This window comes from Microchirus variegatus (assembly GCF_963457635.1).
Source record: "Microchirus variegatus genome assembly, chromosome: 5".
NCBI classification, from domain to species: domain Eukaryota; kingdom Metazoa; phylum Chordata; class Actinopteri; order Pleuronectiformes; family Soleidae; genus Microchirus; species Microchirus variegatus.
This window is the reverse complement of record NC_139806.1, coordinates 20,558,069-20,630,157: the sequence shown is the minus strand read 5'-3', so window position 1 is coordinate 20,630,157 and position 72,089 is coordinate 20,558,069. Positions and strand designations below refer to the sequence as shown.

At 39.1% G+C, this 72,089-nt stretch overlaps 2 protein-coding genes across 4 annotated transcripts in view; one reads left to right on the top strand and one right to left on the bottom strand.

Annotated features, from left to right (window-relative positions):
• The window catches only part of npc1 (Niemann-Pick disease, type C1), a gene marked incomplete at its 5' end in the record, with an annotated part of 15,645 nt that extends 10,072 nt beyond the window's left edge, over positions 1-5,573 (top strand). Inside the window, 6 exons of the mRNA XM_083889604.1 lie at positions 187-316; positions 445-630; positions 1,041-1,272; positions 2,326-2,439; positions 2,946-3,108; positions 4,518-5,573. Of these exons, the coding sequence (XP_083745730.1) occupies positions 187-316; positions 445-630; positions 1,041-1,272; positions 2,326-2,439; positions 2,946-3,108; positions 4,518-4,600 (908 nt within the window). The 3' untranslated portion in view covers positions 4,601-5,573. The remainder of the gene's footprint in view (positions 1-186; positions 317-444; positions 631-1,040; positions 1,273-2,325; positions 2,440-2,945; positions 3,109-4,517) is intronic.
• A 6,020-nt stretch (positions 5,574-11,593) lies between these two features.
• Positions 11,594-34,772, bottom strand: cables1 (Cdk5 and Abl enzyme substrate 1; the record flags this gene model as incomplete). Of its 3 annotated transcripts, XM_083889261.1 has the most annotated exons (11): positions 11,594-11,741; positions 12,963-13,170; positions 13,301-13,407; positions 18,410-18,513; positions 18,601-18,757; positions 20,726-20,831; positions 24,274-24,351; positions 25,915-26,007; positions 26,166-26,237; positions 34,180-34,401; positions 34,534-34,772. In XM_083889261.1, 11 exons carry the CDS (start codon positions 34,770-34,772, stop codon positions 11,601-11,603), a joined length of 1,527 nt encoding a protein of 508 aa, XP_083745387.1. In that variant the 3' UTR covers positions 11,594-11,600. The 3 variants fall into 3 exon arrangements, with proteins under 3 accessions (XP_083745387.1, XP_083745385.1, XP_083745386.1); XM_083889259.1 differs by having other exon boundaries at positions 34,180-34,772; XM_083889260.1 differs by lacking the exon at positions 26,166-26,237 and having other exon boundaries at positions 34,180-34,772.
• Between the last annotated feature and the right edge of the window lie 37,317 nt (positions 34,773-72,089).

The following is a 72,089-nucleotide window of genomic DNA, read 5'->3' as shown; positions in this document are numbered from 1 at the left end:
TAGATTGTAGTTACTAATCATTTAATTCTTACAGCCCTACAATACAATTAAACATGTAATTACAATCGTAATTGCCGTGTTTAAGTATGCAACAAATGCTGATATTGCTGAACAGACTCATTTATTAATTGCTTTTCATTCAAGTTGGTGAATAAATGTGATTATGTTTTTGTTTTTTTTCCCCAGTGGTGGACCCATCCTGTGTGCACTGTCGGCCCATGACTCCATCTGGAAAGCAGAGGCCTGTAGGGGAAGACTTCATGCAGTTCCTACCCATGTTCCTGTCAGATAATCCCAACATCAAATGTGGAAAAGGGTAATTTAGCAGCTCTCATAATAACACAAGGTATCACTAGGTGCCTTATTTTGAACCTTTACCACTTTACAAGACGTGTATACTTATCTTTCTTTTTTCTGTTTCACAATGTCTTATGCTCCCCCTAGTGGCCATGCGGCATACGCCACAGCAGTAGACCTGGATCCCAACAACAACAGGGTGGGAGCGACTTACTTTATGACTTTCCACACCATCCTGAAGGAATCCCCAGATTACATACATGCACTGCAAATGGCCCGAAAACTGGCTGAAAATATCACCGAGTCCATGGGACACAAGGTTTTTGCCTACAGGTACGTCCTGCCACAAGTCATTTTCACAACAATAATGATGTGTTTTATGGTTTTCTGTGTATCATTTTCTAAAGTTAGCTCCAAGGTTTTGCTTCTTTTGAGCTCAAAGTTCAAGGAAATCAAACAGAGAAAAGTAGGTCATAGATAAGCATGCTACAAAAAAACATAAATTTGACCTTAAGCACCGACTGAACTCCCTGTTGTATCCTTTATCACAGCATTTCTGCTGCAACTCTCATGGAACAATAATAATAATAATAATAAAAACACCCTTAATTGTTATATACTTGATAATGATGCAACATTAAGTTTTGTCGGTACCTTAAAGTGAATAAAGGAAATAAATGAGTCACAAGAAGCAGTTGGACAATGTTCGCCCCACAGTAACTCATATGCTCCCGTCTTTTCAGCGTCTTCTATGTATTCTACGAGCAGTACCTCACCATCACGTACGACACTGCTCTGAACTTGAGCGTGTCAATAGCCGCCATATTTGTGGTGTCGACAATCCTGCTGGGCTTTGAGCTGTGTTCGGCGGCAATCGTCAGTCTCACCATTGTCATGATACTGGTCAACATGTTCGGCGTCATGTGGCTGTGGGACATCAGCCTCAATGCGGTTTCCCTGGTGAACCTGGTCATGGTAAGAAACTTGCATTTGACACTGTCACAATTACAGTTGAATTTAATGGAAAACAGGCGGTTTGACGAATTGGTGGAAAAGTATGTTTATTTTTTTAATTTCTTTATTAGTTTTAGATACAAGACCATATCTTTTTATCTGTGACTTTTTTTTAGCATTTAGTAAAACTCGGGGTGTTTACATTCTACCCTTTGACCTTGCCTAACTTACCCCGGATTTCCACTGGACGTGGAACGGCCGCGGAACGGCAGTGGCGCGGTTCTGCTTCGTCCTCTGCCCGGCGTCAATCCCCACCGGGCGCGTTACGGCAGCGGCGCGGTGCCTTGGGAGCCAGCGGTATTCACGGAAGATTGCGCGATAATCTTGAACGGATGCGAGTTCGCGAGATCCAGCGATAGACTGTGTGTATAAAGGAAACAACAACAACCCAGCTTCTTTTCATTCTCTGACGTGGAAGAACTGTTGATCTGGTGTCATAAATGATTTTATGTTTCTCCACTACAACATTCAGTCTCTCGTCGTACATTATGACTCTCCGGGACGCTCTGATCAATTGACTGTTGACCGGGTAGCACCGGTCATGACGTAATGTTGATGTGAAGTTGTGACAGGCTATATGACCTGCATATTGTGTTTTATTTTGAAAGGGGGGCGGAAGTGTTTTACTTTGATTCTGTGTCGGACTTCCTGTCTTGTGCGATCTGCTTCGTTGAAATTTACGAGGTTCAGTAGCGGCAACGGAAAAAATAGAACTGATTCCTATCGATAGCGCTGCGGCGCGGCAAGCCGCGCTGAGACACTCCGCATCGCATCTGGTGGAAATGCTCTCATTGATTAGAATGGAAGCGATTTACAATGGCGACCGCGCCGCTGCCGTTCCGCGTCTAGTGGAAATCGAGGGTTATGGGTCTATGCTCTAGATATGTTGGCAAGTTTTTCTTTAATCCCTCTCATAAATATTTAGGAAAGGACAACAAAGGCTTCTGATGACCTTTGACTCCAACATTTCCATGTTTGTGGTGCTGATTGTGCTTGTTCTGTCCACTGTTGCAGAGCTGTGGCATCTCAGTTGAGTTCTGCAGTCACATTGTGCGAGCGTTTTCCATCAGTGTGAGGGAGAACCGAGTGGAGCGAGCTGAAGAGGCTCTTGCTCACATGGGCAGTTCTGTAAGTCTTGGAATTGTTTTCGATATAAAGTAAAAAATAAATAATGGCAGTTAATGTATGTTGATGTGAATATCAGTGTAAGCTTCTAAGAATGGATCAATATATTATTTAGTAAGAACACTATTGGTTGTTTTTCACAAACCTCACAATGATGATGTTCTCAAATGTCTTACTTTGTCCACAAACCAAAATAATTCTGTTTTAATAGATTCTTTGTTATAAGGAGCAAAGAAAGCATAACTAATATTCACATTTAAGGAGCTGAAAATGTAGTAATCAATTAATAAATAGTTTGATTAGTTGTTGCAGCCCTAGATGCAATTAGGAAATTGGTTGATAACGGTTGTTAACATTAATGATAATACAGTTTAAATGACAGGACAACTACAGATGTTGAAATCTGTTAGAATTTCCAAGTTTTCTCCTGACTTCTAACTTTAGTCCGCCTCACATTCCATGACCTGTAATGACACCTTCTCTCTCTTTCTTTTTCTTTTTGTTAACAGGTATTCAGCGGGATCACTTTAACAAAGTTTGGAGGCATCTTAATCTTAGCACTGTCCAAGTCACAGATCTTCCAGGTCTTCTACTTCAGGATGTTCTTGGCCATCGTGCTTCTGGGGGCCACACACGGCCTCATCTTCCTCCCTGTGCTGCTCAGCTATATAGGTGAGTAAGGCCATGCACTTAAAACAAACAAAAGACATCCAATACGGCTGGGTAAAAAAAGAGTATATTTTCCAATTTATATCAGTCTTTTTTGAAAAGTTTTATATCGATTCATAAAATCCTTAGAGGGATCTTTTAATATTTACCGTTTTCTGGATCCTCTGCACAAATGTCGCAAGAATATCGCCATGAAGTCTTATTTGACCATGAGCTGTACAGCTAAGCTGACAGCTGAGTTTGTCTGTTTCTTTGACATAAATGGTGTTGAACCACAAAAAACTCCACATTTATTTGCTTCATTGTCATCTCAAAACATGGAGGTCAATCCCAAAATGACCCGGGGGTCACATGAGCTTCAAATCTGCTCAGGAGGGGGCAGTGGGGTGAAAAAAACAAAATCTCAACTGTGTGGGAAACACCAACTGTTTAGTGGGTGATATGAGCCCAAAATTATATCACAATATTCTTAGAAAATGAAAGCGTTTGCTTTTGATATGGAACAATGTAGTTCACAACAAAAAAATTACAACGCAAAATGAATCTTGATGAATCAAAAACGCTCATTAAAGTGACATAATTGTCTTTACATTTGACATAAACTGTCACAAAACAACATGACATTGACTTCATGTCTTCTTCTTCTGATGACCCAAGAGTGCAGGAATAATACACAACTCTTTATATGGACTTCCTGGGTGTGTGTTTATAGGTCACATATTCAGGCTTAATTTAAAAAAAAAAAAGAAAAGAAAAAAGCATATTTTTTCATGTTCTTATGTGTTGTTGAGTCAAAGTTACGATTCATTTTAAATTGCGTTTTTAGTCTTGATCTAAAGCAGTAATAATTGTGCAGAAGTCACAAAAAAAGTTTTTCTTATTGTTCATAAAAACGAGTCAAGTGAACTTTGAACTGTGGTGTATTTCCAAATTTCACAAATTCCGACTTGTACACATTTTGAGTACTTTTTGCTCAGGTGTGTTTATATAGTTAGTGAAAATGTTTACATTTTTTTCATTAGATTGCCTAGTTTGTGCTGAAAAAAGTTTATGACACTCTATGTTAAACATGCTTAAAAATAGTAATGGAAAAAAGCAGCCAAATAATATAATAATAATAATAATAATAATAATAATAATAATAAAAACAATTAATAATTTCAGTGATGCACCGGATTAGGAATATCCACATTTTTCATAAAAGTTGTACCATTAGATCTGCAGAAATTTTGAAAACATAACCAAGCCAAACTGGTCAAACTGGTATGAAAGCTGAAATCTCTCAAAATTAATCCGAATCGAATTGAGTTGTGACCTCTTGAATCGGAAGCAAATGGATTAAAGGAACCAGCGGCGATCCCCAGCCCTAATACACAGTTTGAGCGTAAATCTAATGTAATTTTCATTCGCAGGTCCTTCGGTGAACAAAGCAAAGGTGTCCGCTGCTCGTCAGCGATATGTTGGTACAGAAAGGGAGCGCCTCCTCAACTATTAGCAGGCTTGGACAATGAACACTGACCTAACTCTTGTTTGGAAGGGACTAAGTGGGTGTGAGCACAAGCAGTTTCTGTGATTACTGACACACTCATCATTATTTGCCACTACTTTTACATGGATGTAACTCAGGAGTAACCTTGGAATAAGAGTGCCTGAAGCCTTTTTTTTAAAGCTTCATACTAAGTGACGCCTGCTGAAGACTTGAGACCTTCCTCGTCACACGACAGGACAAGCATGACATTCTGAAGTAAGACGGACAACACCCTCGACATCTATTTACCGAGGAGCGACTTTGGGAAAATCTTTTAAGGGTTAAATTAGTTCTTTTCTTTCTTTCTTTCTTCTTCTTTTTTTTAAATATATACCAGATAAGAAAACTATGTAACATAGAGTTGTCATTATTTGGTCTTTCTTTTAGAGGGATTTAAAATTATAAATCATTTATTGACTTTTACACAATTGCCCCCATAATACCTGCTATTAACAATTATTGTAAAGCAGCACAGTTAGCTGTAGCATTTTCACCAAGCAATAACATGTGTTTTCTGTGAACCTAAACAATCTCGATTTAGTTTTATTATGATTTAGTTTTTAGTCTGAAATTAAATGGTGTCTTTTATGTTAAAAAAATACTGGCTTTTACTTATATTTATTCCCGTCCCATATGCTAAAAAGAAATGCTACCCTCAGTGGGTGTGGATGAAACAACCTTAGTTGAAGCTTCAATCGTGGTTTTATTTCTGATTTAGTTCACTGCAGATGAACAGAGTCAAAACAAAACTATGTTGCTCCCTGCATTTGTATATTTCCACATGTGTTGCTCAATGGGTTTTCCTCTGCCATATTACATTTTAGTCACGGTTCAAATATCTGTGACTGGTCTGGACTGGTCTTTTCCAGCCATGTTACTCCCCATTAATAGTAAAAAAAAAAAATGAAACTCCAGACTAAACTGCAAGTGTGTACCTTCTCTCTACATAAAAGTAACAGAATAGGCTGATAACAGTAGCATTCCAGTTAATTTTGTGTGTCTGTGTGTCTGTGTGTGTGTGTGTGTGTGTGTGTGTGTGTGTGTGTGTGTGTGTGTGTGTGTGTGTGTGTGTGTGTGTGTGTGTGTGTGTGTGTGTGTGTGTGTGTGTGTGTGTGTGTGTGTGTGTGTGTGTGTGTGTGTGTGTGTGTGTGTGTGTGTGTGTGTGTGTGTGTGTGTGTGTGTCTGTGTCTGTGTCTGTGTGTCTGTGTCTGTGTCTGTGTCTGTGTCTGTGTCTGTGTGTCTGTGTCTGTGTCTGTGTGAGAGAATGGGCAGACCTTTAACTGTAAATAGAACGCACAGGACTCATTTATTCACCTGGGGTATGTTGTACTTACTGCTGTAGAATGACTGGATAATAATGATAATAATGAGATCTTTTTTTATTTTAGTTTGTCAACCATTCAGATGATGTTACAAGGGACTGGGAAAAAAATGGGCGGTTCAAAACCAATACATGCTACAACCTTGTTCGCTTGTATCACCTCGGTGTCAACATGTCATAGAGATATTGTTGACTGGAGCTGATCATTTATTGTGCCTTGAACAGGGTTGTGTACTATCACAAACAATAATATATACTATTAGAATAGGATGAGGATGATATTTAGTGTTGGGACATTTTAAACAAACTGTATCATTCCTTTTTAGAAGTTTAGATGTTTGTTTGTTTTCCCCATCCCATGATGCAGTGGTGTTTTATAGAATCTAATGATGAATTTTGATGTGAAGTCTTAATGTGAAAGCTGTAACCTGAGTATTGAGGAATTGTGCTTGTTTACAGTACCGTGTGTCGACATGGATGACATCATCTCTGTCAGTGGAAACTAAATACTTGACACTTTTAATAGTTTTACAGTTAACATGTTCGCATTTATATGATTTAATTCTTGTCCCAGAATGTCTGTACTAATATTTGAACATATATACATTTGATTTAACATAATGTGATTGGAATAAAGTATCAGTTAAATCGATGAAACAACCTTTTCTGAAGATTTTGTGGAGCAAAATGTGCAGTAATTCACTTCTTTAAAGAGGAATAACACTGTTGTATTTGCACCTGGAGTGCAAACCAGGAAACACATTCACTGTCAATTGTTCAGACTGACCACAGTGTGGCGTCCTCTGCCCACGAGTCTGTCTGCAACATGCTCGCGCTCTTGTAATGAGTCTTTTTTTTTTTTCATTTCTTGGAGATAAGTAGCCATGCATTGTTTTTACTTTATCTTAAGGTCAACAGTTTGCAGCTTTCAGTTATAAATGCTCAAACTTTATTGACCATCCTATTTGAAAGTCACTGCCAAACCCAGAGCCGTGTGTTTCCTCCCAGTGTGTGTCCAATCCTGTTGTCATACAAACCTCCTGCTCATGACTTATTTAGCCCCCGTCCTGTGAGAGCGGAGGCTGTTCTTTGAATCGAGCCGAGAGATTAAAATATTAATTTCCTCTGCAGGTCTGCTGTGCTCTCTGCAGGGGAGAATGTACCGGCCGTGTGAGAACGATTATGTAAGATGTGTAACGCTCATCTCTCTCTCTCCCTCGCTGTCTCACTACTGGCCACTGACCTGCCCCCATGTTTTATAATGACACGGATATACTTTACAGTAGAGGTATTGTTCTAGATCAGCAGGGTGTTAAAAACTGGTTTGGTAGATGGAAATTGTAGAGGTTAAAAACATCAATATAGGTTAAATTTATGTACAAATAAAAACAACACAGTTACGTTGGATGACTGATGTAGGAAATGGTTTTGATTCCATAATTTGTCCTAATTGGCCAAGTGACTTTCCAGTACAGTGAGTGTCTGCTATTTTAATGACAGTGACCCAGGATTACTGACTTTTTTTTTTTTTCACCTCAGATAACCAGAATAATCAGCAGTAATCTGTAAACTAAATGCAGCTGAGGAGCTATTTGAATTAAATGCTTGTGTGGAATTAAAGAAAAAAAAAAAAAAAAAAGTGTTTATGTAGAGAAATCCGAGTGTGATGTAAGAGTAGAAATGGGAACTGACTGACTTATAATCAAAAGTAGTTTGCTTCTCTTACAACAACATGGATCGTAAAGTAGTTCAGACCCAGTCTGATTAATACCCTCTACCGCTTCTCTGTATTCCCATCACACAGATTTCCTTGAACTCGCACTGGGACACTTGCGCATGTTTTTTTTTTTTTTTTAAATAACCATTAATAAATGAGTGAAGCATTTAATGTCCTGCTTTGCGTCACTGGTTTTCTTTTACAGAGCGAGCTCAGTTGTCTCTGAAACAGACTCTTGAGGGTGGAACAAAAGGGATTAGGTGGCCTTGTCAGACATGAAGCCAGGATCAGATTTTCAGGTCCACCTGCAGTGTCCTCCCTCCTGACCACAGGATCAGCGTTTGGAGAAAAACACACCAGTCATGTCGTGTTCACGTCGAAAGTCGAACTTGTAATGTCTTTTTTGATATCTTAAGATAAGATGTTCCTTTATTCATCCCACATGGGGAAATAGAAAATAGGAATAAGGTAAGGAGATGAGAGTATTAAATATGTGCAACAAAAACAGTGAGTACAAGATAAAGGACGATAGCTCTACTATAAGTAAATGGTGCACTCGGGCAGTGTAAAGTATTATAATGTACAGTATTGCACAAAAAAATATCCATTATTATGTCTGCAGTTGAGGTTCAAGGGTCAGCGGCTACACTTCCTTGTTTACGAACGATTGTTTATAATTGAAAAGTCCTGAGTCACAGTATGATGACAGCACAGGGCCGAAGTGCTGCTTCAGCCAAATGTTGTTGTTTTAAAGGGAGGGTCAATAGACGACGGCTACCCCCAAACGGTGATACACATGTTTTCACAATGAGGGTCACTTATGTGTGAGCATTGCTCAGGAAGGCCTGTCAATGGCCTCTTTTATGAGTCGGAGAGGGGGGGAATTAGGCCATCAATGGAGGGGACTAAGCCACGTATGCCGCGTGTCCATATTTCAGGCCTGGCCTGTTTGTTTTGATGGCAGCATGAGACTGGCGTGACTGCGGGCCTTGTTGACGTTGGATATGTGTTCCTGACCTCTGAGGTTGCATCAGAGTCACAGGTGCAATCCGTAGTCGAGGCCTCTGCAACAACATAACATTAAACATTAACATTGAATAGTCCTGCCCTGAAAAAGTTCAGACCTTTGAGTACTGTATTTGAGACCAGCATATAACATTTTTAATGAATTTAAGACATTTTAAGGCCTTCATTTTAGATACATGAGAGGTATATTGTGCAAAATCGACTTTTTAATAATTAAAATCCTTAATTTGGGACTCTGGAGGCCCTATTAAGGCAGATTTCCACCGGGTGCGTTACAGCAGCGGCGCGGTGCCTTGGAAGCCAGCGGTATTTACGTAAAGATCACGCCATAGTCTCGAACGGACGCAAGTTCGCGAGATCCCACGATAGACTGTGTGTATAAAGTGAACAACAACAACACAGCTTCTTTCCTTCTCCGACGTGGAAGAACTGTTGATCTGGTGTAATAAATTATTTTATGTTTCTCCACTTCAATAGTCAGTCTCTCGTCGTACATTATGTCTCTCAGAGACGCTCTGATTAATTGACTGTTGACCTGGTAGCACCGGCCACGACGTAATGTTGATGTGAAGTTGTGATAGGCTATATGACCTGCGTATTGTGTTTTATTTTGAAAGGGGGGTGGAAGTGTTTTACTTTGAGTCTGTGTAGGACTTTCTGTCTGGTGCGATCTGCTCTGTTGAAATTTACGCGGTTCAGAAGCGGCAACGGCAAAAAATAGAACTGCTACCCATCGAAATCGATTTGGTACGGCGAGCTGCTTCTGGGACGCTGCAGAGACGTTCCGCAGCGCACCCAGTGGAAATGCTCTCATTGATTAGAATGGAAGTTATTTGCGACCACGCCGCTGATGTGCCGTGGCTGTTAAGCGTCCAGTGGAAATCCGCTAGTCGGCAAAGTGTGAAAAAAGATGCCTCACTCATGTTTTTGTGGTCCTCCTCAGTCTAAGTACAGGAGATAAAACATGCAATGTTGACTTCAGCGCTGAATGGGACATCACAATGCGTTAAATTCCTGGTATTGTTGTCCGTAAAACATGCGAGAGTGCTGGCGAGGGCAACGGTATCCGAAAAACCTGAAGTCTGCAAAGTCCACGAAAACTTTTATTTTTGGCTCCACAGTGCAGCACAGAGTCCTACACAAACTTCCAGCCTCAGAGGATTTATCTGTCATCTGGACACATGTTACACATATACATATATATATATATATATACATATATACATATATATATATATATGCATATATATATATAATATATAATAATAATAATATACAACAACTAATGATTTTGGCCAATTTTGGTTCAATTATTTGTCAAACCATCTGTATACAGCACATAAGCAACACTGACAATGCTAATATGAGATTTAACATGATACAATTGGTAGCTCCAAGACTTATTCATAGATGGATAATTCCATGTTTCAGAAGCAAGAACACAAAAGTCATGTTTTGATTGGACAAGCAAAGCTGTTTATTTACAAACATACACAGGTAATACGCGTTGCCCATGAGTGTTTCCTCTCGGGAGATTAAGTGACAGTGAACTCTTTGGGTTTGCAATATGAAAAACAAAGCTTGATATATTTATTTCTTCTTTTTTTTTAATATAAAATAATTGATTCATTACAATTTGGTTTAGCCTTTTGATCGTTTCAGTTTCAATACCAGCATGTAATACTATTTTCAAGTAGGTCGTCCACGAGCTTGAGTTGTCGGCCTGTCACAAAGACAATTTCAATGTAACTAAAGGAAAAATAAATCATTCAGAGAAACACGACAAACTAAATACTATACTGATTTGATCATTTTTTTCAAATTGGTCACTTGGCACAGTTTTTGTTCCCACAATATATACTTATTTCTAACATCAAATCAAATACTGATTCTTGTTCCAATGCTTTTTGAAATCTCATTTAAGATTTGTCCTCGGAGGTCAGGGTCAGTTGAAGAGCAGTGTCCCTCAGGAAGGGACTCTGTTGCTTGCTCAAGGACACTTCGGCAGGAAGACAACTGCCGGAATTCTTAACCACACATCCATCAGGTAAAGGACATTCTTTCACGCTGCTGCCACACTGCTGCTCATCCATATCACTGGTTTAATAGCATGTTTGCACTTGTGTAGCAACTCCTCACGACGACCACCTTGACCCCATTACAGCACTGTAAATGTGCCAGCAATACACTCTAACGTAGAGCACAGGAAATTCGACTGGTAGAAAATGTATGGAATACTTCAGTGAAAACAGGAAGTCCCATTTTGTCTTGCAAGTACCTGTGTACAAACAATCATGCGCAGAGTTGTGGCTAGAAAATAAGAGGATAAATGCAAGAGAGAAAAGGAAATCAAAACGTCCCCAGTCCAGTATTTAAAAAGTGCACTTTGAGGATGATGACCTGGGAAACGATGAGCCACTCTGAGCCATAACAGTCCAGCCAAAAGCAGCCACTTAAAAGGCTTTTGTTTAAATTGTATGCCGGTGAGGAGGCAACCAATCATACTAAAGTTTACAAGAGGGAGATTAATGCCAAGACATAGAAAAGAAAAAAAAAACAAGAATAAATGGTTGTTCACCATCAGATTCAAAGCTCTCTAACAACAAGAGGCGTCTAAAATATACAAAGTGAAGATCAAGGAATGTGAAACTAGAAAAAACCTTTCTTTTATGAGTCCATGTAGTGATTATGAAAGTCGAAAAAAAAAAAAGAAAAATGGTAAAAAGTTTGTTTAAAAATGTGAGTCCCTTTGGCTGATTCCTCGTCTCTGAGAGGAAGGAGGGAGTCCTCTCTCGTGATGACTGCCTGCCTTGTAGAGGTCAGACAGCAACTGGATGGTTGTCACGGGAGGGAGCCGATCAGGAGGAAAACCTGGTGTTTGTCCTCCTGATTGGTCACTAATGCTAGGAGGTCTGCAGCAGGCGTCTGTAGTGGGGCATGATCTCATGTTCGGGCAGGTGCAGGTTGAACTCAAGAGCCACCAGGACAGGAAACTCGAAAGCTATCAGCTCCCTGCGGTTCACTCTGAACCTTTCCTCCAGTTTCTGCCAAAAATGACAAGTGAACGTTAGTTCAGTGTTACACAACTGAAAACTGCTTCTCAATGACTCATAACCACACCCTCTTATTTTAACTGGCCCTGCTCACAGGTCAAATCTAAACTGTGAAGCTGTGGAAATATAACATTTTAACTACCAAGATGGACTATTAACATGACTTTAATATTCAGGCTCTCACAACTCAGTACAGTTTTGTCAGTTTTGAAACGGCACAACACAGGATTTTTTTTTTTTTTTTACATTTTATGTCTTCAGAGGCCAAAGGTTTCAGGTGCATCACCATGTTTTAAAGTTTTCATGTGGAAATAGCTTGTTTGAGTAAAGTCATTTGACTTTGTCAGTCTTTCTGGAAATAGCAATCTGGTTGTTTCAAGTTTCCTTATGTTTAATTGTCGACTTTTATTTGAGTTAATTAATTTTTGACACTTGATTAACCCTTAGTGCTAACGCGGCACAGATATATGCCAGAATAATACACAACTCCTAATATGGACATCCTGGGTGTGTGTGTTTATATTTTTTTCATCTTCCTATGTGTTATTGAGTCAAAGTTATGATTCAATTTTTATCGCATTTTTAGTTGTGATATAAAGTAGCGACACTTTTGCCGAGGTCACATATTAAACCGTTTTTTTCAGTGAACTTTGAACTGTGACGTATTTCCAAATTTCACAAATTCAATCCGATTTTAAACATTTTGAGTACTTTTTGCTCAGGTGTGTTTACATATAGTTTATATGGGGACATGTAAATAAAATTAAGCTGAAAGTTGAATCATTTACCCAAGAAATCGCAAATGACACAGATGGTGCCAAACTGTGCCAAACTCGAAAACACCTAGACATCTATTTACTAAAACCTCTGTAATTTTACTGCTTCACTTCAGCAGCATCAGACTTTGCACAGCTCATGCCCACATGTTGTTTCATGACCTCTATGTGTTTTAAGCTCCTACTGCACATTTTAAAGGTGCTATTTACTTTGAAATGCAATATTGTTTTAGGTGAGAAAAAAAATATCCTTCATTTATGCTGTGCAGTTACTCTGACACAGATTCTGGTGGAATCTCAGAATTGTTATGTTTATTTTGATACCAAGATAATCCACACAGAGCTTGTAATTGCAGCGATTTACTCTATTTAGTTAGGGCATGTCATTTTAGAGCAGGGACTCCAAAAAGAGGGTCTCGTATGTAAAGAAACTCACATCTATCAGGAGCTTGACTTCATGTTTCTTGAGATCACCACCAATCTTGGCCGCCAGAAGGACACAAGCTCCAGTGCAGAGTTTGCGATTCTGTTTGTTCAGTTTGCCTTGAAGAACAAGTTTTTCAAAGTAGACATAAGCCATGGCCACTGTGGGTTCCTCATAACCACATTCATCCTGAGCCAGTTTCTTTATCTCCCTTTTCAAGCTGCACACAGAGAAACAGGCAGAGAATGAGGAAGGAGGAGGGAGGAAGGAAAATAACACGGGTCATGTTCAAGTAAAATCATCTTTCCATCTACGACACGACACACTCCACACATTTCAGCGAGTTTCACCTCCTTATCTTGCTGAGCGTGAGCCTTATGTGGGGGAATTTCTCCTTGAAGGTTTCATTCATGTCCTTCTTGAGGTCAGATGGTCTGACGTATTCGATGACCGTCGTCTGAAAAGGAAAACCCCAGGTGGTGTTAGCACGGCCACGCTTTCAGCACTGAACAAGATCCTCACATGCAAGTGTTGGATTCCACTGTCTCACATATCAACTTAAGGACAAAGTGATATTGTGTACTTTTTTGTATTATTTTCACCATCAAATCCTTTAAAATAAATTGATGTGTGTAGATTCCAGTACAGCTCCACTTGTCAAAAACGATTAAAAACACAGTGAAACTATAAGTAACAGTGCTACGTACAATCTGGGCCACTGCAGACAGGAATGTTGTAAAATGATGTCAACATATTATTGGATTTTGCAGACAGTATAATAAAACATTATCATGGTTCTTTTACTTTAAAAATACCCACAAGACAAAAAAAAACACTTAAACAAACACTTAATTGTCTGCAAAGTTTTCCACACACTCAGCAGTCGTCTCTAAAACAGCCCTTAGAGCCTGTTACAGCATGTTTTGTGGAGGGTGAGTCCCATTTCAATGGTTTAACAGCAGTCTGGGAGTTTAAGCTTGGAATATAATGCATAGTAGGGCTGCAACTAATAACTATATTCAGAATTCATCTTTATATTACTCTAAATTGCCCAGAGAGTTTGGAGTGAATGATTGTTTGTCTCTGTGACCTGTCCTCATGTGACTTTATCCTCATGTGGAGGGTAAAGCAGTAGACAATGAATGAATTCATTCATTAATTAGCCTGTCTTATTTTCTTGATTAATCTTTTAGTTTTTTGGTCCAAAAGTGTTTTAAAATTATATATTTTTTTCAAATGTCTGTTTTTTAATTTCATTTTCAATGATGTCTTTGTTCAAGGAAGCAAAGAAAAAAAAACAGAATAAGCCCATTTAAGAAGCTGAAATATCACAGAATGTGTTTTTAATTAAAAACACAAAACAACAAACACTAAATCCCAAATAATCAATTGTCAAAATAGATGGCAAATAATTTAGTATTGGATTAATAATTGATTCATTGTTGCAGTCCTAATCCCTAGTGCAATCCCAAAGTGTGTTTTGAAATTGCTTGCTGTGAAGTATTGATGTTTTTTATATTAGAACAAACAAAACACCAATATTATTAAATATTAACTCACACAGTCGTGTTTAAACACCAAGTTCTTGCTTTAAAGATATGATACGCAACATACAGTTAACCCTCATTACTAATGACTTAGTGCCTGATAAGTAAACTGCAGTGTAATGTTGCCAGATGTGTTCGGCCTCTGTAGATATTGTTGATGCCAACAAACGTCATGGGCATCAGCCAAACATTTTGATAGATTACACTGTTACACTTCACTTTGACGAGAAACTACATCCAAAACTACGACTTTCTTTGACTAACATGGAGTGTGCCGTCAATGTTAGTGCACGTACATAGCAAATGTTGTCTTGCACACTGTTGTTGAAGTCAGATATGAGCGTAAACATCACATCCTTGGGTGGGAAATGTATCCATATGTTTACACAGAAATCAGAGGAACTCGAGCATTTTCAAATTGAAATCAATGCCATTATCAATTAACAGCTATATCTTTATTACACTATTATCAGTTTAAAATAGTAATGCATACGAAAAGCTGTAACTACTGACTCATCACTCTATAAACTATATTAATTATCAATGTTCTATGAGTTTCTTACGTTTGTGGACAAAATGTTGAAATATGTTGGAAACATTTTCATATCCCTCATGTCTCTGTCACTGCTTTTTAAGTAGAGTAGTCATTACCACGTGGAAATCATGTTTTAAATCTATAACACAATGAATATTTTACTGAAACCGGACATAAAGATTATATCATAAATCCAATTACAGTGCAATGTATACATATTTTACCCTAATCGTTAAGCCCTGGAAATCAGACAATTAAGTTCAATCACATACTGACAATATAAAATGACAATGCAAATTTGACCGATCATAGCTAATTATAACTGACTTGCATACTGCATTTATTTTTGCTTTAAATAACAGTATACAGTATTGTGTGTGCAAGGAATAGGAATTTACTCTTAATATCTGTGCAATTTCTATTTCTGTGCAATTTGCATATACTACAGTGTATTTAATTCAACATATACAATTTCTTTTTTTCTATTTAATGTATATTTGTACATACGTTCTTTTAGTCTTATCGAGAGAAAGCCACACACAATTTCATTGTATCTGCGTATAATGACAGTATATAATCTATATTGAGATGAGCTGATCGGTATCGGTCAGATACTGAACAAAATCACTGTATCTGATATCGGACAGATTTAAATGTAAAATCTGATACAATCTAAACGTCCTTTAAATTGCAGGCCTCACTTTGCATAGACTTTAAGAGACAGCATTTTAGCTGAGTCATGTTGTGGGCTCTTTTATTTCTTCTCTGTGGGAGAAGAATATTTGTCACAGCTTGAGAATTATGTTGTTTCTTATTTATGTATTTATTTAAATAGCTTGGAATGACTCAGCGCAAATGTTTTGTAAGCAGCTTAACAATGTGAAGTTTGAAGCTTTGGGCTCTTTGGTTAACAACACATTTGTGCTGAGTCATTTCAATGACATAATTCTCCAACTTCTGGAACAAATATTGTTCTCCCCCCAAAATAAGAAACAAACAGCACAAACATGACTAAAATGAGTTTGCTGCTTTTGTATACATATTAAATTTGCATCTGTATGATATCTGATCATGTGATTTTGAGCGATACTGACCGATACCGATTCCAATCCCTAATCGGTACTGTAGTTAGTGATTATCGGTGTCGGTATTGGACACGGAAAGTGTCCATCCCTAGTTAGAAACTAAATCTTGAATATTAAAAATTTGACATTTAAAAAATGGTAACTATATTCAAGAACTTTGCCTACACATATTTACTTCTTAGTGAACATCAGGGACAAGAGGAAGACACGTTTTTTTGGAGTATCTTCGCACTTTCGCTGATTTATTGCAGTACACCAGGCAGTGCGTCTGATAGCGTGTTAGGATTGTCAGAGTGTCAACAACGGGTAGGCAGCAGCTCATTTCACGCGGTTCAACGCAGAACATGGTGTTATACTGAAACGACAACGTCCGTGTCAATTCACCAATACACAATGCACATTATTTATTTAGCATTAGCATGCTACTATTTTGCGGCTAACTTGCCGAACCTGTTTCAGAAGGTAAGCTAGCGAGGCTACAATTAGCATTAGCGTAGCTAGCTGTTTTGTGACCGTCAGCCACTCTGGAATCGCTTTACAAGGCATATTTGATTTGCATTGTGCCTAATGAGGTTAAACAGTGTTTAATGTTAAGGCCACATTATACTTCAACGACTGCGTATGCGTTATGCAATTTCCCGCCCGATCAGTAGGGGTCGCTGCGCAAGGTTGTTCTGCTTCAGGCTACAGTGAGCAATGGCGTCCGAGAAAGAAAGAGAGAGAAAGACTGTTGTTGTTGAAACAGTAGCCGTTTCTCACTTTTCTGTGTGACGGAACGCAGTTTTAAGATAATTTGAGGCGAGAAATTGGCCATTTAGAGTCTAAACATGTGCCGTGTGTGTTAAGATATGACGTATTTATAGTTTGGCAGCGGCGTTATCGGCGGTGTTCAGCTCCGCCTGTGGACGCTCGGTGCACAGGCGGAGCAGCTTAGCTCAGCCTGTCCTGAGGACCAATCGCAGCTCTTGCCGTCTCCGTTGTCCCTTGACGGAGTGACGGACACTTAAAAAATATTTCGTAGAGGCTCTTCGACAGGCTCTGCTTCGACGCAGAGTCTCTGCGTGACCTACGCAGAGCACTATACGCAGCCTTACCTTCACGTTCCTTATCATGCATTACCATAACTAAAAAAACTTCTTCAGCTCCCACTATAGGAATACATACTTAAGTATAGGGACTCTAATAACATATAATAAGATAAAAACGGGCCCTCTTTGTGCAGCCACTGAATGCCCTGTGAATCACAGCATCCACTCTGAACACCATATATTATACATGAAGTGAGAAGGAGAGAGAAAAGCTCTGAGAAACGAACATTAAAAATATGACCGTGCCTTTTAATAATTTAAACATTTCATGTTTTTACCATGATGATGATTCTACAAGACGCTCAACAAAAGTAATACGCGTTTCCTCGATGACATGATGAGGACAAAAGTGAGAATCTTATCCCCTGCATGAACTGAAAGCTCAGCTGCAGTCATGTCTTCCTAAATAGCCTGGGTTCAACCTCTGAAATGCTAAGAATGTAAGGGTTCCATTCCCGTAGCAAACACAATAGCTATTGTTGTGAGATGCTGCTGTGTTTTGTAATTGGAGGAAGGGGCGGGTAGCCTGGCCTTGACTGGACATTTCAGCTATGTCAGTCCTTGTTGTGTATTCTGCCAGGCTGTATAACAAAAACAGAGCCCAGAAAAGAATGAGGTGGGAGTCTAGTCCATTTTTTTTTTTTTCTAAATCTTTTTTTCCTCCCAAACACAATAAAACATCCGTTTTTATCTGGAAAAGTGAGAGTGATTAGTCCCGTGAGATAAACACCACACTAGCTGGTACTATGCTTTACAGCCACTGCCCAATACAAAGTATTCTTTCAGGGCCCGTAAGGTGGTGGAGAGTCTGAGCCACTGACCTTCCTGATTAAAACTGTCTGAAACGTCCTCCTTGCCATCTTTAAAAAAAACAGCTGATAAACTCCAGGAAGGTTTTTTTTTTTTTTTTTCTGTAAGAAGAAACCTGAGCCAGATAAATCTTTCTGGCGTGTTATTGTTGTTGGTTGTGGTGGGAAAACTGAGCACAAAAGGTCCATGATGGAATAAAAACAACTGTGAAAAGTTTTTGTTGAAATACTGCAGGGTATTTCAATAAAACACATCAAAACAGAGTTGGATCTATTTTAGCATATTATGTCCTGGATGAAAACAAGCTTTCCATTATTGCAATGCTGCAGCTGCTACTACTGTTGTTGTTGCTGCAGCAAACACTGATGGCATGTTAGATGCAGTTCTTTCTCACCATGTAGGAGGGGAAGATGAGGACTCTCTTATGTTTCCCACAAGGCCACTGAGGGTCATCCAGCAGATTGGGGTTGTACTCACGAAACTCCGCCAAATCATTCCCTGCCATGAGCGCAAGCACAGCAACAGAGGTTTAGCAGGGACACTCAACATTTGCAAACATTTATGCTGGATAAAGTGTTTATTAACCTGTGTCTATGCTGCTCTGGTTGCTGTTGGCTCGGCCCAAGCTGAGGCTGCGGTGGCTGGCATTGCGAGATTGCGAGATGGAAGAGGTGGAGTCGATGGTGTTTCTTCGACCACCCAGCACATTAGTGGGATAGAGGAACTGGGTGTAGGACACAGTCTGTGGACACAGGTGTAAACAGTGTGATTCACATAAGCTTAAAAAGGTCTGACTTTATGTTGTGCCTGTTAGATGATGATATTAATAATACTTTCAGTGGTTCTTTGAGGTTAAGTTAGTGGTACTTACCTTGATCAAGGTTTAATTTATTATGTGTTTATTCTATAACACTGCATCTCAATTTATTAAAATGTTGACTATAATCACTTTTAGATTAACTTATTCCCAGTGTGGTCTACAGGAGGACAGGATGGGAAATGGTCTGTATTTACATAGTGCTTTTCTAGTCTTGATGACCACTCAAAGCTGCTTTACACTACAGTGTTGCTATTCACCCATTGAGTCACATTTTATACAGCCCATCTACAGTATGTCTTGCCCAAGGACAGATCAGCACATAAAGCAACAGAGCAGGGAATCAAACATACGACCTTCCGTTTGAAAGACGACTCACACATGATAACCAAGCTCACACCTCCACTTAGTTGTGTCGACAAATATTAAACAAGCACAAGAGACATCCTCAAAGATTCACAACATTATCCAGTAGAAACAACATTCATTACTAACACCACCATGAATGCAAGAATGTGATCACATAAACGTTGACTTCCAGTTAACTTTCTAGTCAGGTTTCCACATTCAAAACATCTTTAGCTGGTCTTAAAAAAATATGTCCAAGACCAAGACACTGAGACTTTCAAAAAGTGAGGACTACAACATGAAGTTAAGTGTCCTTGGCATTCTTTACATTTACCAGCATGCATATTATATTAACATTAGCCTATCAAACTAACTTTAATCATGCAGTTGTTATTAACGTCTTTAATAGACAATATGCATGATCACTTCCTGGTTTTCAATAAACCAGCCCACTTATTTCCAGTAAGCTGTCAACATTAGATGCAGAGATGTTCTACAGTCGTAGAAGTTACCATGAGTATTTAGCGACAGAGGGACGCAGGGTTGTCTCCTCACGACACTGAAATATGAACAACTTTTTCATTTTAAGCCACGTTGAATCCCTCGAGGGCCGGACTAACTTCTAGAACAAATACTTGTAATGTAAATGTTTAGTCGCTAATATTACCTCTCAAAATTCCAGTTTCCCATTAGTGACAACTGACCTGAAGTTAAGGAGCTGGCTTATATTTTAGCAGAAGTTATAAGTGATGCAGGGCCACATGGTGAGGTAGTTGCATTGCATAGCAGACAATGCAAAAAGATCCAGGTTAGAAGCCTGGTCCAAACAATATGAATGGAGTTTGCATACTCTACATGTTCCCTAACCCTTTCCCCCGGGGTCAAAAAACATGCAGAAGTTAATTGGACTACTATGAATTGACCGAGAACGTGAATGATTGTTCGTCTCTGTATGTTGACATTGCGACCAGCGACACTCATGTGGACATAAAGCAAGACAATGAATGAATGAGTGAATGAAAGTGATGATGATCCATGCATATAAATAATTACACCTGGACTGTACCTGGCAAAATGCTTCATCTGAAATTTCCTGATTCAACTATATGACAAGTGTGCTGCTTTGTGGTAAATAACTTGTTGAACATCATACAAAACAAGTTCAATGTCTCACTATGGGATACACCCCCTCGCATATGCCAGGACTTAGCACGTATGCCAGGCTACTGACGCAGACGTCATGGCTGTCAGCCACTCAGTGCCGGCGTAATGGTACAAGTGCTTCTGTGAAAACGTGAGGGGGGCGTTTCCCATAGTGCCGACGCGGTTTCTGAACAATAAGCGGCTCATTATGTGATGGGTGAGAATTGTTCATCCTTCTCATGCAACTTGGACGATCTTCCATCTGCCCAACCCTGAAGCAAACATTATCATTGTAACGCCCAACTGTCCACCGTCATAATATTTATTTATTTATTTTGCATTTCAAGAATTTTTATATGGCCACATCAGTCTCTCTCTCTCTCTTTTCTGCTGATTTCTTACCTTTCCATCTGCTCCCAACTCCACTCCATCCAGCCCGATCACCATTTCCTTGGCACTGATGCTTCCGGATGGATGTCGCTGTCGCCCTCCTTCCAGCTTTACATCCCTGATGATGAGCAAATGACACCTCATTTCCTTGTTCATTGATAGTATAATTTTCACCTCCTCTTGCGGAGGCCTGTTCTAGCTCTTCTCTACATCTCTACTTCACTGATAAAAGGCCCTGTATCAATCTGGCCTAGTTCCTGTAATTGTCCATGACTGTGGGTGCGTCTCAGGCCGGTCACAAATAAAGTATGCTCTTGGGAGGAAGCACAGAGGAGAGTATAGTTTTGTTGAAGCAGGCCAGCCACTTCAAACTGCTGCCTCACCAGAAAATCCATACTGCTGTGGGAGTTCAGATTGCCTGCTGGAGTGAAAAGCAGATGACTTAAGAGTAAAGTGTATTAGTAGAACAAACAGACGACAGCTCTGGAGTTGAAATGTTTAGCTTGGGCTGAATAATTCATTGCATTTAATTGGCATTTTAATATTTAGATAAAACCGCATTCGAGTTAAACAGTAAAATAGAATAATGCCAATAAACAATGGATAGGGCTATGATTTTTGTTCCGTTCATGATTTTAGATCAGTGCAAATAAAGGCTGATGCACTAAATAACTTATCACTGAATTACAAGGCTTCTTCCCCCAGTGATTTGAAATATGTTGTTACATTAAAGTGGACTTTAAATTCATATTTATTTTACTTGTATTTATTGTATTTATATTTCAAAATAAGTTTACTCACATTTATATAATATTGAGAGTTTATACACCTCATAGCAGGCATTTTTAAGAGTGTTTTTCTTTCCTCTCTCAACTTAGTCTTGCCGTCTGATTAAATGGCCCAGAGATAAAGAGAAAGAAATAACACAGTGGATCCTCACATGATTCTCTCACTGTTTTGGTGACATGTGTGGCCAATCTGGTATAATGAAAACAGTGTTATCTGGCAGACAAAATGTTGACAGATGCATCATAGACATCAGCAGACATCTTACACCACCGTCAGTGCAGAAAGAATAAAAAACAAAACAAAGAAGGGGGTCGGAGAGTTGGAGTCTTTCAGTTGCGGCTCCAATTTGTTGAGAATAAGAGGACGGAAAAAGAATCATCGGAAAATCCTAGCATTAGATGAACTCAAAAACATAATTACAGTACATCTTTGACCCTGAATCGTTACATCCGTCTTGCCCAAGCCTCATTCAACAAACTAATTTATTAGCATCACTATGTCACTCTTGTTATTCTCTATGAGGAAATCTGTTCAACCTTATTTAGCCTGCAGTCCAAATTGGATTTTTAAGCATATTTAGATTGTATGTTGCTTGTTTTCTTTGGCAGTCTGGACAGCTAAAATCTGATTAAAGATCTGATTTCTCCGAACTGATTCAAACCACATATGGAGGTGGCTTTGAATGCGATTCTGATTGGACTTTTACAGATCCATTTCAGTCTGAACGACTCTGTCATTTCAAAGTGTCTTCAGCATCGCTCCGGAGAGATGTAAATTAATTGGTGATGCGTTAAATGATGGACACAGTGGAAGACCATAGTTTAAAAATCAGAGCAAAGTTTGTGCGGTGGCTCCACATGACCATTTGAGACAGACAACTATAGGAATCAAGGTGGAAGACTAACCTAGATTAATATGGACACTACGGTGGAACGATTTTGAATAAATATTGTGATTATTTTGACTGAAATTGCTATTGCGATATGAGAGGGAATGGCACTTTTTACATAATTATTCTCATTTCATATTTAAACATATTTAAAATCATTACTGTATGATGTTTTTGCAGATCTGTGAGAAACAAAAATCTTTTCTTCAGTCTGTAGAATATATATATATATATATATATATATATATAGTATGTGTATAGGCCAGGACAATATGTAATATACAATGAACATTTTTTACACATTTAGGCTTTTTTTAAATATTGCGAATTAATTGTTCAGTCTTAATGCAGACACATGCAGATCAGATCTGATCACTTACACTATCTAATGCGAACAGTTGGTCAGGAAGGATATGCTTACAAATCTGACTTGGGCTGCAAGGCCTTATTGACCATCTAACTTTTTCTGACCCCAAAAACACATCCTAACATGCATGTGTTTTTGGGGTCAGAAAAACGGAGGTACATGCCAATAAAAGGAGAACATGCAAAGTCCACACAGAATCTGCAGCTAAACCAAGAGGCGTTTTAACGCATGTCCATCTGTCATAAGACAGTGTCCCCAGTAAACAGATGTCCCAATTACACAGCCTTTTTTCCTGCAAATACAAGTTTATTTGTTTTTTTAACCAATGAATAAATAACTTAATAAGCTCAAAGCTATTTTTAATGCCTGTCTGCTGACTCTGAATGTAACACCAGCAGTCATGTAGCACTGCTTAGCATAGCAATAAAACTGGGGGAAACAGCTAACTCTGCTCTGCCAAAAGGTTAAAAATGACTTTGTTTATCTACCTGAATGGAAGAGTAATATTATTTATAACTATTATAAAGGAGCAGTTTTTGATGAGTTAGCATAAGTTAAAGAGGCGTAAACTCACCTGCGGAGAAATAGTTCCTCACATACCCCAGGCTAGCTGTTTTAGCACTTTAGCACTGATTAGCTGTATGCTTACTTCTACAAGCCATGGTTGTTTGGGATCAGACTTAAAAAAAACATTTGTGTAGATGGTAGTAGTTTTAGTAAACTTAATGGAAAAGACAAAAGAAAGGATATTACATGGGAAGGAAAGGTTACATGCCTTAATAAACATGTTATTTTGCACTTACAACACTTGACTGTGTTAACCGAAGTCTCACTGTAAACTCACTTAGCAGCAGTTAGCCGTCAAATGTGCATAATGGAAAGCTCTGGGGGTTTATTAACCCTTGACCTTGCACTGATTGACTGGCTTAGGAAATTCCACACAAGGACTGAGCCTTTTATGCTCTTCACTAAGCCCCAATGTGAAGCTTTTCTCACATTGCATTGTGTTCTCTGGTGTTTATCCATCCCTTTACTCTTTTACTTCCTCCAAAATGCACAGTTTCATGTATGTGTGTGTGTGTGTGTGTGTGTGTGTGTGTGTGGGGGGGGGGGGTGGGTGTTAGAGGTCAACATGTCAAAATGTAAAGATAATAAGAACCCCTGGGAAAAGTGAGCCTTATATGTTACATAGCGAAGCCAGCAGCAGAGAAAATGGGTTGTCTAGAACAAAAACAATGAGTGCCCAAAAGCCACCGAAGCCATAATGAAAAAAAGCAACACAAGCAACAAGCATTACGCTACAATGTGCTCAAGGCAGATAAAAAAAATCTGGCATTTAATGCCCCGTTCATCCCATTTTTATTAACATAAATGTAAAAATGCATCCACCAAAACCAACCCTTATGCACCAAGGAGAGTATATCCAAAGGGGGGAAAAGGGATGAAAAAACACAAAGAAAGAGGGAGCACAGACTGGAGGATGTTACAAAGTTCGGCATGCTGTCGGATACATACCCTGCTTGGCTACAATCTCGATAGGGCAGGACAGAAAAAACACTATAGAAGGATCTTCTGCCACTGATAAGGACTATCCTACAAAAACAAAAATGGTAAACAAGCTAATTAATGTCTATCTGATGAGATCCACAGGTTAAAGGTGGAAAAAGTGTGCAGTAAAAATTTGAAATGAAGAGAGTGAACTGAAAATTCAGTACGAGTGTGTTGTTTTGCAGTATAGTAGCATGCAGTCAGTTGTTCGGGAGAAACACTGATGTATTTCTGCAGCAAACTCTGATTCTTTAATAACCTCTGTGAAAACCTGAGCCGTTTTCAAACTTAAAGGTGCCATATGTAAGAATGAGGCCAAAAACAGTTACAACATTCAAATTCAAAATACTGAGGACTTTTAGGTTTCGTTTTCTGACATAACTGGCAACCCGTGCTTGCTCGGCGGCTGAGACTCTACTGACTGCAATGATCAGTAGACGGCGGTAGGTGGCGCCACATGCCAAAACACGATTTCAAAACATAAACATGATTTGCAGTCTGCAAAATATTTTTTTTAATGCAAATATTTTGTCTGTACTGTTGTTGTTGGTGAGTTCAGTTTGTTATATGAACATTATTCCTCAGTCTTTGTGACATATTAGGAGGATTTTATGGCCAGTTGCTTTAGATTTATTACATAATGCACCTTTAACTGCTGTGTAAGTATTGAGTCAGTCAGGTTTCCCAGTGACCAGACACCAACAGCACCAGAAGGGGAAAAAAAATGTGTCCTTCACTTTAACACTTCTACCTCAAAATGACTTCTTATAATAGCCACAGCTCGCACACATATGATGAAAATCACTACTAAGCCAAAAACCACATCGGGACATTAACAGCACCTGAGTCAGAGAATACCTAGTGTTCTCGTATCACTTCATAAACAACATGAATGGAAAATTCAGCTCAGCATTATTTCACATGAGATGGATCTGCATATGAGATAAATATTTAAACCTGTCAACTACTTTAACAGGAGGACACATTAATTACTTGCTTTCACATAAGATCATTCTCTCTGTGTAGATCAAATGCTGAGCAACACAATGGACAAATGACTAAATACCTTACTTAATTTATACTTGAGAAAAATCCAAACTAAAAGGAGGAGTCTTTGCGCAAATAGCGCCAAAATCCAAAATCACAGAGCGGAGCATTATTACTCAGAAACACTACATCACATACATTGCCTACACTCACAACCATCAAACCCATCAACATGTTAACCACTACGGCAAAGGCGTTCTATATTTAGGGATTTATGTGCTGATATATGATTATGTAAAACATATATCACAGCTGTGTGACTTAGCAGAGTGGAATGATTTATATTCATATAACAGTGTGAAAACAAAGTTTCAAAAGTGATGGGATTCAAATAAAGATGAAAACTAAATGCATTCTTTTAAATGTAGACACAATTCCCAATAAGTTATATTTATTGTTTGAGTGACAACAGCATTTTGTGAGTTGGCAAAGCCTGCTGACTTGATGTGGCCTGTAATGTGAGAAACATCCAAACTGCAGTTCATTGACTGGGGCAGCCTGCCATTATCCACTGACTGAGGACTTGTATTGACAAAGAGATCTGGCTGTTTGGCTTCATACCTTCCATTGCGCATATCATGTTGCCTTATGTTCTTTATGAAGTGGACTTTCTTAAAGCTCTTTGGTCGGGGGGAACCGGATAAGGTTCGACATCTAAAAACACAAAACAAACACAGGCCATCAGTACTTTGAAAAACACAGAAACAGTGCCAGAGGGATAGTTTCCACTGAGCTGAATGTGTTATTTCAGACACACAGTATATTGCTGAGACAATGTAAATGTGAGGGGCATTTCAGTGCATGTTTACTACCTGCGGAGAGGAGCATTTTCCTCGATGTCCTCTAGTGTTTCGAGTGAAGACCGCTGAGAGATGAGTCTTCGTCTGAGGAGAGGAGGAAGTTTAATATGAAGAAATCACGTCAAAATCTTACAAGACCAACTGAAATTCTGCAACACAGCTCTAAGATTAACAGCTCTAGCAAAATAATAACAATATTAATCCCTGACACGACTTTATTTGCCATAGAAAATGACGAGACATATCGCACTGCAAAGCAGTTTCATGAAAATCAAAGTATGTGTCACAGCAATATTTAAAATGTTAACGTCTGGCATTAAAAATCCAGGAGAGGTAATTTTCCACACAAATACAGGTCAGTGTAGCTGTAAAAATAAACCAAAAGATCAGCATTTGTTCAGAGTTTGTTCAAAGTCCAAAGGGTAACATTTGGAGGGGTTATTAGCAAATATTGAATATATTGCCCAGATATAGAGTGTCTATCTTTGTAAGTGTGCAACTGTTTAAAGAACAAATGTTTTTTTAGGTAAGGACAGTGAAGTGAAAAGCTTTCTTCTTCATCAATTTGGTATGGGTCACCATAGTTCCCTGACACACTTGGGATATGGAGGGGTAGTTGGTTGTATTTACACTAGAAGTCAGAGTTCAGAACTGGGAATGACGTCACATCCGAGTTGACTGCGTTCCATTTATAAGTCGGAAAAACCATGGATGCAAACATATCTCAGGCTATTAGCCTGCTATTGATTACTGTTAGCCATTGTTAGCAATGTTCGTTGATAATTAATAACACTCTACAAGGTCTTTTGCCACAGATAAACATAATAAACAGTACTATGTCTACCACTAATTCACTGGGAAATCCCAAATTTCTGAGTTCCAACTATAACTGGAATGCACCACAAGTCCTCTGTTTGTTATAAACTGCAGTCTCACCATTAGATGTTACACATTCTTACACTGTGAACCTTTAATGTAAATCAGTGCCTCCAAAGAAAAACACCCAACATCCATCTCAGTACACTTTATCTCAAGTTCTGAGGAACAAACTATTTTGTTTTCCAGTATGTGACCCTTTTCAACCCCTGTCAGTACCCAGACCAGGAGCAAAGTATGTGTTTGATGGCTGAGGGCCTCGACACAGTGGTGTGTAATTATCACCCATTTCTGCAGGTTCTGTGGTTGATTTACACAAATGAGTCTCCAACGGCTAAGTCATGACATCAATCAACACCCCCGTGTGCCAGTGTGGTCAATGATCACTCCACAGTCCCGCATAGATCACAGAGAATTTTCCAGGATCTAAGCTGGTAAGAGGATAACAAACTGGCTCCCTGAGCACTTTGTGTAACACATTTGGTCACAGATGGCCGTTATTTCGCACTTAAGTTGCACGACTCAACAGGCTAATTTGCTCAAACACTTTTTTTTTATATGATGAGCTGCCAATGTCAGAAACAAACCAAAATGTGACACAGTAAGTGTGTTGGTGTGTGTGTGGGCTGTGAAGCAAGCATGAGCTGTTCCAGAATTAGGTTGGAGTTGCACATTTAGCATGAGAATAACTACATAATACATCTTATTAGTCTGTTTTACAAAGTGGCCACAAATACGGTAGAAATTAACATATTAGTGGTCAAATAAGAAACACACAGCACACAAAGGCGGTCTATCTGTCATCAAATACTAAATAGCTCTGCAGCTGTCTTACTACTCGGCCAAGGCTAGTAAAGATAACTGTTCACACCATGGATATTATATTGTTCATCATGACGATTTGATTATTATCACAAATATGTTGTACTGTTCATGCTGGAGATCCTTCAGCATAGAGACAAGGTGATGACACGCATCCTCACCCACCCTCTCTACACCGAGCATCTCGGCCATAAGGGAGAAACAGCTAAGTGCGAGGCTGAGTGGTCACTTAATGAACAACAGGACATGTGGACAAATTAACAAAAGATGACTCTCTCCTTGAGAATCTCCCAGGGTTTAAACCAACATAAGCTGAGTGAACTCAGTGTACTGGAGGGGATGGAGTAAGATGAGTGTTTACATGAGGAGTCAAACTGTTGAAGCGGACAAGAAACTGAGGGACCATTATTCTCGCTAACCCTCTGTACTCTGTATTATGACCCTGTTGATCTTAAACTGCAGGGAAGCACATGAACTTCTGTTTTGGAAATGTCTATGCTACTGTGGGCTCAAGGTTCATAATCAAGGGGCCCGACCTTTGCCTGAAGGTCAGACGAGTGGGATCATGTGATTTATGGTCAGTCTAACATCGTCCTTCTTAAGTGACTGATGAATGGACTGACTGGATAAGGATCAGTGATTGCATGTAGTCAAAGAAAACAGGGCTTCCAATTTGCTTTGGTGGTGCATCACCTCCTGTGAATTGACATCAAACTTTAGGTTGAGGAATTATCTGAAACATGAACAAGGTGAAACATGTTGACAGAGAACTTTGTGTTCAGGAAATAAGCCCCAGTTCTCTGAAACATAGTGAGGTAGTGAGATACCAGTGTTGTCCTTTCAGAAAGGGCTTTATGCTCACCTGAGCCATAAGCCTGGAGGGGTAGCAACACCAGCATGTTTTGGTGCTAGTTTGGATCTTTTTTTCCTTATTATTTTGTATATAATGAGATAGATAAATCAGTCTCCATACTGTGTGCCACTGTCTTTTTTGTTCCTTCAAAAATATAATTGACCACTTGGTCAAAGGGCATGTTTCCACTTCATGAGGACACAGCTGAACATTGCTAGAGGACTTTGATCGAGCCACTGCCATGGGATGATATTTTAATGCAACAACTGTTTTCCTAGCTGGTACAAGCACTGAAACAATAACACAGAGCAGGCCACTTATTTACTTTAGACACAGATGAAACCAACTGTAGACAGTTTGACATTAACATGGCTTGGTCAGAAGCCTCAAAGAAGCCTGAGAGGCAACAAAGCAGCAGCAGAGCATCTGTCACTGACATTGAAACAATTCCCAGTATTGTTGCCTCAAGTAACTTTCTGTGCATTTTTCATAAATTCAATTGATACAACATAAAGCTAGTTCTACTACAGACACAATGCTATTCTCCAGGAATTTAAAATGTTTCATAAAAAGCTATTAATAATGCTGCCCAACGGTGCCACACTGGAAATCTATAAAACTAAGGTAGAGAGTTTTATTTGCTTTGCATATGCACCCTCTTGGCAGCTTGCTGTGTGACTAGGGGACATGGTCTTCCATTTTGTTGAGACTAACACAGAAATAAATAAATAAATGACCTGGTTCTCTTCAAACAAATAATCTGAATAAAAAAAAAAAAAAAAAGAAAGTCAGACCAGCTCCGTCTCTCTGATCCAAAACACACAGGAAAGGTAAATGCATGGACAAAAAAAAAAGGATTTTAAAGTTACAATGTGTAATCTGTCCTGGTCTCAGGGTGGGTTTTCTCATTCAAACCTGTTGACAACAAGACTGTTGAGGAAAATGAAGCATTGTCATACTATAAGCCTGTGATTGTACCAACCATGACCTCAGCTAAAAACAATCATCATCATCTGCAGAAGTATGTGATCTAATCACACAAAAACACCACAGGACCATTATAATGATTTGTGCTGCATGTTTTCCAACCGCAGTTTTTTCTCCACTCGTTCTAAAAATGTAATCATGTTAAAACACTCTGAAGTATAATATGCTGCACTTTCGAATGTGATGGGAAACAAACTAAAAGGAAGACGTGCGACGATTTGGCCTGTTTGTGTCTTGATGAAATGAAATGAAAATAACTATTCTATATTATAATAATAATATAATAACCTATATCTAGTTTCCACTGGTTTTAAATGCATTTTGACCAGTGTTTAATTTACATTAAATGCAGATTGTATAGAATGTGAACACAAGACCCAAGTGAACACACACATTTCATCTTTGTCTGCTAAATTTCTGGTAGTTATGCAAATGCATTTTTTCTGACCCTTAGCAAAGCCATTAGCCATGTTTTTAGTAAACCTTACTTTTTTACAACTTGGGAACATTGTCTGTGATCTATGCAGGACTGTGGAGTGATCATTGACCACACTGACACACGGTGGTGTTCATTGATGTCACGACTTGACCGTTTGTGTAAATGAACCACAGAACATACAGAAATAGGTGATAATTAAACACTACTGTGTCAAGGCCTTCAGCCATCAAAGACATACATACAGTACTTTGCTCCTGGTCTGCTTTTGACATTGAACAGTGTTACTGGCTTCGACTGTTACACTGTTATTAAGTTCCTTTGTGTTCGTTTCTGGCACATTTGTGACATCACATTTCATGCACGGATGGCAATGGAAACATTGTACTAACCACCTTCTTTTAAGCACATTCACCTGGGTTCAAAAACCCAGGCTATACCTGTTATTGCCAGATTGTAATGGGTATGTTATGTTTACTTAGCATTTGAGCATGCTAATTCAAGTTGGATAAATGCTGAGGAATGGAAGGAAAGCTGAATATGAAAACATATAGTAATCATCATTTGCTAGATTCTGATTGGGATATGGTCCGGAGTGGTTTTGGCCTCAGAGAGTCTATTCTGGCGGCACATCACAGACTCTGTAACTTCCTGAATGGGAGCGAGACTGAGAGCCAAAAAGTCTAAGGGGAGAGTGTGTCTCTGATGCCCCCGGGAGGAAGTGGAGGACAGAAAACACAGAGCTGGGAGCCAGGCTGCTTCTCAGAAAGCCTGGGCATCCTGCCTCTCCCAGCCAGAGACCTCTGGACACGTTTCCACCAGCTGCCCTCAGAAAACAAACCAGGCACTGTGCAGAGTGTTCGTCTGTCTAGTGCGCGCCAGTGGATTATGTCAATGCTCCTTTAACAGGTTGCTTTTTTGACACTGGTATTCATTTTTTGAGTGGACAATCAGACTACAGGTCAATAGAAGGGCTGAAAACCAATATAATAAATACTGAGATACTGTATGTAGAAAAACATGCATATACATTTCACTGAAAGTGTGGTATTATACTGTAATCTGTATTATTATTTCAAACAATACTGCAGTGCAAGTGAAATCTGAACAAACACTCACCGTGTGACTGAAAAGTCAATCTTGCCCTTGGAAGCATTAGTTGACCAACAGGTCTGTTCAGTAATTGATGTGGAGCTTTCTATGACATGGTTTTCCTTATTTGCTTTATTTCTTTTTTTCCTACTTTTTCGCCCATCTAGTAATCTTGTTTATTTCTAAAGATATAGTTAATGATGTACAGTTCATGCTTTCCTATGGTTATTATTCCCTTTAAGTCTCATTTAACAACTATTTAAAGCGTCTTCAATGCTACTTTTTTCAAAGTACCTCTTTCTCAGTGTGAAGAAGAGCAGATTGAGACTTTCGGAAGCTGTTAGTTCAACAGTTTAAGTTCCATTGGGGTCAGGAAGGGGAACTAGATGCTTGATGAGTTGTTTCACCATTTAGCAGAGCTTCCTGAGAAGTCTGGCACAGTCACCATAGGGACGAGAGAGCTCTTGGGAAAGAGAGGCGCTCTGAATGGAAAGCGGAGCAGAGAGGCTTGGACAGCAGGCTCTGACAGTGAGAGACCATGTTACTGACAGCTGTCCTGCTGAGGTGAGACCCTCCAACCTCTCCGCCGGCCTCCAAAGTGAGGAGGACAAAACAGACGAGGAGGGCAAACAACAAACACGCACATTGAGCGCTGTCGTTTGTGTAAAGGGTGTAAAGTTGCAGGATGTTAATGCTAGAAGAAAACAGCAGGTGTGTGCCTGGTTTTGGAATTACATTCTCCTAAAAATAATTTGAAGTCTAATGAATATGACACAGAGCGTGAGAACATGCACGTGACTAAGCAAAAACCACAGAGAGAAACTGCTGAGGTGTGCTTCTGAGTTTCCTCTCCCTAGGCTACAGCTCCACAGCTGTCGGACCTGTGATAACGCAAGTATCTGCCCGTGTGCACGCCAGTTGAATCATAGGTTTGCAGCCATCTGTGAGTATAGAATATACACAGCTGAACACCCCCCCCCCCCCCTCCCCACACCCCATCTTGTGTATTGTTGTGACCATGGTAGCAAAAGTACCTTCTTGGGTGAGTAATCCAAGATAACTGTTCAAGTTCAGTGCATTCATATCCAGGATTGTCACTAAAGGTGACACAGCTTTTGATGATTGTCACTAAAACTTCATCTTCTCTCTAATTTTCAGTCTTTATTAATCTTTAATCTTTGAGTACATTTTACATATTCATGTTTCGGATCGGTACCTGTCTAATTATTTTATAGTATTGTTTGTTTTACTTGCGAAGCACCTTGTTGCTCTGTTTTGAAAGGTGCCATGTTGATAAAAATTGCTTTAATTATTTATTCATGTAGAGCCGTGGTCAGTGTGGTTTTGAGGAAACACAGTCTCAAGCACTTAACCAATTAGACGCTCCCAACACAATGAGGTCTCTCGCCTTAAGTGAATTAAATGACAATAAATGAAGCATCTGCTTGATTGTGAAATGCACAATGAAATACTGGTGCACATAAAATCAACAAAAATAATCTGGCTTCTCAATGATATAGTGGCAATGAGATGGAGTTCACTGCATGAGAACTAGACGCAGTAGCAGTTAGTATTATAGCCCTGTTATAGGGCTACAGTTCTGTTAACTTTCAGTTTAATGGACAGACATATTAGGCATATTATTTCTTCAGGTGAGGCAGAAAATAATAATAATTGTTTTTAACCGCACATGGCAAATATTTGATCTGTGTATTACTATAATATGGATATTTAATTAAATTTTGAGAGGTCCAGATAGAGAAAATTTCCTCACGTCGAGGTCAGGAATGTTATGATAACTATCAAGTGTATCTGGGCCACTCCACTATACTGCATATTTAAATAGCTGCATCAGCATATGTGTGTAGTAAACAGGAAATTCTAATGAAATTAAGTATAATTATTGTTATTATTATTATTTTAAAACAGGCATACAAAACAAAAACATAAACAGAGCACTTCCATGCATATATGTTAAGTAGTTAGCAGGACTTTTTTTTTTTTTTTATTAATTGTTGATAAAAATGCCTGTCTACATTTCTCCTCTCAGACTGCACCTTGAGAAGTTACTTCTTTCTGATTATCACTCCATAAAAGCCATTACATATGTTTAAATATCGCTCTGTAATCAGGGAAATACCAGGATTCTTCAGTGTGATGCCGCATAGCTGTCAGTGCTGCACATATATCACAATCAAAGCCTTGTTTAAAAATGAATGGATTGAGGGAAGTGGAACAGTTAAGTGCTTTTACTGGGAAACAAACACAAGAAGTGTTGGATTTGTGGTAAATGCGCCAGATTGCTCAATTTGACAAATGCTCTGTCAAAGCTCAGCAGTTATCAGTTATTGATGAACATAGGTCCTGGTCTGAATAGGATGGCATCAGCATAAGGATCCAGACTGTAATCCACCATTTACTATATTATTATACATACTAGAAGGAGATTAAAAGGTCCAGAGTGTAAGTTCTAGTGACATCTAATGGTGAGACTGCATACTGCAACAAACAACAAATGTGTGTCAGGGAACTACGGTGGCCTTTATAGATTTAATTCTCTCTACTGTTTTCTTCTTCTTTGGCCTTGGTTCACAATATTGAGTTTATGTGGAAAATTAGCCTGTTTTCTTCATTTGCAAATGTGAAACTAACATTCGTGCGGGCCCCTTCATAAAGTAGTTATAACAGGCTTATTCTGATGCTCATAAAAACAATAGTTATTTAAAAACACTTAGGTTATTTCATGTGCACGCTCCTAAATGACACACACTTAACTGTTGTATATGTAATAATAACTTTTTTTTTAAGTAATTGTGTCAGGAAACCATGGTGGGACACCTTTTGGGGTGTGGTGAGGTGAGGGCACCAAATACCAAGCTTACCAAGGGCACCACAATGGTTATGGTCGGCCCTGTTCGCCCAATACTGGTTAAAAACAGATGTTCTCCCTGTTAAGTTACCTGGACCTCTGGAGCTCTATGGCAGAGTTGGCTATCTGTCCGCCCTCCGGGCAGTAGTTCTGGGAGGACTGTCTGGAGTAGGAGGCAGGCAGGATTCCCTGAGTGTAGGTCTGCAGCCTCCCTCTGCTTGAGGCTGGCACCGCGGAGAAAGGCGAGCTGACTGTCGAGGAAACGAAAGCGTCGTTGTCCGCGTCTGCACCCGTCCCGAAACTGGCCCGAGTGCTGGTGAGGAGAGCCTGGTTTGCAAACGCGAGCGCCTGTGCGGCAGTGGTCGCCGCCGCCGCCGCCGCCGCCGCAGCGGCTGCAGCAGCCGCGGCAGCAGTCGCAGCTCCGGCGGCTGCAGCGGCTCCGCACGCCGAGCGCTCCGGGGAAACCAGGCTGTGTCTAGTCCTCGGCTCCAGCGAGCCTTCCTCTCCACTTTGCTCGTCCGCATCGCCCTGCACGGGTCGACCATCTAAAGAAATGTTGCTGAGAAAAGACAGCGCCGCTTGCCTCCTTCTCGGGTCTATGCGTTTCCGCGTATGCTCGACACTCGAGTGCTTGATCTGAAGCGTGGCTGTGGATGTGTTGCTGCTGCTCGTGGCAGCCGCCATGGTCCACGTCCAGTGGGCGATCCGAGTCCCGATCTTACCTTGCTGGCATGTATAATGTGTTATTGGTGCTTGTGCTGGTCCATGGTGGTGGCCTGTCTTTTAACTACATGCGTTAAACTGGGTGAAAACAGGAAGGTCACGTGTGTGCAGTATTGTGGCAGCACAGGGAAAATATGGACCAATAGGCTGTGAGGAAAACGTGTGCGTGTGTGCGTGCGCGCGTGCGCGTGTGTGCATGTGTGTGTGTGTGTACGTGTAATACAGTTTTTTTTTGCCTTGAGAGACACTGCATGCCCAAATCAAATAAAGCAGGTACATTATTGTATGATCTGCACAGTATTACCCTGTAATTAACACGTTAATTCAGTCTGTGTGACGCAGTCCTGCAGGGAAAAGGTCCACATAATGGAATTAGTAAAGTTTCACTGCAGCTTTTCGCATCACAGATGTCACCCAGACACTGATAAATAGCTGCTGGCTGCTTCCTCCACCCGCACAAGGAGCAGTTGTGTGCATTGTGATCTATGGTCACTGACAGAACTGGGCTTGTCTCTGGTTGTTTTGCGGAAAATAGATCATTTAAAAAAACACACACACCAAAAACGCACAAGTCAGCTTTTCTGCAGCAATTGCGCCATCTGTCTGCGTGACACGCATTGCGTCTGCTGTTGTGGGCCATAACCCAGTTAAAGCTATGCCATCTAGACGTATACAGCACAGGCCTGCCATTAGGATGAGGTCTCCGACTATTTTACATGCAATTTCTACTGGTGAAAGATCACACATATACAAATAACATGAAGTATAAATGTCAACTTTTCCAAAAACATATCCACTCCCCACATTAATAACAATAGTTTTATTAATAATGCTCCTATAACAAGAATGTAAGTCACAACATTAAGTATTAAACTTAATACTTAATATAACTGTTTCAATGTTTTCACAGTAAGTGGCGTGTACACTACCAACAAAACAACATAAGTGTAGATCATTGGTACTCAAAGTGCGGCCCGTGGGCCAATGGCGGCCCGCAGAAACATTTCTGGCGGCCCGCAATGAATTACAGTAGATAGTTTTAATCCAGGAGCTACTAAGCTTGTTAAATGTTTATTGGACATTACTGGATGCAGACCAATAAGTGTAAACAAAAATACTGGGTATTTACCTGGTTTCTATATTGTAATTTTAGTGTATTATTGGGTTATAAGTTGGTAATAAACAGGTAGCTACAGCCCTCAATTACTAGCTATTTACCCAGTAAATATATGGTAACAGAAATGTGTTACTTGGTATTAACCTGTCATTAGAAGGTAAGAACAAGGGCCAAAATACTGGGTAATTACCCAGTAAATTATAAACCGTTATTATATTAATGCTAAAATTACTTAAAGGGATACTTCACCGATTTGAATGTGGCTTTGTAAATGCTAGAATAGCAGTAGTATTTTTAGAAAATGTGCTTCCCTCCCTCAGTTTTTCCCTGAGTTGAAAAAAAATCAGTTTTTCCTCATCCAAATGTGCCTTACTGTGAGTCAAATGACGCGTTCTGCATCACAGTAGGGCAAATTTTGAAATGGAAAGATTTTTTTACAACTCAGTGAAAAACTGAGGGAGGGAAGCACATTTTCTAAAAAATACTACTGCCATTCTAGCAATACAAAGCCACATTCAAATCGGTGAAGTATCCCTTTAAGGCTAAACTGTAGAACTGAAATCTGGTCATTAAAATGATTACAAATGGGATTTATTTCTGTTTTTTTTCCTTTGGTGGCCCTCAGTCCAATGTTGGATTCCTAAATTGGCCCTCAGGTATCAAAACTTTGAGAACCCCTGGTGTAGATCACTAAAAATATGTGGTTGTTTTTTTATTTTATGATTGACCTTTAGTCAAAGGCATATAACTGCAGTTTGCACCTCCCATGTCCCAACAGCACAGTCCTACAACATGTATCTCATCCAATAATAGTTGTTCTATAGATGCATAAAGCCTTACATTTACATTCATTTATATTTAAGCATTTAGTAAACACTTTTATCCAAAGCGATTTACAAGAGAGGATCAAGCTACATAGAAGAACTCCATAGAAGAGCTTGGTTTTCAAGCGCTTCTTGAAGATAGACAGTGATGCCCCTGTTCTGGTAGCGCTTGGTATATAATTCCACCAGCGTGGAACGATACATGAAAAGAGTCTGGATTCTGGACAATCCTTGGACGAATGGAGTTGTTGAGGGATAAGCCTTTAGGAGAGAATTTAAGTAGGAGGGAGCAGACCCATGAAGCATTTTGTAGGCTAGCATCACTGATTTGAATGTGATGTGGGCAGCTAGATCAGACGAGACTTTCAGAAGAATAAGTCAATTAACTAATGGCCAAGACAGCAGACCTCTCGCTCTCTCTTCGAATATATATATTCGAATATAGAATATTCGTTGACAGTCCTACTACACAACCTGCACTCTTTATAGGTTGTTTGTGAACAATGCATAATTTTTCTGCATAAGATGGCAGTGTTTTATTTTCTCACTTTGTGATAACTGAAAAATGTTAATGTGTGTGTGTGTGTGTGTGTGTGTGTGTGTGTGTGTGTGTGTGCGTGTGTGTGTGTTTAAGTATGTTGGATGTAGTTAGCACTTTTTTTAATGTATATTGTATTTTATGGTATGGTGGTATGTTTTTTTTTTTGCAAATGTTAAAATCCTATGCACAGTATATGCAACAGCAGTATTTTGTATTTATATAAAGTGTGGGTGAAAACTGTATGGATATGCAGTGGTTCCTGTAGGCTTTGCGTGTCTGTGGTGGCTACATGTCCATTTTGCTTGGGGCCCCCAAATTCCTTCAAACGGCCCTGATCATACGCTGTAAAAAAAAAAAAAAAAGCACCACTACAAATAAGCCACATCTTCTTGAATGGGTTTTAAATTAACTTGTATTGTTTGGTTAGAAAACTGGCCAAAACTATGAAGAATATAAAGAAATGACCAGTCGAGAGCCCAAATCAGGCTTTTGGCTCTGGGCCTCTTATCTCAATCATCTTAAAGACATGGTTTGACTTTGAGTTTGGTGTGGAAGAAGTTGACTGGCCTGCACAGTGCCCTGACCTTTAACCCCACCCAGCACCTTTGGGATGAACTGGAACAGAGATTATGAGTCAGACATTCTCATCCAACATCAGTGTCTGATCTCATCAATGCTCTACAGAATGACACAAATTCACATAGAAACACTTTCAAAATCTTGAGCAAATCTTCCAGGAATTTTGCGGAGGCTGTTAAAGCTGCAACAATAATATTAATTATACATTTTATTTGTAAGCAACTTTCAAACAGTCGAGGTAACTTTACATCTTAAAGGAGACATATTATGCAAAATCAACGCTTTAATCATTTTAATACTTATATTTGGGCCTCTGGAGGCCCTATGAGTAGGCAAAGTATGAAAAAAGATGACTCACAAATTTTTTTGTGGTCCTCCTCAGTCTAAGTACTGGCGATAAAACACGCAATGTTGACTTGCGGGCTCATTGCTACGTCACAATGACACATTCCTGGAATTGTTGTCTCGTGGAGCTCCGCTTTGTGCCTAAAAACGCCAGAGTGCAGGCGAGGGCAATAGTGTCCGGAAGAGCGGAAGTCCGCAAAGTGTTCTATTCTTGGCTCCACAGTGCAGCACAGAGTTCTACACAAACTTCCAGCCTCAGAGGATTTATCTGTCCAGTGGTTACATTTTATATATGAAGGCAATGTGCCTGCTAGAGTCGGCAAATGATCACTTTTCCAAATGCTAACTGCTGTTAGCTGCCGGAGCCTCAGTGACGCTGATGTAGTTTCCCGTGTCTCATTTGCATTTAAAGAGACAGGCACTCAAAACCGACCGTTCTGAACAGGGCTGTTTTGGCAAGGTGATTGAACTGCTGTGGTGCTTCATCCTTAAGGTATTTTGACCAAAACATGTCAGAGACATGTTCATTAGGACACCAGGGAACTAGGCTAACTTGGAGAAATGGGGTATGTGCATAGGTGGTGCTGTTTTTCTCTATAAGATGCGTATTGAATCAGTTTCCTTTTGAACTTTACATCAAATTTGGTGCACACACAGAGCGCCAAGTTCGGCTCCATTCCAACTAAGCATATACATGTTCAGGAGTAATCAGACTATAAATCACATTATCCATGTTTGTAAGTCCGACTGATGCTGTGTTCACACCGGACGAAAAATCAGTGTTGAGATTCTCCGGATGATGTCACATACTTTCCAGCGTCCAGGCGTTTCCACAACAGAGAGTGCAACAATGCTTTGGTTGATGATGAAAATAAAAGCTACATTACTTCTGTTTTAAATACAGCCACTTGTGTCCATTCTGTCACTCACGTCACAAAATGTACAAAATGATCTCGTGGCGTGATAGACGCGATTGGTGAGAAACAAAATCACGTTCGGTATGGACACAGCATTACACTAGCTCCATTTGGTCGGACTAATGTGTTTACATGACTGAATGAATTGTTGTCGTAGTCTGACTAAAATCTGACTTTTAACATGAATGTAAACACACTGAGTGACTCTGACTCTTCACCTCTGTTGTCTTCTCTCAACAGGAGAGAGTGGAGGTCGTATCCATGATGAAGGATACAAACAGACCTGTGGCACCAAAGAAAACAGATGCAGAACCAGTGGTGATTGCTGGTCTTTGAAACAGGCGAAGCTCATTTCAGGCTCAGTTATTTATAGATAAATTCTGATGTGGTCCACATGGGTTTGACTCCCATGTTAGACTTTTACACGTGCTAATTTTAATTTTTTATTTTTACTGCCTGTCTGTTTTCTAATCTTAATCTCAGTGACACGTTGTAGCAGTTAAGTGGTATTTGTACGACCACTAGAGGGCACCAATATAGCTTATATTCAGGGTTTGACCAAACAACCCATGTGTACATTTCAGTTAGAGGACTTGTTGAAAACTGCTGGCAAAAAAACAAATATTCAAGAAACATTTTGGCTCACTGTGGCAATGGTAATTATTTTTTATTTTTTTTAGCCATTTATAGGACACAATGTACTCAGCCTCCCCTGCTCCACGTCACTCACATAACTGTCACTCACATTCATAGATCACATGATCCTACTCCCGCCACAAACATGGAAAAAAACATTTAAATTACTGTTTTAATTCCCATGATTACCACACTGGTAAAAGTTAATGCTGCATGTACATCACCATCCTATATCACCCAAAAGCCGGCGCTTAAAATGAGGTGAACTTCAGGAGCTCTTTAGATTCCTCTGATAAGACACTAGAATGGTAGAGAGAGTATTTTTAAACTCATTACAACCCCTGATGACGATATATGTATTTGATGAGTTCATTAATTCTGCTCCAAATATGTGTGTCACAAAGTGACAGTCACTTTGTTAAAAGCATGTATAGTTCCAAAACTGGCCTCTAGTTGGCTAAATCGAAGGTGGGCAAAATTGATAATTGTACACTCTCAATGTGTACAAATTGTGATATTTCACCACTTGGGAGATTTTTGGTCTGATAAACTGTGGGGGAGGGGTCTAGAAACATGAGGACCCTCAGTCCTCAAATATGTCTTCTGAATGTCCTGATATTGTAGGTGTTTTATCATAAAAATATTCTAGTTTTTCACAAAAACAAACACACAATCTCTCACTTAGACATTTACACACGCACACGCACACGCACGCACACACACACACAGGCCAGACATAAAGGGCGTGTGTTTGCCCCATTCTACCCTTTTGAACCCAAATAATAAAGTGATGTTAAACACTCCCTGCCACGGCAGGATTAAAGTTTTACAAGGACTTGTGGGAACAAAAATAGCTCCTGGGCCTCAGTTGACCTCATGTTGACCCCTTTTATGTATCCCGTTGTTTCCAAGTTCCTATAAATTACAGTGTCCTCAGCAGAAAATGAGGGACCAGGGGTTGTTTTTGTATCAGTAGCAATGTAAATTTTATCAAACACACCTTTATTTGGGATTATAAAGCTAAGTAAAGTTCAATATTGCATCTAAAAGTACACACAGGCTTACGAGGCTCCATAGGATCTGTTGTTAGTGCAGAATGACCCGGATATTATAAGCTGCAATTCCTCGAAACAATTTGGACTTTAAGGGAATTAGTTTAGCAGTTATCTGTTTTGCTCTTGTGGTAATACAGGCACAGTGTTTCCTGCCATTCCCCAGAAATGGGATTCACGCTCTTCTTTTTCCTTTAAAGATTCATGGATGTCAAGAATTAGTGACATCTAATGGTGAGACGGCAGATTGTAGTAAACAGAGGTCTCCTCCACTCACGCCTCCCTTTGCCAAGGTCATCGGGGAACTACGGTGGCCTTCACATACCAGAGATGATGTTGTTCTTCTTTCTTTGCATAATAAGCTTCTAAATGTGAACCACACGCTGCTACTGTAGAAACATAAATAAAACACAAAATGAGGGCCTCCATTAAAGCTCCACATATTTATGAGAGGTATATTACATTTTTGCTAATAAACCCTGCTCAATGTTAGACACTAGACCTTTAAATCAACTGATTTGTAATTAAGTGACACATTAAAAATCAAACAGTTGATAGCTTTTGCTCAGCCGTGTGTTACACAGCTGTGACCAGGTGTGATTATCACATATTTGACCAGAGAAACCAATCAAAAATGGACTTCAGTGTGACAGCTCAGTAGCTGATAAAGTTATTAAGTAAGATATTCCCCTTCATCTCTCACATCCAGCCTGATAAACTGACAGAAGTCTTTGTATCAGAGTTTGAAAACTATTAGACCCTCATTGGCAAAACTACACTAGAGTTTGAATAGGCAAATATACCATTTCATCTGATTTATTATTTTAACTTTAAACAATCGTGTCAGATGTGACACTGAAACTTAACCTTATCAATGATTGACACAATCACCAGAGTCTCTTCATTTATCCACTAAAATACTCTAACATTTGACCACAGTATAATTGATTGTATTTTTAAATACTATATAAACTAAAAACATTGTGTGAGAAATGTCCTGTCCACAGCATCATGTGTCTAAAATAAATGGATTCCTGTGCTTTGTGAAGACTTCCAGCACCATTACAATGATTTACCACTAGAGATCCCTGTTGGACCTCAAATCTCCTGTGCTCCGCTGCACATTTCCTGGAGTCTGTATTCTACAAAAGAGCACATATAACTGATGTTTATAAAGCCCCTGGGTGGATGTACATCATAAATTCAGTGCTTTGTGGAAAAGTGCCTTGAAACTCCCATTACTGGGTTTTATTTGTGAAAAAGTGTAACCATTATATACAATGGAGGCAGTATCCTTTTAGGATGTGGCAATAACACCCCCATTAGTGAGGATTCGTCTTCAGGTATTTATTTTTTGCTTCATTTCCTGTGAATTGAATTCATTTGTGCCCCTAAATAAGTCCTTATTGTCCCATCATTCAAAACCAGAGTGCTGCATACGATATATATATAGGTACATTTAACATTTAGTGTTGGGTAATACACGGCACATCTGTGCTCTGATGCCTTGCTCTTGACAGCTCGAGCAACAATAAAGTGTAGGAACTGCAGGTTCTTTGGCCCCAGTTAATCTGAGCGTCCCATCAGTCTCAGCAAAGACTCCTGCCCTTGGTGAGAAACACTGAGCTTCCTGTGTTTGTGTGAGGTTTCCTACTCATGAAGTACTTCAGCACCTCATTGTGAGGCTTCGTGCGCATGACTCTGCTATTACGCTCGCAATGATTAAAGACAAACATGCCAGCGGGCTTCATAAATTACCCTTCGCAGCCATATTTTGGAATCTCAGTGGATATTGCTGTAGAACGCAGTGCACTAGCTGTGGCCTTAATAATGAAAGGAAAAGTTTGAGAGATGGCATTAAGGTGAGGGGATATAATGTGGAAGGAAGAGAGCAAAGATCAGAGACAACAATAGGGACATAAAATTTAGTCATACAGGTATTTATTGTTCTGTTAAAGTCATGGAATTTAGCACTGGCTAAGAAAGTCCCTGACGATGACACACGTTTTATTTTCAGTATTCCTTTGCCTGGGAAAAGTTGCACTCTTTTTTTAATAGTGTTTTGAGACATTGCAGGGTACAGCAATTAAAATGCCTCTACAGCTATTTCAGGGGTGCTAATGTCACTGCCTGCCTTAGCTGGTCTTTCTGAGACACACTCATTATGTCACACACTCTCTCTCTCTCTCACACACACACACACACACACACACACACACATACGCAGACCTCGCCTTTGCACCTGCTACAAGCTAGAAAACATCACCAAACTCACAAACTGTACAGTAGACATTTCTTCCCATGTAGCAGGGACACCAGACTTGATGTTATCTGCCATGAGATAATGAAAATGGAAACGTTATCCTATGATTTTGGACAATGAATTCTCCTCTGTTTCCCAGTTGAGAATCAAATCTATCAACATTAGCAGCTGTGGTCAGATTAGGTGTGTGTTGATGAAGGATTAAGATAAGACAGAGTGTGTGAGGCCTCCGCTGAGCTCTCACACAGGGACGCCTCGTCTTTAATGGGACCAGCGTCTTATCAGAGGAATCTAAAGAGCTCCCTGAAGTTCACCTCATTTTAAGCGCCGGCTTTTGGATGACACTTAGATAGGATGGTGATGTACACGGCGGCGAGCGCCATTCACTTTCACCGGTGAGAAGAATCATGGGAAATTTGTTTTTCGAGATCCGGAGAAGAGGGGGGAAAAAGGAGAGTGTTTTCACTTTTTCAAGGAGAATTGATGAGTCATCAGTTCAGCAAACCTCTGAGGAAAATGATGAGGAAATTCTCTGCGCTGCAGTGAAAGGCGTTGGTTAATATTTTGGGAAATGTTGCCCAGGCATAATGAGAAGATTGATACCACTCTAATATCTGTCCTTTAATATCTAAATATGTAGCTGGAGCCAACAGTGAGTTAACTATGTGTGAGCAAACAAAATTCACCTAGAAACATCTTTACAGCTCACTTAACACTTATGTGCTGTATTTCAATGATGTGGTTGTGGTTGTACATATACGTGTGTGTAAAAACCTATCTGTGTGAGGACACTTTGACCTTGTGGGGTCATTTTTGTAAAGACCTGGTTTTATGTGTTAGGGTTAGAATTGGGTTTAGGTTATGGTTAGTAGGGTTAGGCACTTAGTTGTGATTGTTAAGGTCAGGGTAAGGGCTAGGTATTGCATTATGTCTATGGGTTAGGGTTAGCCCTAACCCTAACCCATAGACGTGTTGAAGCACGTGCAGTATCTGACAGTAGTTGAATGAAATGCGAAGATATTGTACTTAACTGCTAACTTTTCGTTTCATTATTGCCTTCCTATGTCTTGTTGTTTGTTTAATTTTCATGGAAAATGAAAACTAAAATGAAATTCCAAAAACACGACACAGTTCAAAGACAAGGACATAATGATGTTTGTCTTATACAGAAATGCAATGAGATCCTTTGTTTTCCTTTCTTTTCACTTGTCAAATAATCTCTGTAGAAAGTGAATAAAAAGGATAATGAAATAGACGAAAAATTAAAATGAACGAAAAATTACATAAAAAAAGGGCCTTTAATGTTGAACTTTAACTTTAATTCCTTTAAAAAAAACATGCCTATATTGAAGGAGGAATATGTGTCTGCATGTCGGAAGCCGGCCACCTCAGAATCTGCCTGTTTGTGTCTGACACAGACAGATATGCTTATCCTGGTTGAGTGTTAGTGCTCTGTGGTCAAGAGGGCAGGACCGGCTGTGGTCAGAGGAGGAGGGTGGGGCCAGGAGGCGTGGAGAGGTGATGGGGTCTGCGGCTGTGGCCTGGGATTGATGACTCTGTTATAGGTCGCAGAGAAAGAGCCCACCCGCGTGCTGCAGCAGCCCCCAACATCAAACATGCCGTATTACGTTGATATATGGGGACGGTCAGGCAGCACTTTCAACTGATGCAGGCCAGGTCCATCAAAGGATTTATCTCTTCACAAGATTAAAGGGGGCCAAGGCGTCTGCCAAACAAAGGCTAAAACCGGGGGTCAGCTCAGGTCCTGCTCTGAGAGATTTACACTGAGATGACCTTCACATCATAGTGAGACCCAGAAGAAGACATACGTATCCCTGAGATGTCTGCTTTAAATCTGACAGCTAGTGAAAACACGATCATCCGCCATGATTGATAATCCATTAATGTGGTTTTGTAGCAGATATGAATGCATTATTGTCGTCGATCCTCAGCTTCTTCTCACTCTACTACGAACACATTAGCACCAGACGGGGTTAAAGTGATTCAAAACCTCCTTCATATTTCTGACATGTTCCTGGCATCTTTCAGGATTCCACAGTAATGACAGAATCACATTAGGTCAGTTTGTTTTTGGTAATATTTAGTAAGAAAGGATCTTTGGTCTGTTTGCTACATGAAAATTTGTGTCATTTCCTATTTTTTTTTTAACAAATTTGCGTCACATCCCGTGATTTCTTCATGTTGCTTTGAACTTTCATCTCCTTCCAATTAGTCACTCTGTAATGTTTTGACTCTAGGAATGTAGGCCTCTTTCACTGTGGCACTTATTGTAAGATGTTTGGGATAATTAACAGCTAAATGCGAAAAGATAAACATGGCTGTTTTAATTGTACCATTATGGAAACATTAATTATTAACCATGTGTCTCATTTTACTGTAAATGGCTTCGACTCTTCCTCCTCTGTCCACCAGCTCTCCTGCAGTTTGTACATAAGCCAAAAGTAGACATGAAAAACAATTTGGCCTCAACTTTTCTTTTTTTCCCCCCTCTCTCTTTTTTGCAAGAATTTCCTACTTTTGTTTTTCTTTGAGACGGGTTTGTTCTTTTTAAGAGTATTAGCCAGTGTTTTTGGTAACATACTTTTCTGTTTTGCTTGTGTCTCACAGTGAAAGCACTCATTTATATTCATCTGGAATTGAGTGGGTGAGAGACATAAAGTGGACTGGCAGCGAGATATGATCAGGCGCTGCGACTGGGACCAAGTGGACTCTCCCACATGGACGTGGAGGCTTTAAAGGAGCTAAGACTCGCACTTTAAATCAGGGTAACACATTTGCAGGAATGCACCTTCACATTCTTTGTGATTTGTTTCACGTGGGAATATTTGTTTCACTTAAAAAGCTGTGGTGGAGAGTGCTGGGTGATGAAGGGGAAGAAAGGACTTGTTTTAGTTTTCCTGGTCACTTAAAACAGTAAATCCATCATAAATGATACAAAATGTGACCTTTGTGGACTTATTTCAGCACCTTGTCATTAATAAAACGACTGCACTGACTGAGTAGTAGACTGTGACTGCCTAAGTGCATAAATAATAGTGAGCAATGGAAAGACTGTAACAAAAGCATCCATGTTGCATGGACCATTAAAAGCAACATAGTTTTCTGCAAAGTCTGATCTTTGAATTCTTGCAATGAGCAAATATCAGGCTTTCTTCTCAGAGTGTTTGTGTGTCTGTCTGTTGGCTCGCGAGTGAACACACCTTACGATGTGTGTGCACATATCAGTGTTAGCACAGTGTTGCTACGTGCCGCACCAACAAGCCTCGCCCATAGTAGGAGGAGAGTACAGGGCAGGGTCAACGATGTGTGAGCCAGAAGAGACACTGTGCCTGGCACCGCCACACACACACACACACACACACACGCACACACACGCACGCACACGAGACAACCTTGTGAATCACAGCCAAAGCAGAACAGAATGTACATTAAGAAGGTCGTCTCTCGTCTCCTCTTCTTATTTTTCCCCCCTTCGTCCTGACGACACTTCCCTTAAATGACTTTGAATCGTAGGGAAAATGCAGCCCTTCCTCATTTATTTCTTCCCATTATTTATTTCGCATTTCACCCCATGAAATCGGAGAGGACTTTACGTCCATATCAATGTGACTCAACTCCCACATCCACCGTTTTACAGCAATGTTTGCTTCTTCACATCAAGAGCGTTTAAAGGTTGAAGAGCAGTGTGCCGTAATCAAGCCCTCGCCCTGCTGCTCCCTTCCTCCTTCAGTCAGTGTCAAACTGTTTTAGCGTTGGAGGTCACATGGCTAAACTTTGCCTTGTAAACACCCATCACAGGGTTTTACCTTTGTGTTAAAGGTCCTGCTTTAACAGTGCACCCAATGAGTAGCAGATGAGGGGAGTTGTTGTGTGTGAGTTTTATAGGCGTGTGTATGTGTCAATGTCAGGTGTGCTGTCATGTAGGACTTGGAGGATCTATTGCAGGTCCTGGGACTTGAGTAGATGGGGGAATGTGAAATATTATCCTAAGAGGTAACTGACCAGGAGACCACAGAGGAATCTAAATGTAGGGAAAGCAAAACATGTCAATTTAGAAATGTTCAACTTGGGTCTTCTTTCTGTAGTTTTTGTCACAGTTGTAATGAAGTGCTTGAAGTGGGCGAGTATGGTCCAGTATGCAGTTCTAGCACTTTGACTACTTTGAGTACCCACACTTTCATTTGCGTACCAGCACTTCTCATGAGATGCTGTTACTATGCTTATCTTTCCAATTCATTATTATGGTGCAGAAACAGAATCATTTGTCATGGTGTACAAGGTGATCTGGTGTTCTCACGAGAGTCAAGTGTTTATTTCTAGTGTCTAGAGTTTTATTTTTATTGTTAAACAAGAACAACACAGATGCTCCACTGTGGCCACCCGTAAAGGGAGAAGCTGAAAGAAAATCTTTGTGAAATGTTAAAGGGGACATATTATTCCCTATTTCTCCACGTTAAACTAGTTCCCTGGTGTCCTAATGAACATGTCCGTGACATGCTTTGGTCAAAATACCATAAAAATTAAGCACCACAGCAGTTCAAACACCCTGGCAAAACGGCCCTGTTCAGAACGCTCTGTTTAGAAGTATCTCTTTAGGTCCACCTTAAAAAAAAGTAAAATGAAACTTAAGGGACAGGAAATGACATCAGCCACAGAGGCTACTGGGAGCTAACAGCAGTTAGCGCTTGGAAAAGTGATAATTTGCAGGCTCTAGCAGGCACAGCTCTGTCATATATAACATGTATCCACTGGACAGATAAATCCTCTGAGGCTGGAAGTTTGTGTAGGACTCTGTGCTGCACTGTGGAGCCAAGAATAGAACTTTTCATGGACTTTGCGGACTTTAGTATTTTGGTTTTCAGATACCGTTGCCTTCACCAGCACTCTCGCGTGTTTTACGGACAAAGCGAAGCTCCGCGAGACAACAATTCCAGGAATTTAGCGCATTGTGACGTCCCAATGAGTGCGGAAGTCAACATTGTGTGTTTTATCTCCTGTACTTAGACTGAGGAGGACCACAAAAACATGAATGAGTCATCTTTTTTCACAAAGCCGACTGATAGGACCTCCAGAGTCACAAATATAAGGATCTAAATGATTAAAAAGTTGATTTTGCATAATAGGTCCCCTTTAAGTTGACTTCTTGCCACAGTTGTGTCCAGGAGGACAGCATAATTACAGGACTCCAAATAAAATGGACATTGTGGTTGAGTTGTTTTAATATAGACCAATGGTTCTCAAACTTTTTTATACCAAGCACCACCTGAGCATTCTCAAAGTAACAATATCACCAACGTTAAAATACAGTGGTGTAAATAGGTCGAGCAAAGTCAGCTACATACTTTTCACAGATTTTTTCCCAATAAGATAATTTGCTCTCTCTTCCTCCTCCTCTTCCTCACATATACTTATGATACTGACACTGATATAGTGACATTAGATTGTAATGAAGCAAGAGATAAGGTGACTCTAATAATTATTATTTCATTTAGTATAATTATTTTGTTATTGTTTTATATTCTACACACTTAAATTAAAATTCCTCAGCTCCACTGTAATCACATACCCTGGTTTATACAGTAGAACAGTATTTCTGATTTTCCAGTACCATCAGAGGAAGGTATGTGTACGACATACCACAGTTTCAGAACCATGGATATAGACTAAATATTTAAATAAATAGATGTGAGCATCACAAACATCTTCTGGTATCTTTTATTTACTGAGGATGATGTGATGATGTAGTCATACCCACAGACAAACACACCTCATATGGATAAGCGGAGTACTGCAAATTATTTTTTCCCACTTCACAGACTGGTTGTAATATAACCATTGCACCCACCCACCACAGCCATTACTTTGTTTTACGAACATGTTAAATGTAAGTTGTATCATATTGAGGAGGGTTTATTGGCAGAATAAGCCATTTATATGTACTTTAGGCAAGGGTCTGGCTTTTTACGAAGGCTGCCATCTTTCTAAAGTGGAAGTTTACTATGCAAATGAAGTGGCATGGCTCCGCCCACACACAAAAACAATGCAGAAAGCCATGAAGAAAACTTATGAAACTGCAAAAAGAGTGGAAAGAGTTGTGAAAGAGTGTTTCCATCCTTTCTGGAATGTGAAGGCCACCATAGTTCCCTGACAGGCTGAGCACAGGGAGGGGTGAGGAGGGGAGGAGCCTGAAGTCTCACCATGAGACTTCACTAATTCTTATCCACTGAACCTTTATAACCTTGAATGAATGAATGAATGAATGATTTGTTTATTTCGGGCATGACAGTTAATCAACATCTGCACACATCAACATTTAAATTCATACACATGACCGAAAGGGAAAGCGGATAGTACACTAGATAATAAAAGTCTCAAAATTGCTAAAGTGCTAAATCAGGAAGGTTTAGTGCTATTTATATAGTCACTGAGTTAGTGGAGTGGAGATGATGGAGCCATGTCTGACCTACACGCGGGAGAAGTTATTGTGCCGTAACACACCATCAATTTGACCTGAGAAGACATTTTTAGAAAAACATAAACTGAAGCATAAATTGTATTTTTTGCCCTTGTAGAATAACAAATGAGCTCTTGAGATGCTGTTATCGGGATTTTCTTACTTATACAGTAAGGCTTTTTCCCCCTATTTAGAGTTTTTTATGCTATAAGCCTAGTGAATTACCTCCTGGCTCTAGCTTCAAAGTTATACATATATACACTATATACTATATACTATATATAAAATACACTATAACCTTACAGGTACAGAAACTTTTGAATGCACATGTCCAATTGTCCAAAGTTTCAGTACTTATTGAATAACATGCTGTTCTCAATCGAAGTGATTGATCGCAAAAATATTTTTTTGAAAAAAAAATCATCATCATAAAATTTAAAATGACTTTAAAATTGATCAAGTTATTGAGACATTGAGATTGTTTGTTGTGGTATTGCCACCACTGTAAGCGCTTGAGATAAATAAATTACCATAACATCCTTCTAATTAAATGCCCTGCTTTCATGGTAGAATATCGCTGTAGCATGAACTTTTCATGGGCATGTACTTGTCGAATATCCCTAACTTTTTGTGAGTAGTGTATATTATTATATATACGTAGCCCCTATAACAATAAATACATCTATTTCCTCAAATGTAGTGCATGCACGTATAATGTACGTTCCTTGGACAGACATTGTGGAAAGCGAGAATCTCAAAATGTTTGGATTTAATGGATGATTTTGCAGAACTGTCTCTTTATTCTTCTTCGGTGTTGTCATTTGAATATTTAGTATAATATTCAAGTCAAGTTTTTTGCAAGATGAAACAAAGTCTCATGATAAAATAGTGGTTCAGGTTGTCATTTTGAACAGCACCACAGTTTGCAGACCAATTAAAATTTGAACCTTAGTTGCCAAGAGAAAAAGAATTGGTCTCGTAATGAGAACGTTGCTGGTTCAATCCTGGGATGGGCCAAGGGCTGGGATGCCCCTGAGCAAGGCACTCAATCCCCTATTGCTAGTGCTGCCCACTGCTCCTGAGTTCAGCTTGTGCGTGTTCACTACTGGTGTTCACCTTTCACCTTCATATGTTATACAATAATTCAAATTGTTCTTATAACCTACATATAACAATCATGTAACATGTCCACATTGATCTCCACACACTATCAGCTATAGTAAAGGCAAAAACAGCAAAAATATGGACAGAACATGCGGATGATGCATTATTCATCTTTCTACTGAGAACACAACTTTTGCAGTCTTGCAAACATGTTCACCACCTCGTCAACGTCTTCTTCCTGTTATGTGTCCCGGCTGCTGTTGATGAGAAAGGGTTGAGGGAGAGAAGAGAAAACACGAGCAGCAGATTTCAGGCATTCTACAACGCATTAGGTCATGAGAATCGGAGCTGGTGCTGTGTAAATGATGAAATGCCGCACCAAAGGGACCTCGACTGAGGTCCACACTATTGGTCACCAAGAGGTCATCCACAGCCGAGAGAGGAGAAGGAATGATAAATACACTCGGCTCCACTCAATTATTACATTTCTCTGTTCTTTTCCCCCCTCTGCTCAACAGTAAATGAAGTTGTGCTCGAGGATTGTTTAAGTTTGAACATGAGCTTGGTTTTCGTGTGGGAATTTGAATGTGACAGACGTGCACAGAGCGACGAGGGCCAGAGAACAGAGAGGTCGTAGCCAGACATCAGAGCTATTTTTGTTTGTAGAAATTCAAAAGTGGTCCTGTTACCCCGGAGGCGGCCTGTGTTTTCCATATAGTTCAGTGACTTGGCAGGACTCTGCAGGGGCAGTTTCACATTGAACCCCTCCCCTCCCTCTCTGCTTCATGCTCCTCTCTCTCTCTCTCTCTCCCTCCTTGCATCTCCCCCACCCTTATCCCTTCCTCCCTCTGTCCTCCCACCATCCTCCTCTCACCCCCAGCAGGAAAACGCTTGTGGCCCGCAATGGAGACAGCCTGACTGCGCAGGCGGCCCGGCAGATGCACTGGAGATAAGTTTGTGTGCGTAAGCTGGGCCGCGACCCTACGCGGCAGGACATTGACCAGATCCTGTCAGTAAGAGGGCAAGAGCCGGCCCAGCACCTCCTCTTCTCATTTGCTTCCACACTGCCCGCCCCCCTCCCTCCCTATCCTACTGTCTCCAATGCGTGGCTTCCCTAGCAGCTCCACAGGGGCCAGAGGTGAGGATAGGCCCCCTGGAGCCAAGACTTTCCTCTGGGATCCAAGGCTCCAGTCCTGGGCTCCCCGACACCTCCTGTATGCGCCATGGAGGTGCCACAAATACACACACACAGTCAAAACGCCACCATGCACACAATAGGTCCCCGGGAAAACTTCCCCTGTCCTATGGAAAGATAATGGATAGCTGTGTGTGGAGGGCCTGGAGACAGAGACGCTGAAGCACTTATGAAAACATCATCCTTCTTGCTACATCAGCACATTGTGGTTTCTTTTGTCTGTGAAAGGGTTTCAAAGGAAACACCTAGACTGGAAATGTGGATGATTTGTCATGTGGAAGCGAAGATGGTGGCACCGAAGAGAGCGATGACTGAAAGAGAAGTCACAGCTTTTTCCCCACCAGGAATCAAATAAAGTCATTTATTCATCGGATCAATAGAGCTGAGAGGAAATGTATCTCAGACAGAAAGACAGCATGAGAAAATATTCTTATATTATAAGAATAATCATTTCTGTACATTATGCAGTGCTTTGCCAGTCTTCATACATCCCAGAATGCCAAGCAGTACCAGTGACTTCCTGACTCCGTCTAAGTGCTTGGCCCCTCAAGGGCCATGAGATGAAAGAACTGGCACAACTTTAAATGCCACAGAGAAGTATTGATAATTTGGCTGCTTTGAAGCACAGATAATTGTGCTTTCGCTAGTTTTTATCTCCTCTCGAGTCTATATTTAAACCAGTTTGCTCTGGCTGCCGTCATTTAGACCTCGCCAGCAAACCGGTGGCCAGATCTTTGTAAACACAAACCATGTATAGTGTATTTTAAGTATGTTATGAGTTACTACCAGTTGTGTTTGTTGTGGACTATTTGAACTAAATGGCTCAGCAGTTTGCAATATTATTATTATTGTAAAATGAAAAAGTGCAATTATAATCTCAGGCATCCATTTTATATCCAAGTCAGTGTGGTTTTAAATATCTATGAACACATTTTTGAACTAGCATGATTTGTCTGTGACAAGTCTAAGTGCAAGCTGCTTTATTGTTGAGTGGCATTTAACTGCATCGCATCTGCCCTTTCACATTCTCATTTGTGTTTGAACTGCACTTTAATGATGCAATCTTGAAAAAAAAAAAAAAAATGTATATCGTAAAGAATTGGATTCAAACAGTCTTGAACACCAGAAAAAAATACAGTGCAGAAAATAAAGCATACCCATAAAAACTAAAATGTCATTCCGTGCATTTGAAAACAGTAATGCTAATTAGCTAGTTGTGTAGGATTTATTTGGCCTTCAGAGAATATAAATACATGAAAAGTGTCTGATTTGTCCTTTCTACTAAGGCTACTGTACAAACAGCACTCCTTGAAAAACGACAAACTCCTGTATAAAGGGCTCATTCTGAGATAATAAATACACTACAGATTTCATTTCTTTCGATAGAGCCCCATATAAAATACTTTAAGAGGCAAAACCTGCAAACGTTGTCTGCTGGTACCAACTGAGTCCATGTTGGTTTAAATGTATGAACTTATAAATAATTATGTGGTTTTTTTTCTTGCACCCATATTTAGATGTAGGCAAGAATTCTGCAACATATATAGGCAATTACCCACAGGTGATTACATTTGATTGCACCTGATTTATAAGTATACGCAACAACACTCCTGTGAGAATCTCTTTAAATTGTATGATCGGTTGGAATCTTTGCGTCTAGTTTTCCCTTTGCTTTGTTTAACGCTTCAAATGTCCTAACACGTGACATTTTGTCATACACATTTTAAATTGCAGAGTCACTTGTAGATTGAATCTCCATCTGTCAGGATGACCAAATGTGCTTGTGACTCAAATCACAGGCGTAGCATAAATCAATACCTCCTTCTGCCCTGAGTCATAACCTAGTGGTAGAATTCATCTCTCGGCAGACGAGCAACTCCTCCACACAGGGCAATAAGAAGATGAACCCAGCTCCTCATAGCTGGAAGGTTAAACCTAGTTTGTCATCAGATTTCAGTGGGAGGGAAGGATGAAGATGTTGTGCAAAGAGCAACCAGGCCTGTTCATAGGCAAGATCTGACTCTTACTGACACCTCTTCTAGGAAAACTCATCACACATTTCCTTTGAAACCAGAGGCTTCATGTCTTTCAGTATACGCTTACTCCTCTTCTTGCTGTTTGATTCCCAGCTAAATAAAATTATTTGCCAACTTAAGGGCATTATCTGTCTTCACAAATACTATCAGGAAGAAATGAAGGTGTTGGTGTTTACAATCCAGTTTAAAGGTAAAGGTTCATCATGATGTGAAACACATTTATTAATTGTCTCACCAGTAGAATGAGAAGATTGACAGCACCGTCAATGTATGTGTTATGATGAAGCGGGCAGTTCTCTTAATTGAGCACAATATGAGACTGTATAACCCTGCGTAAATTTTCCCAGTCTTTAAAGGCATAATATATACAATTTCTGAATTAAAATATTGCAAAACACCAGCCAAAAAATGATACTTGATATTTCTATTCAAGGTATAACAGTGTCATCCACTTTACCCTGGGAACCCAAGATGAAACATTAGCCCAAAGAAGGAAATATTCAGTACAACTAGTTAGTTAATAGTAAGTAATTGATCACAACTACCCATCAGTCACCCGCCCATCTGCCACTCGTAAAGTTTCCTGGGGGGAACCATTCTGTCTTCTTATGTCATCAAAGCTAGGTATTCTTTTATTGTTCTGATTGAGCGAAATTGCACACTGTGCATTTAAGCAAAAAATTACATAACCATCTCTGATATCTAGGAAAGGAAAGGATCTTTATTGTCATTATACAACCGGAATTGCACAATGAAATTACGAGGTCAGATTGAGGCTTGATCAGAGCCGCTGCGACTGAACACGCTGCTGCAGTGGACCAACTTGACTGGAAGTGTCTAACTTCCATACATGTTTTGAAACGCAGCTTTATATTGTACTGTGTTATGTGGACAGGTGGTCGAGTCCCTCACTATCTATAATTTCTCCTTTGGGCCTTAAGTTTCACACACTTGACACAGTGATATCAGCAGTCTCTCAGACAGCCGAGTGTCTGACTGATTCGGTTTTTATGATTCCAAATAACCCTCCCCCGACAACCAACAAGCAAAGGTTTAAAGTTCACCTCGAACAATTGATTCATAAAGCCGTGTTTACATTTGTAAAGATTCATTGTGTTGTAAAAGCTGTCACTGGACCCGCCTTTTCCATCACTTTTAGAAGTCACGCAATTTGCGACAGATGACACAAAAAAATCCCATATTTAACTAACTAACTAACTAAAACTATTGCCTTTTTTGAATTGACTTAGATTGTTTCACTCACCACAAGGTTTCATTTTTGTGAAAAACATTTCCTCCTGCAGGATTGCACAACATGTATTTATTGTGAAAAATACTGTATTAAAAATGTTGAGCAATGGCAGTGTTGAGCATCAGATCACGGCTTTATCGTCAGTGTCCTGCTGTCTCTTGGATTCTGCTTTGCGTAAAGGTAAATGCATAATTTTTACGCCTGTAAGTCCAGCATGTAACATTTTAGAGTATTTATTTTCAATGATATAATATATTAGTGTCAGTGTCAAGAATGAGTTGATTTTTGAACAAAGTCCTTTTATGTGAATTTTGGCGAGGGCCTTCCTTTGCAGAGGCAGCCATCTTATGCTGCCATGTGTCTACAGCAGCCCAAATGGACAAAACAGCCAAGTGTTTGATGGTTTGAAAGAGAGGCAGAAAGGGTTGTGATTTGGCTCATGATCGCCAGCTTTTCACTAGTGCTGTCGCTAAATACACCAGACTCCTCATTTTAAAAATGTCTTTGCTTAATGTTGGAGAGTAACGCCTGTTTTCATGATTTTTAAGTCTTATTAACTGATCTACAGTTCGGCATGGTGCAGTTTGATTGCTCTGTTGGGTGCCGCGCACGACTATTCCAGTGATGACACTCTCTGCCAATCAGTGGCCGTCAATCTGTCGATGAGAGCCGATTTTAGAGAGAGTTAAACCAAGTAGTCCTAGAAATGTATTATAGAAAAACTGCTACAAACTGGACCTTCAACAGGGATAGGAGTCCTCTGAAGACTGTTCAAATTGTGATGTTATTCCAAACAGGAAAAAATGATATGTTCTTTTGTCACTGGAAGTCATTCTGCATTCTGCATATATATGCTTTATCATCCCGTGAGACTGATTGTTATTTGTTTTCTGTTGTCAAAAAAATGAATGGTGTTTTTTAGGAGACATTGCTTTGCCATAACTCATGCGCTTCAGCTTCAATTAGCATGTGAATGACCATGTTCTTGAGGGAGTGTCTTGTTACAACCAACGCACCATTCTTTTGCACGGGGCTCATTGGTCCAGGGAATTATGTTTTCTGTTCCTAAGAGCTTGTCTTTCAGCAGGAGTACGTTTTTACAGCGATGCTAAGAGACTGAATGATATATACTGCAGACATATTGGTTCACTTTCCAGATTAGAAGATCAATGATGGTGATGCTTTATTTTTTTTTTTCCCCTCCCAGAAACACCTCTGGATCTCAGAGACCAACAGGGATGTGACTGATGCGACACATTCACTGTGTTTATGGTTAAGCAGTCCTACGAGTTTCACTGAAAAGTTTTGTTAACCTTAAAACCTCCCAAAGCGTGTTTAATGTAGTTTAGACAAGGGCCTTGCTTTATGGAGGCCACCATCTTGTGTCGCCAAGTTTTTACAGCAGCCCAAATGGACTAACCAGCCACCACCTTGCATCTTGAAGCTGCATATTACAACACAGATGAAAAAGAACTGCATTATTTCTGGTATGCGAAGGCCACTGTAGTTCCCTGACCAAGTGGCATCTGGTAGTGACATCATTCGTAAGAATCTGAAATAACGTTTCGAAGATTAAATTTGACTGGCGCCTTGTTGAGGTTTCACCGGCAACCAGGCTCCTATTTGATGATACCATCACACTGGTGTACACTGATATACAATTCTTTATCAACTATTTTCTCATAAATGGGAACATAACTTAAAGGTCCCATATTATGCAAAATCAACTTTTTAATGACTCACTCATGTTTTTGTGGTCCTCCTCAGGAGATAAAACACGCAATGTTGACCTCTGCACTCACCGGGACATCATAATGTGCTAATTTCCTGGAATTGTTGTCTCGAGGAGCTCCGCTTTATCCTTTAAACACACGAGAGGGCTGGCGAGGGCAACAGTATCCGAAAACCGGAAGTCCGCAAAGTCCGTAAAAAGTTATATTCTTGGCTCCACAGTGCAGCACAGAGTTCTACATGAACTTCCAGCCTCAGATGATTTATCTGTCCAGTGGATACATGTTATATATGACGACAAAGAGCCTGCTAGAGCCGGCAAATGATCACTTTTCCAAATGCTAACTGCTGTTAGCTCCCAGTAGCCTCTGTGGCTGATGTCATTTCCTGTCCCTTAAGTCAAGAGATACTACTAAACAGAGCGTTCTGAACAGGGCTGTTTTGGCAGGGTGATTGAACTGCTGTGGTGATTCATCCTAATGGTATTTTGACCAAAGCATGTCACAGACATGTTCATTAGGACACCAGGGAACTAGTTTAACTTGGAGAAATACGGTATAGTATGACTCCTTTAAAATTGACAACATGTGCTGGAAACAAGGAAACATTTACTGATATTGTAAATCAAAGGGGGAAAATACACTTCCATCAAATAATTTCGTTTTTTCTTCTTCTTGCAACCAACAGCTTCACCCCCTGGTTGTTATTCAGCATAATTTTTCTACCTGGTTGTCTTCCTCTGGCAAACCAGAAGACCATTTTTATTTTTTACAATCCATGTCCCCAACACATTAAGAAAAAGTAGGAGTGGACGAAGGAGTCCTAAGGATATGTCGAATTGTTAAACGCAGGATCTTTACTATGGTTTGGATCTGTGACTGTGCACATGGTCAAGAGTATTTGTGTTGAAGAGTGGAAAACATCATTGATGCCGAAATCATTGTAATCACTCACATTCAAAAAGAAAGACAATGAAATTACACATCATGTTAAAATTACTGAAAGCCATCCTGCTTTTCAGCTCATTGAGTAATATGCATTCTAATTCTTGCAGTTGTAATGACTGCCAACAATAATGATATAAAACATAATGCAATACTATATATACCCTGTGTGCAGAACCTTAAATATTCGTGTTTTGTCACTATTTTAACAGGAAGAAATTCCAGGTCAAAAGTGAAAACAAAGACAGAACAAACTTAAACACACACAGTCTAGGCTGGCACCAACCATTCATTCAAGGCTCAATATCAAGGAGAAATGGAGTCGACTGACAACAACATCCGCTGACTAAATGTGGAGCAGGTAAAATATTATTCTCTGCTGTTTACTTCACACACTCGCTGCCTTTTAATCCCTAATCCCTCTCTTAGCCCTCAGACAACACAGGCCAGCAGGTCCATTGTATGGAATTCCACGTTGCTCTCTCAAGGTGTGTGATTAACCCCTACTGTACAGAAGAGCAAACACGACATCAAAGGCCGTCACAGAGGGTGTCTGCAGGTAACAGGGTCAGCGCGAGGTGAGGGGTCAGTCGCAGGCTGACAGAGCAGCTGCTTTAATCCAAGGAGAAGAAAAAAAAGTCAAATGTTTTTTTCCCATGTTTGCGCCCTCTTTGCCTCAAGTGAAATTAAACTTTTGCACTATAAAACCAAATAGTCCCCGAGTGCCTGATGAAAAATGACCCAACACACGGTGCCGCGTCTCATTATGTGATCAAGTGGACAACACATATTCATCAAAGGACTGGCTGAGTGAGTAATCTACTAGTCTGAGACACAGTGTCGGCACCTTATTTGTCTAGCGTGCAAAAGAGAAGAAATTCACCTCTATAGTTACTTATACACATTGTATGGAAAGTATGTATGTATAAAACCTATAACACACATACTTTCTGATATAAAAAGTAAGGCATTCAATGACTGACATAATGGACATTAACATTAGTATTTGCTCACAGTGCTGCATATTTCACACAAATTCAAGAATCTAGTTATTTTCTCTTTGATGTATGTTTTTTCCTTAATTTCTTATTTGTATATTTAGGACTCACCTCACCACTCACCGAGCGCCATCATGACCCTCAAAGGATAAGTGAAATGCAGAGTGAACGGACAGACTTTAAAGTTCAGTTTACAATAGAGTTTACATTTTTACAGTGGTCAAAAAAATGTGTTTTGTGCCCTGGGACTTTCTTAACATATATATATATATATACATACATTTATATATATGTATATACATATATAAAAATAACAGCCACGTTTCAAAATAAAGCTGTACATAAATAAAACAAATACATATTAAATTAAATTTTGTTTTTAGTGTCATGCATCTTACTGCCTCGCTCATGTTTCACAGAACCAGGGTGAATTCCTTAACCTAAAGTACCGTCTCGCTTTACTAGCGTAGCTGTTTTGCTTCCAAGTTCCCTCCATCAATTGTGATGTCAGATTTGTAAAAACAACACAGGGCTAATGTGAGAAACACAGAGAGTCGTACGGAGCCAAAAGTCTTAACCAGCAGTGTGTGAACTCATTTGACGATGGTTTGATTGTAAAGGACATTTGTTATTTAAAATTCACACACTACAGCTTTAAACATCGAGTTTACCAATATAGGACATAGTTATTATTGTTCCAACCTTTGCTTTTATACTTTTACCTTTAGATAATCAATGTCTGGCATGTTTATAGGTGATATTTTGTTTCTTTTATAGTTCCATTTAAATCTTTGAACTCCAGTGTTCCGGCGTAAATGAAGGGCAAAAATCCGAAAAGAGGAAGTAAGTTGTAAAGACAAGTGCAAACTCCATGATAACGTCATTGAATAATGAAAACCACAACGTGTCGTTGAGAACAACGTGGTAACTGGTCATGATTCAAATGTATTTTCGGCTTGAATTTCCAAAAACTCATTATATATTAATGGGATGCTTAACATTTCTGCAAAATGACACAACACCTTTCGCTGTTTTCTGCAGCTTTGTAGCATCACGCTGTGAATTTTCCGTACTCTCAGTCATTTCACATTCATATTTGTGTGATTGCTCCATTTAGCAGGTGTTTGCGTCCATGTGAGGTAACGTCAGGAGGTGATGTCACTGTCTATAAACAGAGAGAGAGGGAGACAGAGTCAGCACGCACACCCTAACACACACACACACACACACAGTCACACCTCTTCCCACTAAAAGGGAGTTTTAAAAGACCACACAAAAACAATTTACACTTTGCCTTTCTCCACATAAACACTGCTGCTATTAATTTAGCGAACTGTGCCTGTGTATTGCTGTGAGTTGATTTTGGAGAAAAAAGATAATTCAAACGCTCTCCTCCTCCTCCTTCTTCTCTTCCTCCTTCTCCTCCTCCTGCTGCTGCACTAATTGAGTGATTCAGAACAGGGCTCAGACTCGCCGGCCCTGCGACTCTATCTGACTGGGATATTATCAGAGTTGCTGTCAGACCAGAGTCCAGAGCAGCTTGAGAGGAATGCAGCTTACAACTGTGGGCCAGCAACAGACCCTTCACTGCAGACTCTCCATTCCCCCCTTCCACCACCACCACCATCACCACCACCACCACAGCCCAATCAGTCAACAGGGCCCCAGGGGCCATTTTCAAAAACAATCACTCTCTCTAAGTAGTCAAGAGGTGCCAGGGCTAATTATAAACAAACTATTGATGTTATAGCAAAGGATTGTGCTCGACTGTGCCAGTGCAGTAAATGTTTGTGCGCGCGTGTGTGTGTGTGTGTTAGCATGTGGGGATGTGTGTGTGTGTGTGTGTGTAGGGTCACTGGAAGGTTCTGCTTGACAGAGCATTTAATTGGCCATTTAACAGACCTCACCCGAAGTGAACGCTGCATAAGACACCAAATGACAAGACTCCAAATGACAAGTGCTCAAATTTTGCTGGAACAAACCGCAAGAAAACTGTAAATCTATTGCTCAAGTCCCAGTAATAATACCTTTTTTTTTTTGCCAATGTTAAGTAAACTGAAAAGATTTCAGAGAGAACTCACCCTGTCAAACGATTCCACGTGGCCCTCCAAACAATATCAAGTTAGAATGAGTCATTTATGTATAGTTTTTTTATTAATAGTTCATAAATGTTTTTATTGTGAACTTAAAAATGTTGAAACAACAACAAACAGTTTTACTTAGAAATTCTTCAATCCAATCCAACTTTATTTGTAAAGCACTATATAACAACCACAATGGACCAAAGTGCAAGACAGAGAACAATAGATAGAAGACAGACTTAAGTACACATAAGAAAGGAATACATTAGGTTAAAACAGAACAATAAAAACTTCTCTGAAATACTGTCACAGATGGCCGCCAAATTTAAAGTAGACTTCCTGTTGAGTTGAGACTGTGGTCTCAATGGACTTTTTAAAAATGCATTTCTCTTATTTTATAAAATGTTCCACCAATATTGTTCTTGATGGCATATTATCACCCACTCCTACTGAATACTTACTTTTTCCCGAAAAAAGTTTAGGGTCTTTGTTTTCACTTGACTGGCCCCCTCCTGAGCAGGCTAGACTCTCTGTGGCCCCCAGGTCATTTGAGTTTGAGACCCCTGGAATTAAGGATGAGTCTTCATTTGAGTTTATGTTATCAAAATAAACTTAAATATATTATACAGTGAAACACCATATGTAATATGGTAACATTTCATCAGATTAGACATTTTCAAAAATACTTTTTTGGGCACTATATTGATCAGTAATCCATAATAACTTCTCAGTTTACAACCTTTCAACTAAATCTCCCATTGGATTTTTCACATCTACTTTGCATAGACATATATTCCAGTCAGGAGAAACTGCTTATGCTTCAAAGAAGGCAGATTTAAAAAAAAAAAAAAAGAGTATTTCAAACAATAAACAAAATAAAATACAGGTCAAGGTCAGCAGACTTCAGAGATACAGAAATTGCTGAGTTCTTCTGTTCAGAGGGGTATTTTAATAACATACTGTTGAAACTCATTAACCAACCATTTTTAGAGATCTGCCTGCAGAAAACTTTAACACTGAAGCATTAAAACACATTAAATATGCAGGAATAGGGTTAGGAGATGAGAGCCATGATTTTGACATGATGGTGGTGCTGGATGAAAACCTAAATGTCACCAAAGTCCATCCATCTAGTTTGGTGTGACTGTTTGTTCTGGATTTTTATTTCAGTCCATCCAATAATTAAGGAGCCATTTCACTAAAAAAAACATAAACATCAACCTCATGGAGGCAGTGACGAGGGGTCATAAGGAGGCCTCGTCCTCAGGGGAACACGAAAGTCTTAATGTAATTTGTTGGCAGTCCCTCAAACAGTTGTTTAATGGTTGACCAAACTGCTGGTGCCATCCCTAGAGCCATGCTGCTAGAAAGAGTAAAAAGTTGTGTTGAGCACATGAAGCACAAGCTTAGTCGAGGGTCATTAACTCCACAGTGGCTCCCAGTGAATCTGGTTTCACCTCTGAGTGCCGCGACTGCAGCCAGCCCCACTTTTAAAACAATGTATTTAGGTCTAAATCATGCGATAAGGCTGCACGCTGCTGGTCTGTGCTGTGTGACGAAGACAGAGAGCAGAGTGACAGACGCTTCGCAGAGCCAAAATGTTCCATCCTCCTCCGGTTAAAACAACAGCTTTTTCAGAGGAGCTATCGCACTATGACACATGGTCTGATCCAAGAGCGCCGTATTTATTTTGGTATGGGCTACATTTCTTTCCTTTAAGTAATGAATTAAGAAAACACTGGGCCCTGGCGCTGGGATGTGGAGATGTGTGGGAGAGAGCTGCATGCACCGTCTCACTGCAAACGGGAAAGGAATGGTGTACGGGGGGGGGGGGTTCAGGGAAAGCGCGAGGTATCCAAGGATTGGAGCATTCTCTCATCCTTTCATGCTCCTATCCTCTCTTTTTTCTTGTTTTGACCCGGGCACTTTTTTTTTTTGCTCTGCTGAAGTTATGTTTTCAGTCCTCTGTCCCAGAGAGACGGCCAAACTCTGGAGCAGTGGATGAAGTGGGAGACAGCGAGAAGTGGACTTTGAGAGAGTAGGGGGATGTCCCTGTGAACGGTCCAAAAACACATGAGCAGAGAGAACACAGAAACGCGATGTTTTTACCATGTTTTAATAAATGATACTCCCCGGATTGTTATAAGGGTTCAATACAAGTGTGTTTGTCATCGCGTCGGACAGTCAAAAGAGGTTCAGGAACAGCTCCCTCCTCTGCACATGCACTCTAAAGCAGAACACCTTCTGCAGAGGGGTTAAACAAATGTTAGTGATGTGATAACCAGCCTGTTTATTGAGGGGCCTCCAGAGGGACAGCTAGTAGGCCTGCTTGGGTTTCCTCTTTGATGATGTCATAGCACAAGCCCACCAAAATCAGGCACCGATTTACCTCAGTCCTCAGACTTTGCTGCATCTAGAATAATCATGATGAATGAATGAATGAATAAAAAAAAGTGTGACATCGTGAGGGCACCCTTGGAGAACAACACAATGGCAATGCAGGAAACAAACAAGTGCATTTACATGATGTTGACATTTATTTCCTCAAAGTTGGACTGAAGCAGTGAGGTACTACTGCATGCATGTTCAGTCAGACTCAAGCAGGTCAGGTCAGAGCACATGTTCCACAGTTGCTTTAACCCAGAAATAATATAAGGAAATGGCACACAGAAGAAGACAACAGCAAGAAGAACTTCTACTAATGTTTTTGGAGTGACAAGTTTTTGTTTTTGTTCTGTTTTCTTAGAAAATGATATATTTTTTAAGTTAATGCATGGTAGAAAGACAAGGAATGATGCTTGACATGCTAACAAGTAGCCACCATAAACTTTATTGTTGTGTGTAACATAACCAGAAAATGTGTGAATGGGGTACATCACCACCGAAAGTAGCAGAGACGGACCTTCTTCACTAAATAAGTCGGTTCCCTGCTTTTTCCTGTACTCTGGGACAAGGACAAGTCCTCTTGAACTAAGTCAAACTGCGGTTGTAGCTCGACTTAAAGCTCCAGTGTGTAATTTCTGTCGCCTAAACACAGCTAGTGTTTAGACTAAAATCGAGCTTGTCTTAATCAGACTAGCATACCTGGATTACTCCTGCATGGATACACTTAGTCGGACTGGAGTAGGACTTGGCATTCTGCGCATGCAACAACATTTCCTGGAACCTGACCTGGAAGTACAACAACTCAATGGCACTGATGAGCACAAAAGCTATGATCCACTTTTGAAACACACAGAACCACAGCACGATCCACAATGTTTTTCTGTCACGTAAAGCTCAACAAGAAATTCCGATATGCACTAGCTTATAGAAAGATACTGCGCCACCTACAGAGGCGGAGTCAGACTTTACACGGCACTTGGCAAGTTGTCCGATTGCCTGTCTTAGTCGGACTATGGCCTTAGCCATGAATGTAAACGTTCTGACTCTGTGTCTCCACAGACACAAAAACAATACACTGCTGTGTTGAGACTCTGTGGAGTTGAGAGGTTTAATCAAACATTGTGTGAACTCATCTGACAATGGTTTGAATGCAACGGACATTCGTTTATATTTAAAAATTACGCACTACAGCTTTAACTGTGCATTAAAAAAAAAGGAGTGAGTGTATGTGTCAGCTCACGCTCTCTACAGCTGTGAAGGGTCCCGTTCTGCATAAATACATTGTGACAGCTGATGTAAAATGAGTGTAATTCAACCCCTGATTTGCTCTGAATTCAAGGCCAGGTTCATTTTAATCTTGCCAAATAAGTCACAAGTCAGCCAGTCTGTATCCTTCTTTGTTTAAACTAACAAAATTACAGCAAGTATGTTTTCATTTTCCTCAGACTGATGAATGAAAGGAATTAAGCCACTTGAGGAACAATATGAAACATGTTTGTCCATGTTTTATTTTGCAAATGTGGTACATTTGGATATTGTCTGTCCTGAGCTGTAGGCTGGAGTCTGTCCCAGCAGACGTTTTTCAAGTGGCGGAGCACAAGTCTGGATAGGTCATCAGTCATTTTTAGTATCACTAGGTTGTTTTTGTTCACTTTTTTTTTTTATTATTTTTTTTTAATGCTAAATTAAATTGTTATTGTGTAGAGGGAGACTGTTTTTGGTTTGCTTCTTCTATCTTGTATCATCACAGGGCAAACATTCCCACCTCTGGGAAATTCAGGATTGCCAATTCACATAATCCGCACGTCTGCAAGTAAATGAAGTTCATCCAAAGATGAAGAAATGTTATCATCGTGGTGCTGCAGTGCAAAAAAAAAATGAAAGCACATTCGACACACATTTTAAAAGAAAATGTTTAAAGATTGTCAGCTATTTATATGTCACACATACATCCATATACTGATTTTTCCAATATGTACATAAATCCAAGTTTTTTATTACTACTTGTTGTGTGTGTTTATTTCATGTTCGATATGCTACATATGTGCACCATGTTGAGAAAAAAAAGTGCTGTATAATAAAGCTTTAATATTAATATTATGATTACCTCACAAATCTGACGCATAAACACCACAGCAGAGAACAATAGGTGTTATTCACCGCGTGTGAGGAATGAAAGAATGTGTCACTTTCCACAGAGATCTATTCGGCTCCAGAGTTTTCTGAAATACTTCACGTAAATTCCCCTTCTGCATTTAATGTCTTCACTCTCTCCCTTTTCCTGTTTCCCAGTGAAAAAGAGGGTGAGGCCTGGAGGTGAGTTTCAGTTCAGAGTTGAAAAGGGCACCTCTGAAAAACACTGGCAGGTATTCAACAAGTGTGGTGCATTTGTGATAACAGGCGAGTTGACTCGGCGCTCACGAGCACTGGCTGTAGACTCAGTGTTACTGAGAGAGAGAGAGAGAAAAAAAAAGGGCAGAGACAGATATGGAGTGTGTCTGCTGTCAAGGTCAGTTTGTCAGTTTGTGTGCAGACTCCTTTACTTCAGCTAACATGGACACAGCAGAGCTGCATTGCACCCAAGTAGCAAACTATCTGTGCATGTACTCGGGTTGAATTCTGCAGTGTAAGTGAAAGCTTGACCTCATAACTGCTTAGTGTTAATACTGCAGGAATTCACTGGAATTTTGTTTTCACAAATGAGGACAGGAAAGGGTAACAGTGGAGGCATAAATCAGGATTTCTTTTCCCTCTGTCCTCAGAATAAGTGAACACATGAGTGTAATAATAAACATGTCAGACAAAGATTGATGTTGGATGGGCCTGACTGAGGGCACGTAGTGGCTAATTCGTGCCCATCTCGGGCACCGGCTCTCAGTTCTCTCATGCACAATTCCCACATTATTCTGGGGGCGAAGCAGGAAGAAATGACAGACGTAATTTCCCTGCGATCAAACATTGTTGATCCGTACGTTAACGCGGCTGATGCAATCTGTCCCGAGCACAAAATAATTGAATGTGCTGAAATTGGGAACTATTTTGAGGTATTTCCTCTCTTCAGAGCAGCGGGGCAGATTGGCTTAATTAAGGAGGGAAAAACAGGAAGTTTTAAAGTCATGTCTATAATTAATTGGACGCCTCAGCCAAAGGGTCTGCCTGGTCAGGGGAGCACAAGGAAGCCGCTCTGTTGTTGTATTCAGTCACTGGGTTCACATCAGATGTTATGTTTTGTATTATGACATAAATACAACATGGTGTTATTTTGGTAGCCGCCAGTTTGCTTTATATGCCATAAGGCATGGTGGCACTCACACAAACAAGAAAAAAAAAAAATCCAACATGAATAAAATATGAGCGTTTTTACAAGATCAGCTGCAAGTTTATTTGATGATAAAACTGGGTAAGGATAAAGGAAGCGCAGCTGTAATGCAATTACACAGAACAACTCACAAGGCAACTGAAGGAATCAGTTTGACTGTAACAAAACCACTATAATGAAGAGGTCAATAAGAATCAACTGCTGCTATGATTTTTTATTTTTTTTAAACCATGTTTGATAATACACTGATAATTCACTTGAGTGCTACCCACATTCATATCATGGTAACACTTTACAAGGGTCCCTTTATTAACGTTAGTTAGTACATTATTAACCATTAATTAACTGTTTAATAATATATGAACAATCTTTATTATGTAGTACTTTGCATTAGTGAACATTATTAGTCAATGCATTAATAGGCAGTTAATTAATGTTTACTACTCAAGGAAATGCATAACAGTGGTAAATAAGCATTACTTAAACGCTATCAGTTGAAATGTAGTTGAAGAAATCACACAAAGCACATTATTATTAGTAAATGAAAACACATTAAAACAGATATTTACAGAACACCTCAACTTGCACAGAGAAGAACTTTCATGCACAAGCATGAACATCTGAGCTCTTATTTAGTTAAGAACATGGAACAAAAATAACAATATGGTTAGGGGGCCTCTATCAACCCAATCTGTAAAGGCACATTTCCACTAGCAGTCCCAGCTCCCCTCAGCTCACCTCACCTTGGCATGGCTCGGCATGGTTTAGGTTGCTTTTCTACTACAAAAAAAATAATATTCAATGGAATAGTTTTTTTAATCATCAAAAAAGTACTATTACTACTAAAAGTATGACTTTTGGACAACATGGTCACATTTTGGACAACATACTAAAGTATGACGTTTTTTGGCAAATTTTGGACCAAAACATTTTTTTGATGTTTTTGTCAAATTTTGGACCAACATTGTGTTTTTTCAAAAAAAAATCTCACATTTTGGACGACATACTATAGTATGACGTTTTTGTAAAATTTTTAACCAAAACATTTTTCTCAAAAAAAATTTCAAATTTTGGACGACAAGTTTGACATAGTTGACATAGACATACCATAGCATGACGTTTTTGTCATATTTTGGACCAACACTTTTTTTAAATCATCATACTATAGTATGATGTTTTTGTCCAATTTTGGACGACATACTATATAGTATGATGTTTTTGTCCAATTTTGAACGACATACTATATAGTATGATGTTTTTGTCAAATTTTGGACTACAACATTTTTTTCACAAGAATTGTCAAATTTTGGACAGCATACTATAGTAAGACATTTTTGTCAAATTTTGGACTTAAAATTATTTTTTTCAAAAAGAATTTCAAATTCTATACGGCATACTATAGTATGACGTTTTTGTCAAATTTTGGACCAAACATTTTATTTTTCAAAAAATTGTCAAATTTTGGACGACATATACTATAGTATGATGTTTTTGTCATATTTTGGACGAAAAAATTTTTTTGACACACAAATAAGCTGCCCAAGATGGGACTTGAACCCACAATCCCTTGATCAAGAAGGCAGTGCCTTATCCCTTCAGCCACTGGGACTCTTTCATGTGACGACATTACATTAGATCATTTAAAAAAAAAAAAATATCCACATATCTAATTATAACTGAGCTGTCCAATATGGGTCACGAATGCACAATCCCTGGATCAAGAAGCCAGTGCCTTATCATTAGGGCTCTTTGGGGGCTGTAATACATTGACTTTACATTACATTACCTGACTTTTTTGTAAAATAGTAAAATTTGGACGACATACTAAAGTATGTCTTTTATGTAACTTTTTTGGACAACACACTGTAGTATGATTTTTTTCTACAAATTTTGAACAACATTCTATAGTATGATGTTTTTGTCAAATTAATGACCAACATTTTTTTTTTACAACAATTGTCACATTTTGGATGACATACTATAGTAAGACATTTTTGTCAAATTTTGGACTAAAAATCATTTTTTTTTAAAAAACAATTTCAAATTCTGTATGACATACTATAGTATGACGTTTTTGTCAAATTTTGGACCAAAAATTATTTATTTCAAAAAGTGGTCAAATTTTGGACGACATACTATAGTATGATGTTTTTGTCATATTTTGGATCAAAACATTATTGTTGTCAAATGTTGGACAACACACTATAGTATGATGTTTTTGTCCAATTTTGGACGACATACTATATAGTATGATGTTTTTGTCAAATTTTGGACCAACAATTTTTTTTCACAAAAATTGTCAAATTTTGGACAGCATACTATAGTAAGACATTTTTGTCAAATTTTGGACATAAAATTCTTTTTTTCAAAAAGAATTTCAAATTCTATACGACATACTATAGTATGACGTTTTTGTCAAATTTTGGACCAAACATTTTATTTTTCAAAAAATTGTCAAATTTTGGACGACATACGTATGATGTTTTTGTCATATTTTGGACGAAAACATTTTTAACAAAATGATTAAAAAAATTTGACGACAGTGTATAGTTTGCTGTTTTGGAAGACACATGACTAAGCTGCCCAAGATGGGACTTGAACCCACAATCCCTTGATCAAGAAGGCAGTGCCTTATCCCTTCAGCCACTGGGACTCTACCATGCCACGACATTACATTAGATCATTTAAAAAAAAAAAAGTATCGACATATCTAATTATAACTGAGCTGTCCAATATGGGTCACAAACGCACAATCCCTGGATCAAGAAGCCAGTGCCTTATCATTAGGGCTCTTTGGGGGCTGTAATACATTGACTTTACATTACATTACCTGACTTTTTTGTAAAATAGTAAAATTTGGACAACATACTAAAGTATGTCTTTTATGTAACTTTTTTGGACAACACACTGTATGATTTTTTTGTAAAATTTTGGACCAAAACATTTTTTTCACAACAATTGTCAAATTTTGAATGACATACTATAGTAAGACATTTTTCTCAAAATTTGGACAAAAAATTATTTTTTTCAAAAACAATTCCAAATTTTGGACGACTTACTATAGTATGATGTTTTTGTCATATTTTGGACCAAAACGTTATTTTTGTAAGTAATAGTAATAGTAAGACATTTTTCTCAAATTTTTGACAAAAAAATATTTTTAAAAAAACAATTTCAATTTCTGTACTACATACTATAGTATGACGTTTTGTCAAATTTTGGACAATAAAAGTATTTATTTCAAAAATGGTAACATTTTGGACGACATATTATTGTATGATGTTTTTGTCTTATTTTGAATCAAAACATTATTTTTCTCAAAGTTTGGATGACATACTATAGTAAGACATATTTCTCAAATTTTGGACAAAAAATTCTTTTTTTCAAAAACAATTTCAAATTCTGTACGACATAATTATAGTATGACGTTTTTGTCAAATTTTGGACCAAAAATTATTTATTTAAAAAAAATGGTCAAATTTTGGACGACATACTATAGTATGATGTTTTTGTCAAACTTTGGACCAAAACATCTTTTTCACAACAATTGTCAAATTTTGGACGACATACTATAGCAAGACATTTTTGTCAAATTTTGGACCAAAAATTATTTATTTCAAAACATTTTCAAATTTTTGACGACATACTATAGTATGATGTCTTTGTCAAACTTTGGACCAAAACATTTTTTTCACAACAATTGTCGAATTTTGGACGACATACTATAGTAAGACATTTTTCTCAAATTTTGGACCAAAAATTATTTATTTCCAAAAATGGTCAAATGTTGGATCACATACTATAGTATGATGTTTTTGTCATATTTTGGACCAAAACATTATTTTTGTCAAATATTGGACGACATACTATAGTATGACTTTTTTTGTCAAATCTTGGACAACCTACTATAGCCTGATTATTTTTGTCAAATATTGGACGACATACTATAGTATGACTTTTTTTGTCAAATCTTGGACAACCTACTATAGCCTGATTTTTTTTTCACATTTTTGACGACATACTAGATTATAACTGAGCTGTCCAATATGGGTCACGAACGCACAATCCATGGATCAAGAAGCCAGTGCCTTATCCATTCGGCCACTGGGGCTCTTTGGGGACTAAATTACTTTTTTGTAAAATTGTAAAATTTGGATGACATACTAAAGTATGTCTTTTATGTAACTTTTTGGACAACATATTGTAGTATGACCTTTTTGTCAAATTTTGGACGACATACTATAGTATGACATTTTTGTCACTTTTTGGACTAAAAATTCTTTGGTGACGTTCTTCTGGTGAAGAACGGAAAGAACAGCAACCAATGTAAACAAAAAGAGAGCGGGGGAAACTAAGACAAAACGCTCATACTGCTCCGATAACATAAGGTTAGGCAAGGGCTATCTGATGACATACACAGCACAGCATTAGTAAATGATTAATAAAGACCTAAATTAATTGTTTATTAATGCTCATCCAGGTAACATGTACACCATATAGCGAATGATTAGTGGATGCATTAGTTAGCTGTTACCTAATGCGTATTCACTCCAAATAAACACCATGAGTAAATGATTACTAGAAACATTATTAACAGCTTTTTAATATATTAACTAATGGGTTAATTAAGTAATGCATACATAATGATAACTAATTATAATATCAAACTTTTATTAATGCTTAATAATTTATTAACACATTTTAGTAGCAAATATTAATTAACTGCTTATTAATGCATTCACAAATATGTTAACTAAGACATTTTTGTCAAATTTTGGACCAAAACATCTTTTTCACAACAATTGTCAAATTTTGGACGACATACTATTAAAGACATTTTTGTCAAATTTTGGACCAAAAATTATTTATTTCAAAAAATTTTCAAATTTTTGACGACATACTATAGTATGATGTTTTTGTCAAACTTTGGACCAAAACATTTTTTTCACAACAATTGTCGAATTTTGGACGACATACTATAGTAAGACATTTTTGTCAAATTTTGGACCAAAAATTATTTATTTCAAACAATTTTCAAATTTTTGACGAAATACTATAGTATGATGTCTTTGTCAAACTTTGGACCAAAACATTTTTTTCACAACAATTGTCGAATTTTGGACGACATACTATAGTAAGACATTTTTCTCAAATTTTTGACAAAAAAATATTTTTAAAAAAACAATTTCAATTTCTGTACTACATACTATAGTATGACGTTTTTGTCAAATTTTGGACAATAAAAGTATTTATTTCAAAAATGGTAACATTTTGGACGACATATTATTGTATGATGTTTTTGTCTTATTTTGAATCAAAACATTATTTTTGTCAAATTTTGGACGACATACTATAGTACGACATAGTTCTCAAATTTTGGACAAAAAATTCTTTTTTTCAAAAACAATTTAAAATTCTGTACGACATAATTATAGTATGACGTTTTTGTCAAATTTTGGACCAAAAATTATTTATTTAAAAAAA